Source organism: Miniopterus natalensis, chromosome 4, assembly GCF_054644295.1.
Source record: "Miniopterus natalensis isolate mMinNat1 chromosome 4, mMinNat1.hap1, whole genome shotgun sequence".
NCBI lineage: Eukaryota > Metazoa > Chordata > Mammalia > Chiroptera > Miniopteridae > Miniopterus > Miniopterus natalensis.
This window is the reverse complement of record NC_142084.1, coordinates 19,836,909-19,899,051: the sequence shown is the minus strand read 5'-3', so window position 1 is coordinate 19,899,051 and position 62,143 is coordinate 19,836,909. Positions and strand designations below refer to the sequence as shown.

The following is a 62,143-nucleotide window of genomic DNA, read 5'->3' as shown; positions in this document are numbered from 1 at the left end:
GGAAGCTGTACAGCATGTGGAAACATTTGTGGAAACATAAGCACTTAAAGAGAAGTTGGAGGACAGCAGCTTCACCTAGCCCTGGCCAGGGGCGGGCATCATGCATCACCAAGTCCCGGGATACAAGCAGCCTTCAAATGTCCCTTTCCCCATCCCTCCCTCTCTGCAGTGCCTGTCCTCAGCCAGTGTAATAGACACTGTATATTCTTAAAGATCTCCTCGAGACACCACCTAGCAGCTCCTGCCACCCATTCCAGTCCTAACAGTCACAAGATTCTTTTAAGCGTGTCATATAAATTTGCCCTGCTCTGACCTGGGGCCCTGTGGGAGTGCTTGCTGCTTTAACGTTACTTGTCTAGGTGAGAGACCGAGAGGGACTGCCTTGTTTCTGTCTCTGTTAAATATCCTTCCTCTTAAGTTCTATGTACTAAGAAAGCAACAGTTTCTAAAATTTCACATGAGAGCTATGGTTTGGTGCAAAGAAGCACCAATAATGCAAAAAATTGCTGACTCTTTCATAAATCCCACCATATACCTGTAATATAACCATGTAAATACAAATCCTGATCTCAGAGGAAAAAACGGACTTTGAATGTGACCCATACTGATACTTATCAGAACCCTGTCTGAACTATGGGCTGGCAGAGCCACAGGAAGAGTGGATACCAAATCACTCACTCAGATATCTGTACCCCATGCTCACTGCAGCATTATTTATAACAGCCAGGACATGGAAGCAGCCTAAGTGTCCATCAATAGATGAATGAAGAAAATGTCATGTGCATGCATATACACACAATGAAATATTACTCAGAAAAAAGAAGGGGATCCTACCATATGTGACAAGGACAGACCTTGAGGACATGAGGCTAAGTAAAACAAGTCAGACCGAGAAAGATAAATACTGCAAGGGGGAGGCCAAAGTGGGTGAAGGGGTCAAAAGGCACGAACTTCAGCTATAAAATAACTAAGTCTTGGGGATGTAATGTCCAGTGTGGTGACTATAGTTAATGATGCTGTGTTGTTGCGTAGATGAAAGTTGCTAAGGGAGTAGATCTTAAAGGTTCTCATCACAAGAAAAAAGACGTGTAACTGTGTGGTGACGGATGGTAACTGAATTTATTATGGCAATCATCTCTCTATAGCAAGTCATTATGTTAGAGACCTAAATACAGTGCTATGTGTCAGTGATATCTCAACTAAAATAAAAGGGGATGCCTGGCAAGGGCAGGAGGTGACCATGAGGAAGGCCACCACACTAAGGACCGCAGCTGGGAGTCTGGATCCCTGGGGAGGAAGGCACTTGGGTGGCAGTGATGGTGTGGGGAGTTCTCCTCCCTATATCCTGTTGCTAGATATTAAATAGCCTGAATTTAATGAGAGTGAATTGGTAAATGATTCTCGTAGCATGAAGGGAAAATGGAGGATTCCAAGCCCCAATGGTGGTGCATGTCTCTGCATTAAAAGAACATTTATCGTGGGTTTGAATTGAGGTCAGGCTCAGGCTGCCAGAGGGAGATGGAAAGAGCAGTTGGAGAACATTGCCTTTGAAGTATGGTGCTCAGGGTTTTGCTGGCTGTGGAACAAACCTATCCTGTGCCACCCAGAGGAAGGCTATTATTTAGAAGGGAGGACCCACATTTGAAGCTCTGTATTAACATTGCTACACATGATAGGAAACTTGTTGTTTCCAGGCAAATTTTATGTTGCAGAAACCAAAGAAAATTGCCTAATGTGGGTTTTTCCCACTCCCCTCAGAGTAGTAATTTAAAATAGCTTTAATTTAATAAAACAAATTGGTGAGCCAGATAACTCCCAGGGGTAGTGGAGGTGGTCTGCAGCCCTGCCTGAATTTACCAGGCTCTGGAGTTTCTTGGGCCAGCCCTCTGCCTGGGGAAGGAGAAGGGCGGCTGTGTGTGTGTGTGTGTGTGTGTATGTGTGTGTAGCTCTTGTGTGCCAAGACATGTGGTTGGGGGAGCCTTTGGAGAAAAGGCTGGGATGAGTAGTCAGGGTCTGGCTTACGGTGGGAAAGGTCTTTGGCCACCCAGGCAGCCCAGGTGAAGAGCACAGCATGCTCCTGGGAGTGGGGGACCTGGGGCCTGACGAACTACTGCAGATGTGTCTGTATCCATGGCTCTCAGCTTTGGCCACACACAGAAATCACCTGGGGAGCTTATAAACTGCTGCTTGGACAACCATAGGACCAGGGTTCTGGTTTCATTGGTCTGAGGTGTGGTCTAAGCATCAGGATTTGTGTAAACCTCCCCGTGATCAGTGATTCCAAGATGCTGCCAATGTCAGAACCACTGTTTGTAGCAGATTCTTATTGGGTAGGTGGGGCCTGTTCTAGAGGCCATGCCAGTGATTCTGGTCCATGGACCACTCTTTGAGTAGCAAGGGCCTATAGGACTTGGCCATGCCATGTCAGCGGAGCACCTGCCTGCAAGTTGACCTTTCTAGGGGGGAAAACTCCAGAAAACTTTTGACTTATTTCATCTAGTATGCTCTGGGATGCTAGGCCCCTGCTGAGAGAAGGCAGCCTCATACACTAGTGGTTGCTGACCTTCAGGGACAAATGGGAACTTTAAACTGAAATAGATATACCCCAAGGTCTATAGAAAAACCTTCCAAGGGGCGTGGGCATGCATTGTTTCTACCAGAATCAGTCTTCTCAGCTTTCACTCGTGCGCTCTCCTACAGCGGGTCTGCCTGAGAGCTCTCCTCCTTGATGCTGGCTGGCCTGGCCCACCCCCCCTTCCCAATCTTCACACGCTTTGCAAAAGCAAATTTTCCTCTCATCTGGTTTACCATGGGGCATTGTGCCAGGATACCTAACAAAGGACAACCGGAAAATGCAGGCTCCTGAGACCCAAGCAAGAAGGAGTGAAGGTGCCCTGGCTTGTGTGGCTCAGTTGGGCGCCATCCCGTGCACCCAAAGGTTGCTGGTTCAATTCTGTCGAGCACGTGCCCCGTTGCAGGCTCAATTCCCAGTAGGGGGCATGCAGGAGGCAGCCAAATCGATGTTCCACTCTCACATTGATGTCTGTCTGTCTGTCTCTCTCTCTCTCAAAAATCTATAACAATATTTTTTAAAAAAAGAAGCAGTAGCCTTGGCCAGGTAGCTCAGTTGGTTAGAGTGTCATCCTGCTATGCCAAGGTTACGGGTTCAGTCTCTGGTCAGGGCGCATACAAGAATCAACCAATGAGTGCATAAATAAGTGGAACAACAGATCCATGTTCCTCTCTCTCCTCTCTCTCCCTTCCTCTCTCTCTAAAATTGATCAATAATTTTTTTTTTTTTTTTTAAAGCAGTGAAGGTGTTACACTTGGTTTATAGGGCACAGAGCCTTATCTGTCTTTGCTAGAATTAGAATTCACGAGAGAGATGGTTGTCAGGAAGGCAGGTAGTAATATGTTTATTTGAATTAAAAAATGAAATCATACTTTTCTGACCAAAAGTATGTTTGCTTTAGCTACTGTTGACAGCGAGGGCTGACTTCACAATTAGATCATGTAATAATAATAATAATGTTAAAATAGCAAACATTTATATAGCGATATGGACTAGTCCCTGTTCTAAACACTTTACATGAATTAACTCATGTAATCTTCCCAACAGCCTTGTTATCATTTCTAATTTATAGAGAACATTGACATATAAGAGGTTAAGTAACTTGCCCAAGGTCCCATGGCTAGTAAGGGGTAGAGCTGATATATAGCAGATATTTTCTATAATTGAATGAACTAAGTCTACTATTCCAATATTTTGAAAAAATATATAATGTGTATATTCAAAATACAGTACTCTGCATCTTCAGCGGCTATGTAAACATATGGTAAAAATATTTAAATATCAACTTTAAAATTTGGCTTGGTGACTATGCGGTCTTGTCCCAATCCTACCCTTTCTGAGGTTCAGTCCCTCATCTGTAAAAACAGGGACAACCATCTCTGCTTTGCAGGGTTGTCAAAAGATCAAACAAGAGAGCCCAAGAAGTGTCCTGGCCTGCAGCCAGCTCTGGGTGAAGGACAGATATTATTAGCGTGGTTGGCATCTGGAGAGCCATCTTGGCATGTGGTAGGAGCTCCTTGAATGTGAGCAACCTTTCCACTTATTAATGATTCCCAGATTTATTCGCATGGAAGCCCAGACATCTCCTGGGGGTCGTAGAACGATGCAGCTATGTTTCACGCCTCCTACCGCCTTCCCTTTTCAAACTTCTTCAAAGAAGACCTCACAAAGCACCTCCTGCAACATGCCTTCCCCAGTAATAATGCTTCACACTGACCATTGTCTTCTTTGACCATCTGACTGGCTCAAGCCAGGTACTCCATCAATAAGTTAATGAATCAGTGAATGAATAACTGCTGGGAATAAGGGAGTGAATGAGGCAGGCATTTCTCCTGCCCTCCCCAAGGTGCAACCTAGACATCACCAGCCAGTTACAACCTGACACGGCAGTGCAAGCCCAGAGGAAGGGCATCACGAAGGGAAGGCTTCCTGGAGGAAGTGTTGTCTGAACAAAATCAAATGGACAAGTGGAAGCCAGCCAGCAGGGACAGTGCTTTCGTTGGGCCTGAAGATGAGAAAGAGCATGCTGGATCCTAAGAGCAGAAAAGATCTTAGTAAACTTGGCCACAAAGATGAAGGTTTCCCGCTCTTGACTTGATTTCTTGCCTTTTGTTGGCCTCCAGATGATGGTATGCTTTTGGAAAACACAAAGACTCTTCTACATCTTTTGTGTTTACCCCCATATTTGCCCAACCAGGCAACGCCCACAACTGACACTTTAATATATGCTCACTGGGTGTTGAACTTAGTAGAAAAGGAGGCCTCCTAGAACGTCTCTGGAGCTCATTTCATACATCCCTGAGTCTGGGCAGCAATGCATGGAATCTGTCTAGCCAGGAAAGGGGCGACAGAACCTGATCTATTGGCCCCCGAGACATGAAGCCCTAGGAAACCATGCTCTGAAATATGTTATCACACATTGTTCCAAAATCAGGATTTTGTAGGAGCATTTCACCTGCAAGGGGTGTGCACACCCAGTGGCCCTGGGGCTATGGGCCCAGGTGATGGGTGAAACATGTGGCTTGTCTCAGTCTGCCTTTCCCATCCGAGACAGAAGAAGGGCACAGAGTCAGTGGCAGGGATGGAAGAGCAGGACTGTCCTTGGCACAGCAGGCCCTGTCACCAGCAGACAGACTCAGCTTTTCTTGTTTCCCCAAAGTGGCCCTGGCCAGCCACAAGCTCCTCTTTCCTCCCTCCCTCCCTCACACCCTTCAGGGCTTTCTGTTCAAGTCTGCAAAATTAACTCCTGCAAATGACTCAGGGAAACAAATTCTGGCCACTGACAAATCAAAACCAACTGAGATCAGACATATCTTTTGAGACATGAAAGCAAACATCTTCTGGGCTCTTTCAGAGCATTCCCAGTTGCGGGATTTTCCTGGAAATCCACAAGTAAGTGCTGCTCGTGTTCTAGGAAGCAATGAAATTCACTTACAGGTGACTCTAAGGTAGTCAGTGACACCACCGCCCAGGCAAAGGGACTCTCTCTCCTTCTGCTGGAGAAGACCACACTTATGTCAAACTAATCTATATGTTTCCATTTCTAAAAATTCAGTTGACTTTCCCTGTGGTTGTGATGAGCATGTGAGCCAGCAAATAAAAATCAGCAGATGAAGGAGACTCTCCCAAAAGTCATGAGAACTGAAGCAGCATGTGAGTCCTTGGGCCACTCACAGATAACTGGCACAGTGACCGAGGTGTGAGCTGCAGAACAAGGTCCCCATACGTGGAGACTGGCACTGGAACCATGGCAGGGCCTGCCATTCTACGAGCACCTCTTGCTACTGAGAAAAGTCCGGGCTGTCCTTCATGAGTCCTTTAATGTGAGCATTTTCCAGGATGGCTTCCCTGACAGATCTCATCTGACCGCAGTCCCTCCTCTGGTTCTGTTTCTCTCCATGTCAGATCCTAAGTGCCCTGATGTCAGGAACAACCCATTTCTCACCTCTCCTCTCAGGAACTATAGGGGAAGCATTTGGTCAATGGTAAGGACAGAGTCCCAGGCTAATAACCATACAAGTACCATTGCCTTGGTATGAGATGTTGGACCCCAAGCCCAGCCCCCATCTCTCTCCATTGTTTAGGCTACTGACAGAAGTACGCAGTTTTCCCCAGCCTTTTTCGGGAGACACCTTGCACTGAGGTTCTTATATTTGGCTGTAATCAACTCCATGGCCTATGCCAGGTAAACACGCAACAGGAGCTGTGCTTCCAGCCAAGTGAGTCCTCAGAAATGAAAACACAAACAGGCTGTTCTGCTGGGACCGGTAGCTGCCTGCTGTTAGCTGGGGAGGAAGGACTTTCATTAGTTATTGTCACCAAGCTGACACTGTGCCAACCCCCACATCTGGAAATAGTTATAAAGAAAGAAGAGGCATGAAAGCCCAGGCCTCATGACCCTCAGTCTTCCTTTCTGCTGCTTTATTTATTAGCTTACTGGTTTGGAGTGATCAACCCCCATCCCCAGTATAAGTTATAGGAGCCAAACTTAAAAAGAGGCCACGACTATCAGCATTCTCTATGAAAAGAGGCCAAAGTCTTATTTATGGGGTCTTGAATGAACTTTATATCTAAACAAACCTGTTTTTGAAGTTGCATATTGTGTTGGACTTTAATCACCACGCCAAGCTCTGCCTTTATAAGCGCTGCCTTGAGCCCTGTGCTCCTCCGCACTTGGCAGCACTCGGCCACATCTGTCTCAAGGATGCCATAGGATTTGCACTTATTGGATTTGGACACACAGATGCAGTCTGCTGTTTGCACACCACACACACACACACACACACAGGCGTGTTGCTGCTTCTCTAAACTGCAAGCGACTAGAAATCTGGAAGGAGCCTGAACGTGTTTGTGTGGCACCAGGATAATGTGCCCGAATTGCTGATGAAATAGATTCCACAGGGCCCAGGGGCCCGCTCAAGGGCTTGCTGGTTTCGGAGTTTGGAAAGTGCCCACAGAGAAGATTTCAGTCTATTTTTAAGAAGAACCAAAAATCAAGCCTTAGGATGGTTAGTAGATTTCTGTACAATGAAGGGGGGGAAAAAAGATTGATCCTAAATAGAGTAATCAGAATGGCATTTTCCTTGGCCATTAAGAATGGGCGCACAGAGAGCAATTCTTTTGGGCTCTTGTGTCTTGGGAACTGCATAAAGCACTAACGAGAACCAGAAGCCCAGGCCAGCAGCCTGTCTCCGGTTTCTGGTTGATGAGTTGCAGTCTACCTTGCTGACTTGGCTTCCCTCTCAACCAGATGATGAATCACCTCTTCTGGGAAGGATCCCGACCCCCCTGCTGCTCTCTCTACTCTTCCCTACCTCTACCCGACCCCCACTGTGTGGTTGGTTACTTCCCTTTGGAGTTCCTTTTGCACAGAGCCCTGTATTACGCACTAATTTCATTGTATGTGCGCCTGGTTCCCCCACCAGACTGTCTCGGTCCAGAGAATGACTGACTCATCTCTAGAACCACAGCCTGCAGCCCACTGCGGGGCTTGCTACGTGAGTTCAGTGTTTGAACCATCCGTGCAGATCCACTCCCCGAAGCAAGCCGGTTGTCCATACAGTGTCAGTAGTAGTTTTTCTAATGGTATAGAGCAATTGGATTAACCAAAACTCTAGTTCAGCTGTGATTTCAGAAATGTAGGCAAATCTTTTCTATGGATCCAGCGGATTTTATTTCTTTTGTTGCCCTGGGATTTTGTTGTATTAAATGTTAACTAAGATGTCCATGCTATTAGTTTGAGAAATTCTCAGGCACAGATAATTAACGTTTGATCAGTAATTAAATAGGGATAAAAGAAAAGGTGTTTTTTTTTTATGGGCCTTGCTGAAGTGTTGTCACCTGTGGGGCTGTGCCAAGCACCAAAAAAAATTACTCTTCGCTTATTATTTTACATACAATAGTCCCCCCCACACTCATCGGCGGCTTCACTTTCCGCAGTTTCCATTACCCGCAGTCTGAAAATATTAAATGGAAAATTCCAGAAATAAATCATTCTTAAGTTTTAAATTGTGTGCTGTTCTGAGCAGTGTGATGAAATCTCACTATTTCATCTCACTATGTGCCATCCTGCTTCGTCCCACCTGGGACATCGTGAGTCATCCCTGTGTCCAGCTTGCCCACGTTGTATACACTACCCACCCGGCAGTCACCTAGTCGCTGTCTTTGTTATCCAATCAACTGTTGCTGTATCACAGGGATTGAGTCCATGTCACCCTTATTTCACTTCATACTGGCCCCAAAGCACAGGAGCAGTGATGCTGGCAATTAGGATATACCAAGGAGAAGCCTTAGAGTGCTTTTGTTATGTGAAAAGATGAAAGTTTTCAACTAAATAAGGCAGTTTATCATCTCACATTATCATAAGAAGAGTGTCTTCACTACAATAAGACATCTTGAGAGAAAGACCACATTTACATAACTTTTATTATAGCATATTGTTATAATTGTTCTATTTTATTATTAGTTGTTGTTAATCTCTTGCTGTGCCCAATTTGTAAGTTAAACTTTATTGTAGGTATGTGTAGGAAAGAAACAGCACATACAGGGTTTGGTCCTATCTGTGGCTTCAGGCATCTTCTGCGGGTCTTGGAATGTATCCCCGTGGATAAGGGGGACCACTGTACTTTTATGGTGCTCTAAGAGAAATAATGACAGCTTCATAGATATTGGTCCATCCCCCATGTGAAATATTTTAGGAAAGAAAATGCTCCATCTTGCCAACCCAAGAGTCACACAGAGGTCATTGTTGAGTTGCAGATGGCTGCAAAGAGGGGTCTAGGTACTTAAGGTGGAAGCATGGGATCTTGCCAGCGCCTGCCTCAGTATGTTACGAATCTCACATGTACAGAGACCATACATTAGCACCTGGAGCCTAGAGGACACGTCATAGTAAATTGGGGTGCAGCTGGGGAATGTTCCCTTTGGGCGGCCCCAGGGAGCCAGTGTCAGTGCTGCAGGCTCCCTGAGGTGTCTACCCAGACACCAGGAAAAACACAGGATGTGCTCTCCAGAAATTCAGCTAGAAATTCATACTAGTGTGGCATTTTTATTTAACTCAAATTCTGGAGACTTTATCAGAGGCGGATGCTGCAATGGGATGATTTGGCAGAGACCGAAAGTCAGTGCTGCAGGGCAGCAGTAGCTCTAGGCTGGCAACCCGCCCCTGCGCCTGGGAAGCGCTGGCTCCCTAGATTCACGCAGCCCACGCGGCGCTCTTTTTGATGCTGGGAGTGCCCCCCAGCAAGGCTGTTGAGGATTGCTAAACAATTCTAGCTGATCCACTCAAAGGACACTGACTCATGGTGAAAGTAACTAGCGCCTCGGGCAGCTCAGTTCCCCTGCCTGTGTGGAGTCGGAGAGGAGTGGCCCTGCGCCGGCACTTTTCTCACCCAGGCTGCCTCATTCAGCACAGGGCAGCTGGGGACTTGCAGGGGGTTGCTCAATGAACATCTGTGCAAGGGAGAGAAGGTTCCAGGGCTCGCAAAACGTGCAACTACACTATTCAGGAGAGAGGGACAGTGCCATGGAATCAGCAGGGCAGGTGCTGGGAGCCCGGCTGTCCCCATGCAAACGCTGACTCTTCTGCGTCCTAGCTTTGTCACCACTCTGACAAGTTCCTTCACCTCAGTGGGCCTTGCTTCCTCATCTGTAAAACAGAAAAAGTAACAATACTTGAGCCATAGGATTATTTTCAGGATGAAATCACTGAAGGCATGGAAAGTACTTAGGATAGTCCCTGCCGCTGGTGACCTATAATTATGCTTTAATAGGCTAGTACTCTGTGTGTACACACGCATGCACATACCCGCTTTCCTCCTCTGACCGCTTCCCTCAGTCACTCTCCAGTCCACAGCCTTTCCTAGACACAGCCTCAACTGGGGAACCCTCAGAGGCTCATCCCTGCTTTGCTGTCTTTAGAAGCAGCCATCGCAGCCCCTTTATGTGCCTCCTCTCATCATAGCATTTACCCCACTCATGACCTGATGAACTAGGAGGGCCCCGATGGAAGATAAGCTTCAGGAAGAGAACTGCTTACTGGGAAAGGCTGGGCAGGGGTGTTGCAGCCAGCTGATGCCGGCGGGTGTGCCCTTGAGCCCTGTCCTCTGGAATGGGCCCAGCCTGACTGCTGGGGGTAGGGAGCAGTCGGGGGGGGGGGGGGGGGGTAGTGGAGGTTCCAGGGAAGTCCGGGTGGGTACCACAGAGCCATTGCATGAGGGTTAATTTTGTCCTTTCATTCCAGGGTAAAGGTGCTGGTCTGGAGAATGAGCGTGTTCCAAGTGTTAGAAGCAGCAGACAAAATTCTGTGGCTCTTATCTTGCTATATATAGGCAGTTAGACAGACATGAGCAGAGCAAGGACAATGGGCCAGGTACAGGTCACCAGGTGGAAAGCCCTGGGTGCCTAGCAAGCGGCAAAACTGAAAAAAATAAGAACCTAGCCCCCAGGGTAGCCATTCCTCCCCTAGCACATTGCTCACCTTTCCTCCCTACAGATAACATCTAGGCTTCAGTTGTATTTCAGCTCCAGGCCCCGCAAAGCAGCAAAACCAGACAAGTGGCAGAGTGGTTGCCTCAGGACCAGCTATATTGACTAATGACCCCCTGCCCTGGCACCCTCCATTCAGTGGAGACCACGACCCTGAAAAAGCACACCTGGAAAGCTGATGACTATCCTATTCAGACCCTCCCCTAAGATTCCCACCTGCAAGAGAGAGAGAAGTACCCTTAACACAAAGGACCCAGGCATTCCCTTTCCCCTCTCTTTTTCCCATAGGTATCTACGTCCAAAACTCTAAGGGACCCCATGAGACTTGCTACCAAGGGAGCTTGTCCGGGGCTAACCCCCTGAACCTGTCTTCAAGGCCCCCCTTTTCCCCTTTTGTCTGACTTCCCAGTGAGCCAAAGCAGCCCAGCCTAGGCTCTCTGTTGCTTCCTCTCTGCCCTCTCTTGTTTCACGGTCCTAAGTGTGTTTTTACTGCAGCCAATAAATTCTTACTTGCCTTGCTGCGCTTTGTCTCTTGATTGAAATCTTTCCTTCAAGAAGACAAGAACCGAGGTCTCGGTCTCGACGTCTGGCTGATAACAATCTCACAAGCTCCTCAGGCAGCCCAAATTGCTGTCTATTCCATGGATTCAAATGTCCAGGGCGATTCTGAGTGAGGCTGGGCAGTGTCAGCATAAGAGCAATTCTTCAGCACTTTTAACATGGCTCTTAGAATGGCTGCTGTAGCTCAGAAAGGTCACTTCAGCCTCCCAACCCTTTTCTCCTCTCTGATGCCAGCATAGCCCTGTAGCTGAGGAAGTGGGGGCTTTCTATTCACCCAGCATGGGGATAGTCAGAGAATCAGGATGTGATGCTGGGAGTGCCCAGCTCCCGAGAAACTGGATTCTTCCTGCTGGGACTGAATGCCCAGCCAGGGAGGCTGGGGAGGGGAGCCAGGGCCAGTGTTCCTTAAGGCGCTTCAGTCTCTGCCTGACCCAGCGGGCCACAGGCCAGTCCAAGGTGTGTGATGGAGCAGCCACTTAAAGCAGTGCCAGTCTCTGTCCACCTGGGACCAATCCATTGGAACAGATGGGAATTGGACCGAAAGGGATTTATGCCAGAGCTTTCAAAACACAGACCGCCAGTCAGTTAATCAATCCATAATGTTAACTGGGCTCAGTGCTGAGTTTTTAAGGAGGGGGGGATTATAAAAGAAGCATAGGTGCAAACTGCGATGAGAGACCCAAAGGCTAGGCTATGGAAGGGAGACCACCTAAAACAACAGCGGTCCAGCCCGGTCGGCGTGGCTCAGCGGTTGAGCATCAGCCTAAGAACCAGGAGGTCAGGGTTCAATTCCTGGTCAGGGCACATGCCCAGCTTTCAGGCTCAATCCCCAGTCGGAAGCATGCAGGAGGCAGCCCATCAATGACTTTCTCATCATTGATGTTTCTACCTCTCTCCCTTTCTCTCTCTGAAAGCAATAAAAACATATTTAAAAATAAAAATAAAAAAACAGCCCAGAAGGGTTCCGGGATTTACGTGAGGACACACACTGTCTCAGTAGCAAAGCTGGTCTTGAAGGGAGAGTGTTATACATCTGAGTAGAGACGAGGAGGAGTGCTCTGCGCAGGGGAAGCAGAGGGGGGCTGTGGGCTGGGGGAGGTGAAGAAGACACAGCCCTACGGGAGCCAGGGTGGTACTGGATCGAAAGCAGGGGTTCTGTAGAGGTCTTAGAGGCCAGGCGCAGTGGGAGGGGGACACCACGGGACGCGTCTTCTGATACAGTGATTGTGGATGGATCACTTTTACCCTCTTATCTAAGCTTTCCCGTGTTTCCTGAGCTTTGCATAATGTATGTGTATTATTTCTTTCTTAACTAAGGGGGGAAAAGTTGTTTACTAAATCCAAACCTGCAGAGCAGTCTGGATTTTCTCTGATAAACAAGAGAAGCCATTGGGAATGTCCTAGGAGAGCAGTGTTTTGGTGTCAGAAGCAATGTTCCTGGGAGATAAGACAGGAGTGTTGGGAAAGATGGATGACTGGGGTGAGGGCGGGGTGGGAGGTGAAGTCAAAGAGACTGCCTGGGGGCTGAGAGGTGCGGCAGTGGGGGGGGGGGGGGATAGAAACGTCTCGGAGAGATTTGGAAAGAGCACTGCGGGGTCCTGGTGACTGATTGCAGGGGGCGGGGCAGGAAGCCGAGAGGGGCAAAACTGGCTGCGCTGGTTTCCAACCTTGGGCGGTGCCGCTCCTGATTATAAAGAAGCTGAAGAGAGCTGGACAAAGAGCCACGGGGATTACTGGCCTTCAGAATGCATTGCTCCTGGGGGAGGTCTATTTCTCAGAGGCCTTTGCAAGAAAACTTGAGGGAAGCAGAGGAAAGGTGTGGCTAAGCTTTGCTTCTCAAGCCAACAGCCATCTGGTAAGTTCCCTACTGTGGGCATTACTCCACAAAAGGTTTTGAGGTCAGGCAATTGAAGCAACCTCACAATCGCCTCTGGATTCTTCTCTTTCAAGATACTTTATCTGAGCCAAATCAATGGAACTCTCCTGTGAAAAATCAATTTCCCTGGAAAATAAATTTGGGTTCTAACCAACGGGGAGTAGCATTTGGCAAGCCCTGATTAAGAAAGCCAGCCTTTGCAGAAGTTGTGAAAACAGCAAGTCATCAAGGAAAGTAAACAGTGGGGACTTAATGCCATGTCAGAGCCGTGATGACAGTTCTGTCCCCATCAATTGTGGAGCCTGAAGATGCAGGATTTAGGTTCTTGCTGTTACCTGTGGATCACTCGGCCCCCTTTGCAGGCTTTGAAAGGGGAGAATTGACAGTGACCCGGACTGAACACTACTTCCTTCTCCCATTCACTGTGTGGGCGATACTGAACGTGCAAAGACTGGGCGGGTGAGCAGAGATTTCCAACGCGGTCGTTTCATTGGTACACATTTTCAGGTGTATTTCTTTTTTGTCAATGGTTATATTTCTTGAAAAGCTTTACATAAATTGAATCCTAGTTGAAACTCATCTGAGCTTTAGCTATTTAACATAACCCTGTGGCCTGTGCTTCTCAGCCTTTGACATGCACACAAGTGACCTGGTGATTTTGTTAAAATGTAGAGTCTGATTCAGTGCAAGGGGGTTGGGGTCTGTGGGGCTGCTCTGCAGATCACATTTTGAGTGGCAAGATTATGGCAAATCCTTGGAAAACCAAATCCAAATTCCCTAAATGGCACTACAATCACCTCTTAATTTTAGTAAATGGGGAAGTTTCTTGCATTTGTTTGTTAGGCGGATGAATTGCTGTGTGTAAAATACTGTTCTAAGTGCTGTGTGTTGTATGAAGAATAGAAAATTTCTCCCCTATTTGTTTCATGTACTCTTTTAAATTGGCTATCATGACAAAACCGGCCCTTCTTTCTCCCTAGCAAACCTTAGGGAACTGAATTTAAGAGCTCGCTAATTCACTACATGGCGGCAGGTTAGAAAGGCCAAGTGCTCTCTGGGAATTATTTTGACCGTGTCATCTATCTAACTGATGCCCAACATCACCAGGAATACCGGAGAGGATGGCAAAAGGAAGGCATGGAGTTAGCCAGGCTGCAAATGCCAGCTCTCCCCCTGACAAGCCCAGGCCAGTTTCTTTCTTAGCTTCCTTTGTGGAGAATTTGTTGGAGCTACTAATTCATCGTGATGTCTAAGGCCTGTTGTCAAGGTCGACAGGGTTATTTTCAAAACCCGAAGTGTTTTTGGTGATCTTGTATGAGTCACAGAATGTGAAAGTAGTCATTTTTATAAAGTGCCAGAAAAAGCCTGGTAATTATTGTTCCAAACAAGCCTCTCTTTCTCTTCAGTTTGTCTAACATGGAAAGAAAAAGAAAATCCTTCCCAAGTGAAAAGTGTGCAGGGAGCCGTGCTAAGCATGCTTGGCTCTGCACACCCGGGGATGGGGGGCCCTGCTCCTTCCTCCAGCTACATCTTGTCCTGTGCAACGAAAACACTCCCAAAGCCCTGTCCCGTGCACCAAAAGTTGCGGGTTTGATTCCCGGTCACATACCCAAGCTGTAGGTTCGATCCCCAGTTGGGACTCATACCAGAGGCAACCAATTGACATTATCAACGTTTCTCTCTTCCTCTCTCCCTAAAATCAATAAAAATATACCCTTGGGTGAGGACTTAAAAAACAACACCCCCACAGCAGCAATCTCTGGTGGGAGAATGTGTTTACATTCCCTGGGGTCTGCATTTTATGGTTTTGGAGATGGTGTTGGGTTGGGGCATGGAGGTGGAACTTTTTTTTTTTTTTACATTTAAACAGTAAATGAAGTATTACTTTTTTCTGATCTCATGGAAAAAGTCAAGTCATGGAATGTTACTTTTACAAATGAGGGAAGTTTTACAGCAAGATTACCTGACTTGCCCCAAAGCCTATAAATAATGCTAGAGGACGAGCAGGACTCGGGCTCTTATACACAAAGGGCATCTTCCTAAAACTGGAAGGCAGCCAGTTCTCCGCCGGGAAACTCCAGTCCTAGTTTGCTTATTTGTGAGCCTTCCCAATGTCTGGTGTCTCATGTTGAAACAGAGAAATGTTTTGCTTTCAATCAATTAAATGACCATTTTCAGATGATTATCATATCTTTTCAGTGACCTCTATTCTATAGAACAATTACTGGGGAGAGGTAATGACTCATGTTCATTAGCCACTTTTCTGGAATTATATGATATAATCTACGGTGGAGTCCTTTGAAGTAGGTTTTATTATCATCTCTATAAGTAGCAGCTGAGGCTCAGAGGAGCTGAGCAACTTGCTCAAGACCACACAGCTTGTAGGTAGCAGGACTGGGTTTTCAACTCAGGACACCTGCCTCCAGAGCCTTCACTCAACAGCTTTGTGATACCAATGCCATTGCTCAGGCAAGGCTGGCGATCTGTCTGGATCCTGGCTGAGGGACACATGAACCTAAACCATCAAGCAAAGTTGCCAAAGGCTACTTCCTTCCCTGAAACTTCTTACCGTTTCTTACCCTGCTTCTGGTTAGGGCCACCCCAATGTTATAAAGGGGCTGTTTTACAGCAGCTCAGTCTCGATGCCAATCCGTGGAAGCTGCTGTGCTCTCAGACCTCAGCTGGGGCCAGTGCAGCCTTCCCAGCTCCTAGCCTGAGGGTTCATCCATATCAACTCACTGAGTCAGGCTATTGCCAAAGACACCTCTCTCTTTACACATCACTGACTGAGCAAAAGTCTGCAGATAGGATTTGTTGATGTGGAAATTATCAGAATAGTGCTTCCTATCTTGTTCTCTGGATTTTTCCCTTGAGGCTCCAGGAAAAAAGAAAATGATGATAACATCACAATGAAGAAAAGGATTTTTAGATAAAGTGGAGCTAAATCCCAGGAGCCCAAACACAGAACCTAATGCAGTAGAAGAGGTATCTCTTCTCTCAGAGAGTGGTTTTCAGAAAAGTCCTGGAATTCCAGACTGAAGTCCTGACCAGCCAGTAGAATGAGCCCCCACTGGACAGAGAGACAGGCAAAGGGAACTTTTTTTTTTAATGTCTTGATTGATTTCAGAGAGAGGAAGTTTGGAAAGGGAGAGAGAGAGAAACATCAGTGATGAGAGTCATTGATCGCCTCCTGCACACACCCCCACTGGGGGTAAAGCCTGCAACCCAGGCATGTGCCCTGACCAGGAATCAAACCTCAAGCTCTGGGATCATAGGTTGATGCTCAACCGCTGAGCCACGCTGTCCAGGCCAAAGGGAACATTTTACCCAATGTGGAGAGGGCCCCAGCACTGGGACTGGCTCCCACAGGAAGCCGGGGGAATAAATGTCCCAGCTCTCCTTTCTGGGGAGACGGGGAGACAGGGAGGACATCAGGGAAAAGCCTGGCTCTCTCCAAGGTCAAGAACCCCCCCCTAGTCGTCAATGCAGACAATACAACCTGGGGTGAGAATGTTCCAGAAAACTTTCTGTAGCCTGTGGTCTTTGTTTCCTGAGTACCAACCATAGTCTAGGAACCACTCAGTGACAGGGCCCAGCTTGAACTCTCCGCCCCACCTGGCAGTGATGGTGGCTCTCTGAAATTCTCTCCTGTGGCCACTCTGGATCTCCCTGGGCCTCTGTCCCTTCAGGGTTCCTTCTCTGCCTTTCCCACGACCTCTCCGGATGGGTGCTCCCAGGTCTCCTCCTCTTCCCCTTGCTTTTTCTACTTGTTTCCAACACACGTTCCCAAGGGAGCTTGTCCAGTCCATGGCTCTAGCCACCACCTGCTAGTGTGGTGACTCAAATCTGCATCTCCAGTCCTCATACCTCCCCTGAACTCCAGACCTTTGAAGGTACTTCCTCCTGGACACAACCTCCTGGAAATGCAGGGGGCCATCAGGGGCCATCAGAACACACCTGCAGGAGCCCAGTGTGGCACTTCTCCAGTGCCCAGCATGCATCCAGTCACCATAGGCTGTCTCTGACTCGCCCCTCTCGCTCACCCCCCAGGCCCTCAGGTTTCCAAGTCTAGTCAAGGCCACCACTGTACTCCCTGAAATCTGCCCCCTCTTCTCCTCTCCTCCTACCATCCCCCAAGTCAGGCCTTCAGCCCCCACCCCTCCTCCAGCCCCACACTGCTATGCCCCACTGCGCTCCTGCTTCCCCTCCCCCTCACTCTGGTTATCCCTCTCTCTCCCATGGTTTTGACCAACTCCTTTCCCTCAGCATCCTAACATGTCCAAGCCTTGGTTGGTTCTGTCTTCCCCTAGCTTCCACCCTGACTCTCCCCTTCCCTTCTCACACAGGCTTCTTGAAAGACTCGTCTGCGCGTCTACACTCTACACTCGCTGTCTCTCCATGAAGCCCCTATGACCTGGCTTCAGCCCACCTGCTGTGCACAGCAGGGTCCCCAGAGCCTCTCTGTCAGAGGCACAGCGGGTGCTCTTCGGACTTGTCCTGTGGGCAGAGTACTGCTAACAGCTCCCTCCTTCTGGGGCCCCACACTCCCCATTTCCTCCTGCTCTCCCGTCAGCACTCTTTCACCTCCTTGGTGGCTGCTCTCTGCCACACCTCCTTTCCATCACCTGGCCTCACTCACCTCTTTTTTTCTTTTTTTCCTTCTTTTTTTAAAAAAACATATCTTTATTGATTTCAGAGAGAGGAAAGGAAGGGGGAGAGAGAGAGAGAGAAATATCAGTGATGATAGAGTCATTGATCGGCTCCCTAGCCCGCAACCAGGGCATGTGCCCTGACCAGGAATCGAACCCCAATCTCCTGGCTCCTAGGTCAATGCTCAACCGCTGAGCCACGCCCGGCCGGGCCACTCACCTCTTGCTCCACATGCCCACCCCAAAGAATTCATCCACTCCCACAGCCTCGGCTTCTTCCAGGCCCAAGACTCGCCCACAGCTGATTCTTGACCCCAGATCTCCGGCTCGAGCTCCAGATCCTTATATCCAGCTGCCCACCACCTGGGTGAATCACAAACACATCGAACTCAGCGCGTCCAAACCACTTACCCTCTCCTGGCGGACGGCAGCCCTCCGTGTCCCTCCCGTAAAAATGGTACCGCCATCTACCAAGATGCCACGCCAGCAGCACCTTAGTGATCCGTGACTCCTCCTCCCCCACACCCTACGTACAGCCTCCAAGTTCTGCTGAGTCCATTACCCCGAGCAAGACACCTCTCAGGTTTGTCGCCTGTCTTCATGCCCACCTCTGCTACCACGGGTCAAGCTCACACGGTCCCCTCCTAGTCACTGAGCTTCCTGCCTCCAGTCTTGCCTTATCTTCTTTTATTACTTGATTCTCTCAGGGCCTGCCTGACACTGATGGCATCGCGTGCCTGCTTCTCTGTCACCGGCAGGCCTCAGCTTGGGTCTAGACCCTGCAGCACGGCTTCCCTTTACCCTTGACTCCACCACCCGGGCCTCAGCTGACCGAAGACTTGAGTCCCCGAATGCACGCGTCATTTTGCTTGGCTAACACCTCACCCTTCAGGCCTAAAAGCGGTTATCACCTCCTGCCAGGGTCTGTGCCTCCTTGAAGCTCCCAAGGCCCCAGCTGCCCCTCTCCAGGGCAAATTGTTGGGTGGCCTGCAGATCTCTGGAGGATCCCATCCACTCATCCACCTTTGTCTCCCCCAGGCCAGCAGAGCAGGTAACCCCCTACCTGGTGGGTGATTAATAGGTGCCTGGGTGAATCCTCCCTCCATGTGACTATTTGTTTACTTGCTCTGAGCTCCTCCAGGGCAGGAATCTTGAAGCTTCCATTTGGCTGCAGTGCTGCACAGGTATTTATTGAAAGAGAGAAGCAGGTACCAAGGTGACAGACCCCACCTTCTCCAGGGTTTCCAAGAACAGCTTCAAGCCAGTCTGGCAAAACCTGCCCCACATTCTAAGGGCTTCTGTCCATCATAAGACTTACTCCTTACCTATCTTTCCATTAGCAAGCTCGTTGGGGAGAGGGGTGCTCCTGGGACGCAGAGGCAAGTCTGCTGGGGACGATATTGTGGGGCTCAGCATCGCCTTGGCAGTGTTTTGTAGCTTCAAGACCCTGAAGGATTTTTTTTTTTTTTTAAATATATCTTTATTGATTTTCAGAGAGAGGAAGGGAGAGGGAGAGGGAGAGAGAGAAGCATCAATGATGAGAGAGTTGTCATTGATCGGCTGCCTCCTGCACGCCCCCCGCTGAGGATGGAGCCCGCAACCCTGGCATGTGCCCTGACCGGGAATCGAACAGCGACCTCCTGGATCCTCCATCGATGCTCAACCGCTGAGCCACGCCGGCCGGGCCCCTGAAGGATCTCTGATTTCGGGGTCCTGCAGGCTCGAGAGGGAGCGGAGAGCCTGGGCACGGCTGCCCCCGCCCCAGCTCCTGCTTTCCCAGGACCTGTACCCTGGTGCGGGTTGGCAGTTGGGGAGGGCGGGCGGACGGGGCGGCGCGGAGGGCGAGGGAGCCTCACGCCGGGCGGGGGCGGGGAGGCACCGGGGCGCCCGCCTCCGCCCTCCGCCCTCCGCCCGCCCGCCGGGCCTCCCCGCCCCTCGCCGCCCGCTTATTAGCCCGGCGCGGCCCCGGCGCCCGCACCGCCCCGGCCGCGCCGTCCGCTCGCCGTCGCTCCCGCGCCACGTCCCCGGCTCCATGGCGCTCCTCGTGCGGCTGCTGCCCCTCGCCCTGGCGCTGGCCCTCGGCCCCGCCGCCGCCCGCGCGGGCCCCGCCAGGTCGCCCTACCAGCTGGTGCTGCAGCACAGCCGGCTCCGGGGCCGCCAGCACGGGTAAGACGGCCGCCCGCGGGGCGGGGGGCGGGGGGCGGCCGAGGGCAGGCGGGGGCGCCGGGACAAAGCCGCGGCTCGGCTCGGGCGCCCCGCACAGGGACCAGCCCTGCGAGAAGTGGGGAGAGGGAGGGGACGATGGAGGGGCGAGGCAGCTTTGTAGGGGAAGGGGGTGGGGGCGCGTCCCCACACTCAGGCCAAGAGCCTGAGACCCCCCACCCCGGCTTTCAGCTTCTCCTCCCAGCACATAGGAGAAAAGGGGAGTTGGCAGTTGTCCCAGAATCACCGTGGGAAGTTGGCCAGGGCAGAGAGGAAGCCCACCCAACAGTACACATATTCTAGCTCAGCCAGGTCCTTGTCCAGCACCTCCAGACGTGACACTGGGACACACAAGCTGGAAGCTCCAGCTTGTGTCCTCCGATTCCTGCTCACCTGGCCTGGCCCTGTGCCCACCACTGCCTGGCACCAGACAGCGCTGTCTGGGCACAGCCAGGGCAGTAAAGGCGGTGTGGCATCTCCTCCCCTGCCAGATGAAGAGCAAGAGAATTCCATGGCCTCGCACACATTGTACAGATGGGGAAACGGAGTCCAGAAGGGACACACCACTTTCCCATGGTCCTGCAGTATACATGGGCCAGGATTGGAATCTCTTAAAACAACAGCTCGGTTTGTAAATTTGGAACATTATCATTGCAGATATTCTTTAGGGACATATCTGCATAAGAAGATGTGTTGGCCTTAGAAGGCAAACCCACGCAGAGGGTCTGACCTGGTAAAGACCTTGGCAAACCCAGGCAGAGGTGGCCAATATTTCTACACCCCTAACTAGGCTGTCCTGTTCACACACGGCCAGGCTTTGCTGCAGCTTCCAGCCTGCCTGGTTGCACAACTGCTTTTTCACAAATATTTCACAAATAAGAGGTAAAACTATATGTGGATAGAGTCATTGTGTAGCTGCCCAGGCATTTGCACCCAGGTAGTGTCCAGTCCACCACGTGACTAGGGAGATATGTAGTCAGATCAAAACTCACTGTGGGGGGTGATTAGAATTGATTTCATAGAACTTTACAAAGCTTTGGCTCCCACCGCAGGACTGCTCTGGGGTTGGGTGTAGTTTCCTTGTTACCTCTGTCTGTGGCCTTATGCACTTACTTGGCCTTTCAGGTGCCCAGGGCCACAGGGAGAGAGACTGCTGGGAGTGAGTCTGGCGGCTGTGCAGTGTGAAATCAAGCCAGGCCAGCCAGGCTCAGTCCCCTCCCAGAAAGAGGAGAGCACCAGGATGGCCTGGGGTCTTTAGGGAAGTGGGAGAATCACCTTTGGCTGAGGCTGGTACAGGGGCAAAAGATGAGGGGGATGTGAGTCATAAAAGTCAAACTGTGAGCAACTGGCATTTTCATTGTCTCTGCCCAGCTCACCCTTGTCCCCTCTGCCTTTCTTGCAAATGAAGCGTGTTATAGTATCTGCCTGGGAGGTTTGTGTTCCTCTGTCTTAGCCACTAAGGAGAAGACCCCTATAGTGTACCCTGTGGCACTGTCACCTAGCACAGTGTCTGTGCACACCACAGTGGAACTTCCCCAGAGGTGTCGTTAGGGCTCCACCAAGAACCGTCTCTATAGCAAACCTCCTTCCCTTCAGAGCACAGAAGAGACACTAACCAGCCAGAAAAAATGGTCTGTTTGTTTTTAATGCAAATGCTCTTTAATATGAATTTCAGATATTAGATCAACTTCCTCTTCACCTCCCTACCCCCAATACTCCTACAGGCTGAGTCCTTTTTTGCTGTTGTTGTTAAAAAAATATCCTCACTCGAGGATATTTTTTTTCCATTGATTTTTAGAGAGAGTAGAAGGGGGGCGGGGAGAAACATTGATGTGAAAGAGAAACATCAATTGGTTGCCTCCCACGCTTGCCCTGACTGGGAATTGAACCCACCACCTTGGGGTGTATGGGATGCTGCTCCAACCAGCTGAGCCACACCAGCCAGGCCAGGCTAACCCTCTTGATTAGCTTCTTGCAGCGCAGTTAGAAAGGCCTGTAGTGATCTGTGATGGGCAGAATGGTCTGGGAAGTCACATGTGCACCCCCTATCCCAGTAAAGTCTGAATGCACAGGCTTTTTTGTCACAACCATGCGACAAAATGGTTGCAGGCACAATCGAGTTTACTCTGATCTAACTGTTCCTGAAAATGCCATAGGGCTGCCTGCCTGGCACATGGGTGTGGCACCCTGTGCAAAATGGATAACCTTGTTCAAGTTCCAGCCCTTCATTCAAAGTGAAAACTGGTGAAAAGGGAAGAAACACTTTTTTGCTACCTTAAGGAACTACAGTGTGCTCCAAGATTGGAATGAAGAAGTAATGAGGGTGCCTTGCTGGTGTGCAGCCCTGGGTTACCCATCACCACTTTTGCACCTACTGTTCGTGTTCCCATTTTACAGATGGAGAAACTGCAGCTTAGTGAGATGGGATGACTTAGTCCAAGCACAGAAAGCTGTTGGGAGAGTAGTGACTACCACATGGTCTCTTAACTCCCGGCTGTATCTGTGTCACTATAGGGAAGGAAAAAATAATACTGAAAGAGAAGTAAAAATGCAGTAACACTTCCAAACCACCAGCCAAAACTGGACTGAATTTCCTGAAGCACTTGATTTTCAAGTCCAAGTTGAACAGCAGAGATGCTGTGCCTGAGGCAGAAGGCCCAGAGTGGCTTGCTCATTTTGATTAAACTTCAGCATCAATTTCCTATGTGCACAGTCTACCCCTCTTACCCTCATGTGAGAGGGGGGCGTGTCACAGTGACCCCCAGCCTCTGCCCCAGCAGCAGCAGTGGAAACTCACTCCTTGGAGAAATGTTGGAGCCATATCCATAGGAGACTTGATGAAGATTTGCCAAATGCCTATGGAATGTTGCAGGGAATTCGCCAGTAATTGTTTCCTGCTTGGTCAGATAAAATAACTTGTGAGTTTGTACACCTAGGGCTGGAGTGTGGCCAGCAGGAACTCTCCAGGGGTTATTTGGGGACTGTCATAACCTGTGAGTCCCAGACAGCAAACAGAAGCAAGGTGGCTTGTCAGAATCCTCTGGGAGCTGGGGACATTTGGCCAAACCCAGCCTGGACTAAGGGACGTGGGCTCTCTTCCCTGCCAGCCCGTGGTTTCCTCTCCAGCCTTAACTTCTCTGGCCCTGAGGTTCTTACATCAACTCAGTAATATTTACTGTGCCTCCTTGACCCACTCACCTTTGCCTACTGAACCACAAACTGGACGAGAGTGACAGCCACATGGGCAGAGAAATAAAGGGTCACATGTTCTGTCACCCAGTAACCTGGCTGTGGGTATCTGAGAACTCACCAAGTTCTGGGAGCCCGTGTGATGGGATGGCAGGTATAGGTCTCACTGCATTATCAGTGCCTTCCTAAAAAATACCAAGCACATCAAATGATGCCTTTTGATTACATTTTAAAGTAACAGAAGAATTGACATGAAAGAATGCTACCTGGCCTTCTCTGGGCACAGAGGTTGTGTGACAGCCCCAACCTCTTCCCTTTGCTGTCCTCTGACTTGTGAGTCAGCCAGATGAGCTGCCTGCCTCCAGCTCAGGAAGACGCCCTCCCAGCGCTCACCACGCAGCCACGGCTACCTCCTTTGCCCAGGAGCCTAATGAAGGTCCTGCCACCACGTGGCCTGGGCATGGTTTGGGTCAGGACTTGGTCCACTAGGATGAAATACACAAAAGCAGAACCGCATGGCTCTGGCAAAGAAGGCTTCTCAGCAGAACCCCAGGGCATTTGCCCATGACTTTTCCTCAGAGTTCCTGAGGATCCTTCTGAACTGGGTGGTCTTGAGGGCAGTATTTTCATTCTGTTCTTTCAAGTTCATGCCAAGCTGCTCCTTCACCCTGGCCTGGCGCTAGGCCCCATCTAGAACAAGGCAGAGCTCCTGCCCTTAAGGCTTTTTGGAAGGTAGTTGAAGAGAGCAGACATACACATCCTGGTCAGGTATAGGATTCTGTTTGGTACCCAGGGTCAAACAAGGGCTGTGTCCCAGGCCAGAGGTGGACAGAAGAGTGTCACCTGGGGTACCGGAAGAAGGCTTTCTGGGAGAAGTGGGACTCAAGCTGGGGCCTAAGTATGAATGACTGAAAGTTCAGTGGGAGAACGTCTCTTACCAAGGTCCTAACAGCAGCCAGCCATACCTTCTAGTTTCCAGGGTGGCACTTGGATAGGTTGTGTTTGAGAACCAGGAGCTGGCCTAAGGACTCAGAATATGTCTGTGAGTGGAGCTGCCTGGGAGGTGTGGGGACCTGGACCAGGAGTGCTGATGTGCACTGGGATCCCAGGTTAGAGCACAGCTCAGTGTGGGGCAGAGATGCAAAGAAAGGCTGAGGGATTCTCAGGAATTTGCTTTATTTACTTAGCAAACACAGGACTTTTCTTAGCTACCTATCTCAACTGGTAGCATGCAATCTAAAACTTTTAAGATGCTTTTACTTCCACTCACCAAATGTCCATGTCAAAGAAGGATACTTGCATGAAGAAGTTATGGCCGTGTGTGATATAATCTGGCAATTTTTAATTTGGAGGGAAACTTCTCAGAGGCTGATGGAAATCTAGGTCAGGAGGATTAGTGTCTGCCCCAGGCCATCCCCTGGTACCGAGACTGAAGTGACTGTGTCTTCTCTGTATCTAAAATGTTCTGCTGAGCCAGGAGGGCCCACGGGGTGGGGAGGCATGGAGGGGGGTGAAGTGCGGACCATCTTGCTAACACTGCTGCTTTCTTTGCAGCCCCAATGTGTGTGCTGTGCAGAAGCTCATCGGCACCAACAAGAAGTACTTCACCAACTGCAAGCAGTGGTACCAGAGGAAAATCTGTGGCAAATCCACGTGAGTATCTGTAACCACCCAAGACCACCGGCCACCAAGGTGGCTGGGCTTCGTGTCCGCCAGCTGCAGGTACCCTGAGACCTGGGCCAGCCTTCCGAGGCCAGGCCGCCTATGGAGCCGGGAAGAGGCGTGTGCGAACGTGTCAGGGAACCAAGTGCTTGGGAGTGGCAGTTTTAGTAAGCTGGCCGGGGGTTTTTTGCATTTTTAAGGCTCCTGATAAGACTTGTATACATTTTTCAGGGCTGATTTGAGATTACAAGAAGCACGAAACATGGCGTACGTGTGTGCATGTGAGTTTCTTAATCCTCACTGAATGATATAAATATTATCATTATGGAGAGGCCACCAGCCTGTGGTGAACTTCCATGCCACTCCTGCTCTGTAGTCCTAAGGTAAACACCCCGGAGAGACTTAGAGTGCCTAGAAATATACACATTATGAGTCAGCACGGAGTTTTGGGTTTTGTTTTAATCCTTACTGGAGGATATTTTTTCCATTGCTTTTCAGAGAGAGTAGAAGGGGGGGAGAGAAAGAAACATCGATGTGGGAAAGAGATATCAATTGGTTGCCTCCTGCCTGCACCCACGCCCCAGCTGGGGCTGGGGATCGAGCCTGTAACAGAGGGATGTGGCCTTGACTGGAATCGAACCCAAGGCCTGCAGTCCTTGGGCCGATGCTCTAACAACTGAGCTAAACTGGCTAGGGCAGCATAGCACGTTAAGAACATAGGCTCAGACTCCCTAATTCAAACCCTTTGGCATGTCCCTGGGCAAGTTGCTTCACCTTGGAGCCCTCAGTTACCTCATCTGTAGAATGGAAATAACAATAGGATGACCTCATGGGATTATAATGAGGATTGAATGAAATCATGCATGTGAAAGGCTACCTGCTAATCTTATTACCCCTAGAACTTGCAGATCTAGGCCACGCAAACAGAAGTGCAAGTGCCAGCGGGGTGTGGAACAGTGTGGTTACAGTGGGGCTTGTTGGTGCCTCTGTCAGCGTGCAGGGAGGTGGCATTCACCCCGGCCACCTGCTGCCGGGTGGAAACAGGGTGGCGTGCATGTTCTAACAGAATTCCGTGGAAACCTAATCTGTTTTGGCGCCAACCGTCAACAGATCTCAAAGCTGGCTCTTTCCTACAGACAGGAAGATGTGCTGTGTGAAACCTCCCGAGCCACTTGCGAGGGCCTGACCCTCCTCTTGTCTGCATAATAGGAAGATTAAGAGACTGACTCTAAGCTACTATCTTGAACACCTTCCCATGTTGGGGAATTTTAAAAATATTGCTTGTGACATTGCTTTTGAGCAGATACTTCCTCCAGTTTTATAACCAACTGAAGGACAGGAAAATGTTCTTTCTTTAAATTGTGCATGGAAATAAATACCCCAACTATGGTGCTTATTATGTTATTCACTTGTCCATCCTCGTATGAATCGAGGGAAATTAGGGACCATGGCAGAGCTGGGGAGAAGCCAGCAGCTCCCTGGAGCCTGTAGGGCAGGTCCTGACAGCTGGCTCCCCGCTTGACCAAGCCCACCTTCAAAGCTGAGGGCCGAGTGAGCTAAGGGGACACACCTCCCGGGTTCAGTGAATAAACACCCAGGGATAATTCTTGCTACTAAGGACAAGAAGAGATTATACAAATTCTGGACCACAGATCCTTTCTTGGTGCTCAAGTTTAAAAAACAAAACAAAAAACACCTTTAGTACTCTGGTTTTTCCATGTGCATACATTCTCTGCTTAAATAAACAGTTATTACTCAAACACAGAGCCAGGCCCATATAATTGCTTCTTGAAAGGTGACCAAAGCATCTTCCACATGTCAGAGCCCTGGGTGTCAAAGAACTCCACCTTTGTGTTAGGACCGGTTTCCCTAAAAATGGGACCCACTGTGATGTCAAGCTGGCGGCGGGGTGGCATTGGCCCCGGTATTTCAGGTGGCCCTGTGCTGAGGCATTTGCCTAAGTAGTTAGCAGTAGACGGGTAACGTTCCCCGGCGGTTCCCAGGCTGATACCGCTGTGAGTCGCCTTGGCTCACTGGCTCTTGTGCCTGTGTCCTCTACCTGTGTGCCAGGACAAGGCACTGGCAGCACAGCCTTGTGCTGGCGATGTCCTGGTGCCCCAGCCTTCCCCTCCAACCGGTTAGGCTTTGAGCGCGTGGCCACGTGTTGGCTCAGCCCCCTTACACCGCGGGTGGAGGGCGCCCTGGGCCCTGGGAAAGGGAATAGATGGGTGGGGTGGGTGCGGAAAGCGAGGTGTATGGTGGAGTCAAGCGGAGCCCGGTGCCAGGGCCCAGCCGTCAACCTGGCCTTACAGAGCCAGAGGGGACGATATGCACATTCAACTCTTCAGTGTGGCCATTGCTTTGGGCAGCTTCAAAAGAGGAAATGACGATAGAAAGCCATGAGTTGATATAAAACTTCATGATCTGGGGCAAGAGGGTCCCTTCCTGGAACATTATGTGCATGTCAGGAAGGTGGAGCTGAGCTGGCAGAGGTCTGGTGAACCCAGGGAGGGAAAGGGGAAGCGGTTGAACTCATTTCCATCGTCAGAGAGCTGAGAAAGGGCAGCCTTGCCATTTGGGGGTGTATCTAGGATGGAGACTCACGTCAGAGCTGCCAGCTGACCCCCAGGAATTAAGTGCCATGGGTGGTCAGGAAGGGAAGCGGAGAGAGCTGTGCTGGCTGGAGTTGATGTCATCCTGGTGAAAATGAGCCCCTCAGTACATGTATTTAGGTGAGGACCAGACTGGGAAATGGGAAACATGGGGGTGGATGGAACAGAGGACTGTCTCAGCCAGGGGCCAGCTTGGGCAGTGGGGACTTGCTCAGCAAGACTCCAGGGAAGAAGCTGGAACAGAAATGTAATTGGGGTGAAAGGGTGCAAAGTGTCACAGGGAAGGGGACAGCACAGGTCACCAAGGAAAACTTGAACTCCAAAGCAGACCAGCGACACCAAGCACAGGGGCTGAGGTGGGGGGTGAAGACTTTGTAGTGTCCGGTTACACAGAGACCCAGGAGCCTGGAGCCACCTGCATGGAGGGAAGGAGGGGACTAGCTACACTTAGCAGTCATTTTAGGAGACACTACATTGTCCTCAGACAATAACTTTTCTTCATTTCCTGAAAGAGAAGAACCGGAGTCTTTGGTACTATTTGTCAAGCCAGCATATGGATTTTATTACAGGAAACGGTTACCAGTGGGCCTCTATTTAAGTGACTTGAGTGAATTTTATTACTTGGAAATTTAAGTTAGCTTTTATTTCAGATACTAAAGAGTACCAGCGTAATACAATAGCTAATCAGACAAAGGGAGACGGCATCCCACCCTGATTTTAGGCCCCAGTCTGATCAGCAACCATAAAATTTTTATATGCAGCAGCTTGAGCGATGGTGCAGGAAATTGTGGTCAGGAAGCCTCGCTGCCTCTCCACAGGCCTCCTTTGTGCAAACCCCAGTGAGAGGGAGGCCTAGTTAACAGCCAAGTTGGAGTTGACATCATGAACTGTAATAGTCGTCGCAGGAGCTCAGACATCATAAATGTGGCACCAGGAGGCCAGCGGGAGCTGGCAGGCTGGAGTGGCAGCTGTCCATTCCAAAAGTCTTGAAGTTGTTTCATAAACAACGCATTTCACAAGCTTAATAGCCCTTCTCCAGAGCCAAGATGATCTGGCAGGACACTCCCCTTTCTCTAGGAGCAAGTGGTGCTTTGCCCAGGGGCTGAAATATTAGTACTTCTTCAGCGCTGCATTAAAGCTTAGAAACTTGCCTCTTACAAAGCCAGCCGGAGTATGGTTGAGCTGTTCATCAGCTGGCAGGGCTGTTTCCAGCAGCTCTCATTCTGGCGGGGCAGCCAGGGACATTGCAGTGAAGCTGAAGAGCCCTCCTTGTCCTCCCTTTCCTGTATCCCACAACCTTGGTCCCAAGAGGAAAAGAGGATGGTGAGAAGCCATCTAGGGAAGCTGGGCTGTCCCCAGACCCACACCAGCACCTCCTTCCCTGTTTCATACCTGTCCAGCCAGTTGGGACCCATGGGAAGTCTCTGAAATAGCTTAGATTTTATGCACACTGGACACCAGGGGTTCACCAAACACCTCTGTTGGGCACAGCTTCCTGAAGTTCCATCCCATTCTGTAAACTCCTGGGAGGCAGCTTAGCTGACATGGAATTTTATTCTGTTGAGTATGTACCATCTGGGGTAAGGCTCTGTGGTAGGCAGAATAATGACCCCTTAAGATGTCCATATCCTAATCTCTGAACCTGTGTACATGTTCCCTTACAAGGAAAAAGAAACTTTGCAGCTATGATTAAGTTAAGGATCTTGAGAGGGGAAGATTATCTAAGATTATTGGGTGAGTCCAATGTAAACATAAGGGTCCCTACAAGAGGGAGGCAGGAGGATCAGAGTCAGAGAAGGACATGTGACAATGAGAACTGAAGGTGGAGTGATGTGGCCACAAGCCAAAAAATGCAGGCATCTTCTAGAAGCTGGAAAAGATAAGGAATGGATTCTTCCCTAGAGCTTCTAGAAGGAATGCAGCCTTTGATTTTAGCCTCATAAGGCCAATTTCTGACTCTTTAACATCCAGAGTTGTAAGATAATAAATTTGTGTTTTTGTAAGCTGCTAAAATTGTGATAATTTATAATAGCAACAATGAGAAACTAATACAGGCCCTATCTGTTGAGTTATATAGATGTGTTATGGGAGATTTATTACAAGGTGATTTGATCAGTGGTCTCGTGTAGGGCATTACGTGCAATGAAGTTATTAACCTAACTTCAATTTTAATGTTTATGCCTGGAGTTTTTAAAGAAGAAGTTCAACAACTGAGCTCTTAGTAAATATCAAGCTTCCTTTAAGTGACTTTCCTATGTAAGCTCATTCAGTTCTCACAATTACCCTCTCAGATCAGTATGGTTATTAGCCCATTTATAGAGGGGGAGACTGAGGCTCAGAAAGCCTAAGCAACCTACTCAAAGTCACCTGCTATTAAGTGGGACTTACTAGCCCCCAGGGAGAATTAAGCCTAGCAGCTAATGTCAGTGATCCACAAGTGAGCAACCCTATAGAGCCTGGGTGAACTGCCCCAGATTTCTCTCTACAGCCCCAAAACCTGTGGCTTTGAACCCCAGGGAGGCCTTCTCAGGGTCAGCAGAGGCCATTTGGCCCAGAGTCACCAACCTTCTCCTGGTTGCTCATCCCCAGTCTAGTGTCGTTGTAATCCCCTGCTACAACGGGCCTCCCCAACACCCCTAGTGAGATGATGGAGGGCAGGGGAACTGAGGAGATAGTCCGCATCCAGGAGCCCCCAAAATGCCCTCACACACTACAGACGGATTGCCACAATTAAACATAACTACATCTTCTGCAAGCAGTATCATCACTAACCAGGCTGTGCTCTGGTGAATGGGGTAGTGGTGGGATCTTCGGGGAGAGACAGTAGGTTAAAACAAGCCCCTTTTCACCAGCAGGCTCAACATTTTGATTTTCTTCTGGGAGGCTCAAGGAAGCTCAGCTGAGTTTCCAAGGCAGCCAGTCTGCCGGGCATGTTGGGTGTCTAGACAATGTTGGTCTGTGTTTGCTCTGCGATTCCTCTTGGAAATCATGACACACTGAATGGTTTACCTTCTGTCACAGGAAACCAGCTCTCAGGCTCTATTTCTTGCTCCACCTACGTCCAGGGGCTAGTTCATCTCTAGGGTATTTACAGCCACAATAGCCAGCCAAAAGCATGAAACATACTTGGGAGAGAGTGGTTTAACTTATTAAATTAACTTCTTGGAAAATTATTTGGGGAGAGAAACACCAATAATTCTCTCTTAATCCAATCATGAGTAAACATTTTGGAGGGGGCTGGAGGAGAGCTTCCTGAGCATCTCTATTCATGGACCCTGGATTGACGCTCTCTTTTTATAGTCCCCCAATCAGCCTTCTACATCAGGCCCTGTCCCTCACGTTTTTCCTCAAATTGTTCTTCTGACCAGGAAGGCTGGAACAAAAAAATGAGTGTCTCATGCTTTTTCTGACCTGAGGATTTTACTTGTTGGACTGTGTCAGGCTAGAGAGAGCCAGGAGCCTTTAATTAGAGCAGTTTTGCTGATGAAATTCAATTCAAAGACCAACAAATTGGTCCTGTCTGCACAGGCAAGCCCAGGAACTGGGGAGACACAGATAGGGACTCCCCATGGTCTCCGTCCTTTGCTGCCTTCATCCTAGAGAGATGGCATCAAGCTCATGACCCTGTGGTTGACCCTAGCCCCATCTCCCTACAGCATGTGTGTTCTCTCCAGGCCGGAGCAACACACTGAGAACAGAGACTGCTTGTCCAGAAAGATTTGGTCAAGACTGTCTCAATGGGCTGTCTTCTCAGTCTTCAGTTTCCAGCTGCTCTCTGCGTCTCTGAGGCCATGTAGACATGTTCTGAGAGCTGGTATTGCTGGGGCAACTGAGAGCAGGGACACTGCCAGCTGTGGCAGATCTCAGCACATATGGCTGCTAGGCTCAGGCTGAGAGGCACGCTGACACCTGCTCACCTAGAGAGTGCCAGGATGCCAGCCTGGGCAGCAGGAGGGCAGTGGAGGGAGAGGTCAGCAGGGCGAGAGGATTAGGAGAAACTCCCTGACAGAGAACCAGGAAAAAGCCTTCAGCTGGAACACAGCTCCTGCTGGGGGTAGTGTGCCACCCACGTGCAGCTGCTGGGGAACATGGGTGCAGAAAGCCCACCGGGACAGGCACAGTGAATGCTAACGGGTTAGCTCTGATCACTTGGAGAGAGCACCTGTGTCCCCTCAGAGTGAAACTTTCCAAATCAGTCTGCTGTTTCCCAAATATGTGCATTGTCAAGAGCAATGGGAAAGGATTGGACGAGACGAAATTTGAGGGGAGTCCTAGATCTGCCCCTCCCCAGCTGTGATCTTACCCCTTAGTCCCTCAGTGCCCTTGCAGCTTTCTGATTCCATCTATACACCCTTCTGCATGCCGACACTTTTCTGCTTAGATTTGGCCCTCCTCCCCAGCCCTCTGTTTCTCCTGCCGTCTCCTGTCGTTCTCACCACATCCCCCCGCCACACACACACTTGACCCAGGACCCAGTTTACATTTGGGGAGTTGGTTTCCTTTTGTCCTCAGTGAAATCCTGATGAGGTCACCTGAGCTGTTGAGCTCTCTTGTGGTTTTTGGGGATGGAATTCAGGTACCAACACCCTGGAAGAAGAGTCTTCTTCTGGTGAGTGACATGACTCACCAGGGCCAGCGAGACTCGGGCTCCAAGGCATGGAGTGCGCGGCACCCATGTATGTAAGGGCCCCCAGAAATAGGGAAGGCTTTGAGGAGGAGACCCATCCTCCAGTTGTGCATTTCCAACTGCATGGAATGTCATTCAGGCACTTTTGGAAAGAAACTAAGCTTTGGGAGACTTCACCTAATCCTACCCCCTCCCCCAGCACAGAACTCGGGTACTTATCACAAAAAGCCTGGGATCCCATGCACGGGTGTCCCTGGTCCTGTGGGCTCAAGGCTTAGAGTTCTCCCCAGGCTTAGCTGGGAGAAGCTGGCACTGTCCTTCTTTGAAATAGACTTTCTCTCTCCCCTCCCCCAGAAATAATCCTATTGACTAGAATTGTGAGTGTGAGATTGGAAGGAACCTTAGAGATCATCTACTTTAATTTCATCCCATTTTATAGATCAGGGAACAGACTCAGAGAGGGTGGACTTTCAAGGTCACCTTGCTAGTTACTGATGGATCACACACCAAGTTTCCTGACTCGTGTACTTACTCTTTTACACCATGCTGCCTTTGAAAGGTTGAGTATCAATCAAATTTTACTTTAGTTTTCAAAGATAAAATTGTGGGTCAGTCGAGTTGAGCCCTGAGACTAGCAGCCTGTTTAGGCCTTACGAGTATAGGGATGAAGGACTAGAAAGGAACAGGATGGGAGGAGGGCCGGAGAGAAGGGAGATGAGAAAGGCAGAAAGATGGAGAGACCAGGACCAAGAGAAATGTGCATGGCTTGTCACCCCTCGGCCATACCCTGGGGGGAGGGCATTTCGGGCCAATGACACACATAGATCCAGGCAGCCTGAGAACCCTAGCCAGTCCAGCTCTGAGATGCCACCTTGGATAACCGATGGACGAGGCTTCGTCTTCTCATGAGTCCCCAGGGCTTCCCTGAGATGACTCCGGTGAATGCGAGCGGAGTGTGCGGGCTCGTCGAGAGCACCTGTCCCCACTGCAAAGCCGTTTCTTTCCGATCTGCCTGCCTCTCTTCTGTGACATCATAACATAGCCCCTGAGAGCATGGTGAGCTGTTCTGTGGTAAAACCCGGTCTGAGTCCCCTATTGTCCCAAAGGAAGGGGCAGGACATGGCTGTTTGCATCTGGTCCAGGGCTGCCAAGGAGAGACTGTGCCCACAGCGCCAGTGCAGGGGTGGCCGTAGGCAGAACTCGGGGGCTGGGTGCGAAACGAGCCTTTCTCAGGCAAGGCTTTTAGAGCAGCAACTTCCTTGCAACGATATTTAAAATTCTTAGGGCTTCCCCAGAATTCTGGGTTAGCTGAAGCTGGGTTTCAGACCTCAGGAAGGAGGGAAATGTTCCATGATGGACTGGTCTGAGCTAGAACAAGAAAAAGGTTGAAGTTTCTCTGCCAAATGATTTCAAAGTCCAAAACTGTGTTATCGCCAGTCTCGTTCCTCCAAATACAAAGAATCTTGCCAGCTGGCAATATCGCTCGCCTCCAGGAAGGCTGATGGAATTGCTGGGAGTTCAGGGTGGGCGGGGAGCACTTGGCTATATAATCCTTTGCATATTTTCAATTGAAACCACATAAATGTTTTCATTGATTAAAATTTTGTTTTTAATTTAAATTTTGTTTAAAAAAGCATCTTGATAACCAGAGCTTTGTTTTTCTTTTAATTTTTAAAGTTTTAAAGTTTGATTGTAACGACTGAGAAAAACTTGATCATATACATGCTACCCTTCTTGGTTATTCAGTGGAGAGTTGAAGGCCATGAGAGACTTAAACCAGCGGCCATCACACAATACACACATATGTTTCACAAATGAGGAAACTGAGTCCCAGAGATAAGACAGGACTGCCTGGAGAGGTCCCAGTTAGTTGGTGCCGGGACAGGAGGTCCAGGGCTCTTTCTACGCTTCCCCACAGCCTCTTGGGACCTGTTGGGTCCCCAGGAATTACACTGGAGATAAGTTCTTGGTTTGCTTTTCAAATCCTGCTGTTGAACACACTGCCACAGCCCCCTGGCCATTCCCCGGGTGGATTTCTTTGGGCAGAGCTGAGGAGGGACGAGCTCCTTGCCCATGAAAGGCACCGACGGGACTTGGTGAGCGAGTCCTTCCCGAGCAGGAGGCTTACCCGTTGTTGCCCTTTTTCGTCAGTGGAGGGCATTCCTCCTGTTGCGTGTGAGGAGGAGGGAAGCCCTGCTAATACCGCATTTGTGTGTCTCATTGCAGAGTCATCAGCTACGAGTGCTGTCCTGGATATGAAAAGGTCCCGGGAGAGAAGGGCTGTCCAGCAGGTGAGCAAGCCCGGCCTTGCTTGTGGGTGCAGATGGAGGCAGCAGAGTCTGAGGGGGGGGTCCGGGAAAGGAGGTTGTGTGGACTTTCTCCCCTCTAGGCTGCGTGAGGGCCAGAGGGTGGCAGCTGAAAGCTGAGTTTCCTCCCGCTCCTTCCTGTTCGAGCCGACCTCCTTGACAAGCTGATGGAACACACTCCAATTCTGACCTGTACATGCTCTTCTCAGGCTCCTGGCCTTGATGCCTCTGGCTGGGAGTGATTCTGAACACAGCCAGCGTTTCTCACCAGCCCTGCTAGAGAGCAGATGGGATAGGCATGGTCTCTGGCTGAGCTGGGAACGGCAAGCCACCCCCGCCTCGCTCTGTGGACACTTGGCCCATTGGAGTTCTGGAGGGAGGAGAGTGGCAAGCCAGGCAAGCTCACCCCCAGGCAACAGAGGGTCCCACACATGGCCACACGAGGCCAAGGACCACGTGGCAGCTGTGAATTTCAAGTCTTCCTTTTATTTCCATACACCACCAGAGACTGTGCAGAGGAGTGTGTTTTTTTAACTTTGAAATATTTGCTATTTTATTAGTTGAGAATGTAAGACTGAGACTTAAAAGGAAGGGGGCAGTTTGGTTGGTTCCAAGGTCACGAGGGAGGTGTGGCTGGCGTGGGCTGGGCCCTGGTGTTCCTGACCTAAGTGGAAGGACAGGTGGGAAATACAGACTGGGAAAGGAGCAGGACCTCAGAAGGCCAGCTCAACCTCCGAGCATTTGTTTCATGCCCTGTAAAGTGAACATTAAGTTCACTCTGTGAGGCGAAGTCCCACCTAAGCTACTTAAATACAATAAGTACCTCAAAGACTTGCAAAGTTCTTTCATCCTGGGAACCAGTTTTAACAACTAGATAAATCTGTCAGACTAATTTGTAATTAGGATATCTATTTCTGGTGGTACATTCCTGCCTGTATTATCTAAATCTCTGTGAACTAAGGCTGCTCTGCTGTGGTTAAAATGATTAAAAATTACCAATTGGTTGAGTTCAGGTAGGGAGGCATTTGACTGAACTATTTTAAAAAGCATGGGACAAGCTTTAGGCTCCCCCAGTGGTAGGCTGGCTCTGGGCCTGCCCACACGCTCCTGCGATGTGCCGTCCTCTCTGGACAGGGGAGGGTGTGGTCTGGTGGGGGTGGCCTCACAGACGGGTCCCTCCTCTGTCCTCTGCCCCTGCAGCCCTACCACTCTCAAACCTTTACGAGACGCTGGGAGTCGTTGGATCGACCACCACTCAGCTATACACGGACCGCACAGAGAAGCTGAGGCCAGAGATGGAAGGTCCCGGCAGCTTCACCATCTTTGCCCCCAGCAACGAGGCCTGGGCTTCCTTGTCAGCTGTGAGATGACCTCCTTCTGTCCAGGGGACTCTTACTGGGAACTCTCCCCAGATGGGCGGGCTGGTGGGCACGCAAGACGAGACTCTAGTGATTTCCCACTTTCAGGAAACCCTCAGACAAAGCCAGGGAACTTGAGCTAAAATATACCTCACCAGGTTGCTGCGAATTGTTCAGACAGCCCTCAGTGTTCTCTGAGGAGGGGTCCTTGGCAGAATCAAGGCCGGGTCACTGGGGCTTCAGAACATCTTTGCCAGGGTAGCAATGACCCATCTCTTGAGCATGGGGTCTGCAGCCCCCTGAATGTCACACTGACCTTCTAGGAAGTGCTGGACTCCCTGGTGAGCAATGTCAACATCGAGCTGCTCAACGCCCTTCGCTACCACATGGTGAACAGACGGGTCCTGACGGATGAGCTGAAGCATGGCATGGCCCTCACCTCCATGTACCAGAACTCGGACATCCACATCCACCACTATCCCAATGGGGTAGGGCACCCCTGTTACACAGCATTGCCCTGTGCCCACACTGAGCTTACTCCTGATCCATGTGTGGGCTGGTTTCTGAGGTTTGGCCCCGCAGGTGACAGCTACAGATAATCCTCTGCCTCCTGTACCTGCATTTCCTCGGGCCTCTTGTCCCCCATCTTGTGGAACCCACACTCTGTGCTGTGTCTTCCCTGCCTGGGGCTTCGAGATTGTGCTTTGACGTATTAACTGCTCATCCTCGCTCCTTCTCTGGGCAGATCGTGACTGTCAACTGTGCCCGGCTGCTGAAGGCTGACCACCATGCAACCAACGGTGTGGTGCACCTCATTGATAAGGTCATCTCCACCACCACCAACAACATCCAGCAGATCATCGAGATCGAGGACACCTTCGAGACCCTTCGGGTGAGGGACCGACCTGGGAGGAGGCCCAGCCTACACTGCCTCCCGAGAGGGGCTTCTTCTGCTGGAGGAGCTGAGGATTTCTCCGTGTTCATGGGCATCTAGGGGACATGGAGCAAGTTCCTCTAAATGCCCATGAACTTGGAGAATCCACTAATCAGACCCTCAGCCTGGCCACAAGGAAACATCATAATCTGCTGTAAATTCCCTTAGCCTATCTTCTCCTTTGTAAAGCTTTCGTTTCCTTGACTCCCCCAGGAAGTTCAGTGGTTTGTGGCCACGGCAGGACAGGGTCTTGCACTGTGGGTTCCAGAGTGGGAGGGCACTTCCTCCCAGGTGGTGGTTCCCACAGGCAGGACTAGAATAAATGGTCTGTCAGGGTGCCTGATCTTGACCACGTGTCCCCACATGGGAGCCCTGCTTCAGTCACACCCGTGTGTCCTCGGAGCCCAGGCCAGCAGACAGACACCATGGAATACTGCCCCTTCCCCACTGTCCAGAAGACATTTGTCTTACAAGTGGAGTGGCAAGCCGGTGTTCCTCTTGGCAACAGCTGCTCAGAGGAAGTGAACACAGGCTGCCCTGTCAGGGGTTTTGCCCTGATTCAAGGAGAACTTCCTGACCACAAAGGATACTGAGTGGGAGTGGGGTGGTTCCTCCCCTGGAGATTTCCAACACAGAGACAAACACCCCGGGCTGGCCGCACTGCGGTGGCCTCAGGAAGTGGCTCTGGAGGGTCCTGGGGACCCTGCCTTCTAAGCTCTTCCCTGCTTTCCTTCCGGGTCACTCATAGGTCAGGAGTCTGCGTGGGAATGATGTTCCCACAGAGTGGGTGGCACACCTTTTGGTTAACATCAGTTGATCCTCACTGAGCGACCGCCTCTCCCTGTTTAGTTTTGGCACGTATTCCTTCCCTGCTTCTCTCTAATGCCCATCTTTCCTTCTGCAAACACACCGTTAAGCACCTGCTGCCTCCCGAGCATTGTTCTGTGTGCCAAGGGTAGAGAGGTGAACAAGACGTGCACGTTTCTGTCCTCAGTGGCATGTACATTCTTTCTGGGGACACAGACAAGAAACAAACAAGGTTCCCATAGATTGTGCTAAGCGTGTGATCAGTAAGTGGTGAGCAGACGAGGCTAGTTTGTACTGATGGTCAGGAAAGGCCTCTCTGGGAAAGGTGACTCTTGAGCTGAGGCTTGAAGGAGGAGAACAGCCAGTTATACAGAACTCGGGTTCAAAAGCTCAGCCGGCAGAGGGGAGGGCAGGAGGAAATGAGTGAAGGCTCGGATGTAAGCAGGAGGCCAGTGGGGCCAGAGGGAAGACAACTAGGTAACCACAAGGAGAGGGGCGTATGGCCAGGCGGGCAAGGGCCAGCTCCTTCAGGGCCTTGCAGACCTGGCAAAGGAGTGTAGCTTCATCCTGAGAGCATTAGGAAGCCATTTATGCTTTTATTTTTATTATTTTTATATAGATATGTTTTTATTGATTTGAGAGAGAGGAAGGGAGAGGGAGAGATAGAAACATTGATGAGAGAGAAACGTCGATCAGCAGCCTCCTGCACGCCACCCACTGGGGACTGAGCCTGCAACCAGGGCATGTGCCCGGACCAGGAATCGAACCAGCGATCTTTTGGTGCAACAGATGATGCTCAGCCAACTGAGCCACACCAGCCAGGCGCCATTTATGCTTTTAGATCATTCTGGCTGCTCTGTAGATAATGGGTGATACGATCCTTACACTCACAGGGCTCATACAATAATTATTACCAATAACTATTTAATTACACCGTGAGCAGGACAGCAATCTGTGCAGGTCAGGGTAACAGACTTGTTTTCATTGGGGGGTCGGTAGCAGGGTGTGGGGGGGTGGAAGGCAATGTCGAGTTGACTACCTAGAGAAATGAGTCAGAGAAAGCAAAGAAGGGGGGAGGACAGGGGCCCAGGCTGGAGGTGGGAAGGGAGAAGGCACAGGAAGTAACAGGCGTGGCTGGAGGCGCTGGGGCTCAGGCTGGGCAAGGCCCCTGAGGCCGTGGTAGGAGGTGGGCTTTGGTTAGCCTTTCTTTTCGTCTTGGGCTTCTGCAAAAGCCTGGAGCCCTCTGAGGGAGGACTGGTGAGGGTGTGTGTGTCTCTCGTCTGCAGAAATTCCCAGAGCCTTCAGGGAGCGCTTCATCCCCCCCCTTCCCCACAGGCTGCTGTGGCTGCCTCGGGGCTCAACACCGTGCTTGAAGGTGATGGCCAGTTCACACTCTTGGCCCCCACCAATGAGGCCTTTGAGAAGATCCCCGCTGAGACCTTGAACCGGATCCTGGGGGACCCAGAGGCCCTGAGAGGTGAGCACCCCTCCGTTCATGTTGCCACCTCACGAGAGCAGCCACGCTGAGCCCAAGGCCTGCTCTCGTCCAGGACAGACATGCGCCTGCCACCCTGCCTCGTTGCTCTGCGGAGGCCAGAGCAGAGCCCCGTCAGAGGGGCGCATACGGAGTCTGGCAGCTCTGCCTGGGCACACAGTCGGGCTGAGGAGCGAGGCAGAGCAGGAGGTGCAGAGCAGGTCCAGGCCGACTCGGGGAGAGTTAAAGGCCTAAACGGTCAGAGCCGGAACGAGGCTGCCAGGTGGGCAGCAGCTTGGTGATACCGGGAGAGGGTAGCAGGTCCTGGCATCCTTGAAATGGGATCATCGCGCTGACCCTTGAACCCATCCTGCATCTGGCCAGGGGTGTCCTGGGTAATCAAGAATGACACTTAAAAACGGCAGCAGTTGGCTCTTGACTCCTCATTGCCGTGTCCTTCCTCACCTCCACAGCGAGCCTAAGTTAGGGCGTGCGTTGATTATTGCCGGAGGAGGGAAAGGACCAAGCATGTGAGGAGATTCGGAGGGGAGACCAGGCTCTGTGCACCCCCTGCCCTGCCCCCTTCAGCTCCAAAGCCAGTGAGCTGCTGCCTGGTCATCCTTGAGCCCCCCGCAAAGCAGGCTTCCGGTCCCCTCTGTGCCCCAACCACACTGACTCCTTCCAGATATGATCCAGGGATGACTTCATTTGTTTTGAATCTATTCAGACTTTGAAAAGTTATTATATACAATGCCTGATGCATTTCCAACAACCTATAAATGCAAGAGGTTCTCCTTGCAGCCAGGCAGGGACAGGAAAGGGCACATTGCTGAAAGCACAGGTGGGGACCTGCTGTGTCCAGATGTTGTGCTGCTCTGTGTGTCTGGCCTGAGCCAGTAACGGCCACAAAAGTGAACTTGATACAGCCTTTGCCTTCAAGGAAGTTTAAACCTAGTGGGGACTACAGGCTTAAAAAAGATCAGAGTGACAGGGATACTCACCATGAGGACAGGACACGGTGGGGTACATGCAGCCTGAGGGGCCTGGAAGCTTCCTGGAGGAGATAAGATGTGGTTGCATTGCACCATATTTAACTTTCCATTAAGAGCTATGCTGCTCCTAAAACATATTTTTGTACAGAGCATATTTTTATCTTGTAGGTATCAGAACTCCTTATTATAAAGGGAGAAAAAACACCCTCATGTTCCCTTTATGCACACCTACCTTTCACTACTCGATAACCTGCTTGCTCAAAGCAAGTGCCCTCTATGGGGGTTGGCTGGCAGCTGGAAGGCAGAGGCCGCGAGTTTATCCCACAGTGTCCTGTTGTCACCAGTGGGTTGGCAGACAGGGGAGAAGCGGCCCCAGGCGGGTGTGCCCTGTTTGAAGACTGGCTTCCAGCCCTGGCCCTGCTCACCCTGCGAGTGGCCCTGGCAGATCACCCCTACCCCACCCTTGCCTTCAGTTTCCGTACCCGAGAAACTAAATCCCCAAGGCCTCGTTCCCATAGCAGTCTTGCCATTCTTTCTCTTCCCCGCCTGCTGAATCGGGTCAGCATTGGCTTCCAAGGCCCTCGACACTTCTGCAGGCACCGATGGCCCTGCAAGGCTGCTCAGAGCTTCCTCCTGACTATGACAGCGCAGTTTTGGCTCCCATACTCAGGACAAATTGAAACTTGCCTCTGCGGTGGGAACATAAGACAAAGGGCCTTGGTGACTTTGGTGAGCGGCAGTCCCAGAACCTGCTCTGCCTGGCTGGGGCTGGGACACGGCCCCCTCGTCTGCTCCTTGTAGCTTCCTTAGGGCCCCCAGCCCCTGCCTGGTCCCTAAGGCAGCATTTGGACAAGTAAATAAATGATTATATTTATGATTTATGGGTGGGGTGGCAAAGACCGTATCTTCCTGGTTACCATTCCCAACCCCTAAGACAGCCTGGCAACTAGAAGACCTTTGGGTAAAATGTACAAAAGCAAATCAAATGTACAAATAATTCATAACCTCATTTGCTACTATTTCCACCTCTTCCTACCACATTTTACATTTTTATTAAGGTCAGTAGATACAAAGTCCCAGGGTAAACTCATCTGAGCATTTCCCCTGTTCCTGAAGTTTAGGTACTAATAAGAGAATTTAGCCTGAAGTTCAAGTGTCATCCTTGCCTCAGCCCTGGGAGATGAATGCTATGCTCATCTCCATTTGGCTGCTGAGGAAGTTCAGACTCTAAAAGGCTAGATTGCTTGTCCTGGTCCCACAGCTGGTAAGTGGCAGAGCTGGGATTCAGGTTCAGGCAGTCTGACCACAGAGCCCCGGATAGTTTTAGAAGGACAGCAGGCAGGAGGAGAGGGCGATCCGGGCCAGGTGGTGCCACGGCCTCGGGTCAGCGTGGGCGAGACCAGAATCCTCGCAGCTGTGGGCAGCCTGCAGCGGCGCCGACCACCTGTGTTGTTTGGCCCCCAGACCTGCTGAACAATCACATCCTGAAGTCAGCCATGTGTGCCGAAGCCATTGTTGCGGGGCTGTCCGTGGAGACCCTGCAGGGCACGACGCTGGATGTGGGCTGCAGCGGGGACATGCTCACCATCAACGGGAAGGCCATCATCTCCAACAAAGACATCTTGGCCACCAACGGTGTGATCCACTTCATCGACGAGCTGCTCATCCCAGACTCAGGTAAGCCAGGCCTCGGTGGGCCTTGGACCCACCAGGCACACTGTCCCCTCTGCCATCCATGGTGGCAGGGCTGGGGGAATTCAGGTATCTTTGGGGCCAATTCCCTGCCTGCGCCCAGCTCACAGTCTCTCGGGAGAGAAGGCCTGGGAACCCGGTAGGTTGCGGCCACATTATGGAGAATCCAGGCTTGGGATTCCAGACGTTGTCTTGGAGGCAGTGGGGAGGGAATGACTCAATCATAGGAGCCTTTCTGAAGATCTGCCTGTTCTGGTTGGCACAGAGGGCAGTTGCTTTCTCAGTAGTGTCTAAACACCCCAGGGTGACCCTGGGAGGAATGACCGAATGGGCTTTGGCGTGGGTTTCATTCAGCATCCTAGCCCCACTCTGGAATTCCAGGCAAGTCCACTGCCCATGAGTGAAGAATTTTCAGAGGAAAAACCAAACCAGAGGAACGCTTTTTCCATGGGTGTGGTCACTGGCATTATCTGCTCTTCAGAAGCCATGACGTGGGGTGGCTGTCTTTGTCCCTGGCATTAGTGCCCTGCCTGAGGGCTGGGGCAGTGGCTGATCTCTGCCCCACCAAACCTCACCTCACTTCCCCGACCAACGAGGTTTTCTGGGTGACAGTCCCCTGATGACACGAACCCGCAGCGTCCCAGCAGTGTTTAGAGGCGTTGTTGACTCACGAAGTGACATTCCTGCTGATGTATGTCATGCTCTGGGGTGAATGAATGATAAATGAAAACAGCACTTTTAACTTTTGAACCCACTTTCTCCTTCCTCGTAGCCAAGACGCTGTTTGAGTTGGCAGCAGAGTCCGATGTTTCCACCGCCATTGACCTTTTCAAACAAGCGGGCCTTAGCATTCACCTCTCTGGAAATGAGCGGCTGACTCTCCTGGCCCCCCTGAATTCTGTCTTCAAAGGTACCGTCAGGAAGGCATCCCTGTGAGGGTGTCACTGGTGGCAGCTGCCCCCCCGCTGTCACCTCCCTGATTTACATCACCCTGTGGGACATTAGCACTGCCCCCCAGCTCAACTGAAAGCAGATGTGACTTCCCCGGGAACTTCAGAGCTGCTGCTGTTCTCTTTGGCAGAGCAGAGAATGCGTTTGGGGCTCTGGTCCTCAGAATCAAGGGCTTGCATCTGTCGGGGGAGCAGAGCACTCCCCTGCCTTTTTATTTGCAGGGTCAATGGCCATTGTGCTAGTCAGGTGGTCAGCGTCAGAGTACAGCTGAGTCCTGGCCTCGGGGAAGGCCGAGACCTGGGCCAAGTTGTGTCCATGCATTCCCCTCCCTCTTAGGGCAAAACTCCAAACCCCCTTGATTAGCTGGACCTTCTTGTGTTTTTGTAAGTCACAGAAGGTGCCAGATGTTAAGGAATATTGCAGCCTCACTTGATTTCTCAATCTCCATTTCCAAAGTCAAGGACAGCGAGCTCTTCGCCACATGTCTCTCTCTGCTCTTCCTTTCTGGGGCATGCCCCTGGACCTGACCACACCTCCTCTTGCAGATGGAGCCCCTCACATTGACGCCCGTATGAAGAATTTGCTTCGGAACCACATGGTTAAAGACCAGCTGGCCTCCAAGTATCTGTATCACGGACAGACCCTGGACACTCTGGGCGGCAAAAAACTAAGAGTTTTTGTTTATCGTAACGTAAGTTCTGGGTCATGTTCCCTTGTCTCAGGTCTAAAAAATAGAAGCTGTATTAGTTTTTGTTTTTTTTAAAGTCCTCAATAACCTGGAGCTTGCCCGTGAACTGGTTTCTGATAAGGAAGGAAGGAATTTCTGCAAAGTATATCTGATATCAAAGGATCGATGAGATTGTGCAGGATTAGACCCTCTTTTCCTGGAGGCCCTGGGGAAGAAGCCACACGCCTGTCTGAGCTGGCTGGGTGGGCAGCATCCACCTTGCACCCAGAGGATGGGCAAAGGGCGGGGGTTGGACGTCTGAATCCTTCTTAGCTTATGTGAAGAGAAGCCCCCTGACTGAAGCACAGCCCTCCTTGGTCCAAAGGTTCTCTTCTCTCCTATCTCGTCTCTCTCTTCAGACCCAAAAGTTACCCTGGAATAGCAAGCAGGAAGCCCAACACAGCCTAGCTCTTGCTGGAGACCAGCCAGCACCATTTGAACAAAGAGTGTTGACATCTGTTAAATAAATCAATCAATAGACCCAACCTACTTATTTGATCATGGTTGATGGACCTCATGTAACATGAGATTCTCATTTCGGGGCCTCTTTGTGACTTTATTGGGGCCTCTACGGCCCTCTTTCCTTAAGGAACACCATTTTTATGTTTTTCTTTCCTGGAGAAAACACATCATTTTATCCTACTCTTGAAAACCCACCCCAATATATATTCATTGATGTTTGTAGATAAAGCCATCAGCACAAGTCAGGGGGCTTCCACCTGGGGGGATAACGCATCCTGTCTCTGCGCCCCTTCCACAGAGCCTGTGCATCGAGAACAGCTGTATCGCCGCCCACGACAAGAGGGGAAGGTACGGGACCCTGTTCACCATGGACCGGATGCTGACCCCCCCAGTGGGGACCGTCATGGACGTCCTGAAGGGGGACAATCGCTTCAGGTAACCAGCCCATCCCAGGGCGGGGCTTCTGCCAAGCGGTCATGCTGGAGAGGATGTGGGTGTCAGCTATTTGTCAAGCTGCCCCCTCCCTCTAGGGCTCAGTGAACACTAGTTACATGCTGGTGTGACCTTCCAGGCTTTGGGTGTGGAAAAGATCAGGGTGATCTTTAGCCTAAGTTGAAAAAAAGGGTTATTTCTGGGAGTGTAAGCCTCACATCCATGGGGAACAGGAAGGGCTGGCATTTTATTATTAAAGTACAAAGAAGGCATCCCATTCTCAATCTGAAGTCCCAGGTGAGCTGAGCACATGGGTTTTTGGCGGGTTTTTTTGTTTGTTTTTGGTTTTTTGAGCACCTGGTTTTGAATGTATGTGAGTCTCACTCTCTCACTCTGTAGTATCTACTAACTGCACTTGAACGTTTCTTGCTACTCTTCAGGCTTCCTGTGCCGTTTTGTGGCCCGTTTCTCCGTTTCTGACTACCTCATTCACCACTAGGTGCCATGACATTGAGTGTGTTCTGTCCCTGAGTTCAGCCGCCTGCGCAAGAGCCTGGGAAACCCTCCCCAGAAGCACGTCTCCGGGGCCCAGTGTCTCAGCCGGTCTCCGGGGCAGCCACGCTGCTGGTCTCTCCCATCCTCTTCCCACCCTGGCCTCTGACTCCTGGCCGTTTAGCTGAGCTAAGCATTCAGGAGAGAAGAGACAGACTGGGATCGCCCCTTTTCTTTGCACAGGGTGGCAGGGTGAATCCCAGTGCTCTGGGCTCCACCTGCCTGCAGTGGAGAGGTATGTGTGGGAAAGTGACGGCCCCCCAAGGCAGGTGACATTTTCTGTTTGTGTATCCACAGCATGCTGGTGGCCGCCATCCAGTCTGCAGGGCTGACAGAGACGCTCAACCGGGAAGGGGTCTACACAGTCTTTGCTCCCACCGATGAAGCCTTCCAAGCCATGCCTCCGGGAGAGCTGAACAAACTCCTGGGTACTTTTTTTTCAGCTTTTTACATACATTTTTTTCAGCTTTTCTGAAGTAACTATATTAGTCAGGGTCCCAGCAGGAAAGAGTTGGCACATTACAAAGGGTTTGACTGAAAGAAACGTAATGAGAAAGCTATTGGCAGATCTGTGGGCTGGATTAAGGATCTAGCGAAGGGTAATGGCTCCCAGGGACTAACAACCATGGGAAGCCTTTACCACCCCAGGCCTGGGGACAGGGTGGGGTGGGCAGGACCAGGGAGAGCTGGATGAGGGGCACAGGACAGTGGCCAGAGCCACATACAGCTGCTGTCAGAACCATGGTCACCACCAGCCTCAGCCCGTCTCCTCCCGCACGCCCACTGCCTGCCGGGCCTCCTGTCAGCTGGTTATAGGGGGGTGAGTGAGGGAGCCCGGACGACACATTTCACAGCAGTACCTTCCCGGTACCAAACAAGGCAGAGAAGAGCAGAAAGGACTTCGGGGTGGATAGCAACCAGTCACCAAGACATGGCTTCCACTCAGGACCTGTGAGAACAGTGATAATGAACCTTTTACCTGCTTTAAATGTCCCTTGGGATGAAGCTTGACGAAGAAGCCAGTCACAGCCCTAGAAATGTAGTTGAGGATGTTTGAGAAGAAATCTAGGGGTCAAGAGCTTGCGCTCCCGGACTACCCGAAAGCAGGTTCAAATCCTGGCTCTGACATTTACCAGCTGTGACCTTTAGCACGTTGTTCAACCTCTCTGAGCCTCAGCTTTCCCGTTAGAAAAAGGAGAGTGGTAAGAGTACCTTGCTCAGTGCGTTGTGAGGATTAAATGAGGTGTTCCCCACAGTGCTGGGCATACATCTTCCACCGGTAATGGCTGTGATGGTGGGGAAGCAGGACAGGGGGACAGGGAGACGGGGGACAGGGCTGCGGTGTTGAGTTCTGACGCATGTCCGTGAGAGACACTTCCACCCATCACAGAAAGGTGGGCCTGAGGAGGAAGGACATTGGCCAGACCTTGGGGCCCACATAGTCCACACCTCCCATCCTGCACTGGAACGGAATAGAAAGTTCAGGCAGCTATGAGCTGAATTTGTGTCCTGTTTAATTTTCTTTATTGCTAAATGAACGTCTATGTCTCTGATACTGACGTATGTTCCTGAGAAGAGGGAAGTCCGTTCTGAACATAAACTTTCCACCTTCTCTCTGTCCAGCAGGAACGAAATATTCCCCAGGTGGCCTGAGCCTTCCTGGCTTCTGTTTCATTTTCAGCTGTGGGGAGAGAAGAGGGGTGAGGGCAAAGCTTCCCAAAGACACCGTGCCTCCGGCCGGGGGCAGGATTAGACCCCAGCACTCCTGAGGGTGGCGAGCCAGCCGCCAGCCAGGTGTCAGCGGTCAGTCCAGGTGTTAGGGCCTGGCACCTCGGGGGCTGGCGGAGTCTCTGCGGAGGGGAAGCCTAGCCAGCTGCGGGCTGTGTATATTTGGAAATCACTTGGTACCTGTTGGCTCCATCACACAGCATTAATGTGGATGTGTCAATAACCAAGCGAACTCTCCAAAATGCTTTAAAACTTCCTCTGTTCTCAATTCCAAGATGCTCGAAATAGCCGTCCATAAGCCCTGGGGAAATTCAGCCATTTGGCCGGTAATGTGAGCAGTAGTGGCAGCCTTGATAGAGATGAGAGAGCAGCTGGCAGCTTGAAGAATTGCCTCCCACACTTAATTTGGGAAATGCCTGTGCACCTTTATGAGCAATCGGATGCTTCCCCAGTTGGTGGAGAAGCTGATGTGGGCTGGAAGGAATGCTGAGATGTAAGGAGGAAAGATGCTGTGGCGGGAATCCCCCCCTCGCCCCTGACCTCATCGGCTCCATAGCTCCTCCAGATTGCAGCTGTTGACTCTTTTAAGTTCTCCCTGCAGGAAATAGCCGTCTCAGAATATGCTTTTGAGAGCAGAATGTGTAAATATTTTACTACTGTGTTATAGCCATCGGGAGCCACGCTGATGATGAAATGTCCCAGATGCCTGTTCTGGAAAGGTCCCTGGCTTTCCAAGCAAATATTTAGCTCATGGAAACATGAGTCATGCTCACAGAGGAGTATGGATTAACTCCTCAGCACCACAGAGAGCATGTTCTTTAACCCAGCAGCCCATGACTGTAGGGGAGATCCATGGCCACAGACATGTGTCTTGTTTCCCTGATCATAATTGTGGGACAGAGAGCAGAGCACACAGTAGGTGCTCAGTGAGTATTTATTAGCCAGGCAGGGAGTTCTCCATCTCAGGGGTGACCACTTGTATCTTCTCCTCTGGGCCCTCCTTGACCACACCAATTACCAACCTTGGGATTAACTCTGCTTTTTTTCCCACAAACCCGCAGGCAATGCCAAGGAGCTTGCCAACATCCTGAAATACCACATTGGTGATGAAATCCTGGTTAGCGGAGGCATCGGGGCCCTGGTGCGGCTGAAGTCTCTCCAAGGCGACAAGCTGGAAGTTAGCTCAGTGAGTGTGTCTGAAAACTGAAAGGCTGGCTGTGCCCTTCCACCAGGGTTCCAGGCGCACCTCACCCTCGAATGGCATTAGACACACACAAGTCTCTAAGATACACCTTGAACCTCTGAGTGCATTTTGTACAAAGAAAGAAAATAGAAAAGGGTCTTCAGGGAAATCAAGTGGGATTATGGTTAGACATGAATAAGAACTTCCAGATTTGCAAGAGAATGAAGCATCTGATTGGCATCTGGGAGAGGCTCTTAGGTCTTCCTTCCCTTAAGGAGATGATAGGCAATTACTTTTATGTCTTGAGAGATTTATCCCCAACTCCCTTCCCACTCCATCCCACAAATCCAGGGCTCACTGAATTGTACCATGAGCCAGACCATCTCAAAAGGCTTTTCTTCTGATGCTCCATCTGTGAGCCTTCCCTTGCTCTGCACATTTATAAATATTCCACTTTGGAGCTGCCTGGAGCCTCCCTAGCTGCACCAGCCAAGGCCACTGACGCCCCCTGTGGAGGGACCACTCTTCCAGTACGCAGCTGGGTCAGCCTCTGCTCCCTGCTCTCTCCTGACCTTGAGCCATCCCTTTGCTCATCGGTTTCTTTCCAGAGCATGGGAAGTCATGTAGGGAGGCAGGGATGACTTGTTTGACTTATGCAGGTCACCTGAGACTCTTCCAGCTCTTAGATTTGGGTGTCAGGTCTTGTCTGTCACAGGCTTCAGTTCCCCCTTTTACCCCTTGGGTCTGATATGCGGGCTGTTCGGGAAATCCTGGGATAGATTTACCCTGGTGTGCTTCCTGTGAGAAAATCTTAAGTAGGGTATTGAGGAGAAGTGGAAAGAGCCTTTTACCCAGACCTGGAGGCCTGGCTTCTGTCCCCATCCATCCTACCAACTTAGCTTAAAGGAGGCTCTTGGCCTCTCTTGAATCTCAGTTTCCTTTTCTGTTAAGTGAGGCAATAGTGTGTGCCTCGTCCCCATACCCTGCTGTGAGGGTGAGGAACACATAGAGCATTTGTAAATTACAGTGAGCCTAGTCCACACAAGGGACTAGAGTGAATCCACCAGACCAGTCGTCTGTAGCTGGCAGGGACTGTTCCTTCCACCAGTGTCCCAGCCCTTAGCACAGGATCTGACATCTAGGAGTGCTCAGTAAACATTTGCTGAATGAATGAGACAAGCGTGCTCTGTGTTCAACAGCCGTTGCCTCTTTCTCTCCCAGAAAAATAATGTCGTGAGTGTCAATAAGGAGCCTGTTGCCGAAGCCGACATCATGGCCACCAACGGCGTGGTCTATGCCATCTCCAGCGTCCTGCAGCCGCCAGGTGAGGCCCCGAGGCATCCCACTCCCACTCAGTTAGCAGCTGGGCCCTTCTCTAGCTGCTGGTGTTGGACAGAAAGACTCCCCGAAGCAAATTTAGGAGTAAGGCGCACCACGCAAACTGAGTCTGCATGGACGGCATCTCTGTGGCTGGTTGAAAGCGAATTGGAGCTGTTGTTTCAAAGACACCATGTCAAGTGACGTGAGGACAGCCTCTCTGCTGAACTGCCTGGCCGCCTCAGCCCACACAGACAGTTTGTCACAGGCAGGCGCCGGGAACGTGGTTCTTACAGCGCCACGCCCCCTGGCAGCTCTCCTGACCACGGGGTAGAGCCGAACTTGAGTCCAGCCTCTGTCCTCGCTTGTATACCCACCTTTCTCTGTGCTCGCTCCCCACGGACCAAATTCTGCCATGCGTTATGAAAGTTATAAGGGGAAAATTCATTGGAAAATGTGAGCCAGAAAGCCCAACAGTGCCCCTCAGTCATGGCTGTTAGGAATGACATGCTAATAGTTTCTCTCTCACCGAAGCTGCCTTTCCTTTCATCCCCAGCCAACAGACCTCAGGAACGAGGGGACGAACTTGCAGACTCTGCACTTGAAATTTTCAGACAGGCGTCAGCATTTTCCAGGGTAAGATGCCTGCTAGGTTCGCCCTGGTCTGAGCAGCCTTGGGTCCTCTTCTTGGGCCCATGGAGGGGCTCTCCAGATCCCCTGTCTTCCTTGGCTGCTGTCCCAGGGCTCTCTTTGGATCTTCTTCCCTCTCCCATTGGGGCATCCATCCTGTGTGGAGTTCAGGGAAAAGAACCCAGGCAGCCCCTGCTTCCTTCGTGGGCAAAGGCCCAGGCCTTCACACTGAGGCCTCTGAGTCTCTGTCCGTAGGGAAGCCACTGCTGGGGACAACAGATACAGCTCCAGAATCCATCTCCAAGGAATTCACCTTCCGTGGCCCGGCTTGGCCTGCCCTGAGCCTGGGCCTTCAAGTTCCCCTTCTGCTTTCCATGACATGGCCCCCCTTGGGTGATACTGGGGCTTCCTGGACCATGGTGTGGGTTCTGGATACAAGACCAGCTGTGTGTGTGGAGCCTCCCTTCCTTGCCTTAGCCCCACCCCCTCTCAGGACCTCTCTGATCGCTTCTGTGCTTCTCACTCTGCTTCCAACCTTGCCCAGGGCCCAGGAGCCCCGCTCAGGTTGCTTTGCTACTTCTGGTCAGTGGGCACCTAACAGAAGGTTTGCACTTCAAAAGAAGAGCCTGCAGGAGGTAGTCCTTAACCCAGAGGCCTGCAGCTGGAATGTGTCACTTTCCCTTTGGAAGAGGGGTGTCCTTGGTGCCCTTCAGGAAGGGTTCTTGGCCCTGAGCTCCTACCCTGAGCGCCACCCCTGTGCAGTCCCAGCTCCCCAAGCTTTAGGCTGTGGTCTTGGTGGAAGCCTGGCTTTGAGGTCTCCCAGGAATGTTCACCTCAGTCTCCACTTGGTAGGAGTTTGCGTATCACTTAGGCTGCTGAGGCCAACTGAGAGGCTCCCCAGGGCCCAGCAGTTCCATGTCCCCCTTCCTCATCCCCAGCAATTGTTCTGAGCAGGGGTGGCAATGAGCGAAGCCACTGCCATAAGCAGGTGCCAGGTATACCTTTCTCTAGAAAACCTGACACCTTGTGTTTTCTTTCAGGCTGCCCAGAGCTCTGTGAAACTAGGTAAGTCTGGTCTGCGTTTGAAGTCCCCGTTGACTTGTTTGGGCCTTACCCCCAAGCAGGCCATACCTACCATCTGCTTTATATAGATAAATACATCACGGTGCAATAAAGCAAGCCTGGCCTTCGAGGTCAGACGCAGAGCACCCAATTTCTTTCTCTATAAGATGGAGATAATAAGAGTACCCACCTTTTAGGGTTGATGCAAATGCTTGGCTTTGGGAGCCTGGAAATATTGCACAGGGGCTTGGCAGGAGCCACCGGTGAGGACATGGTCCAAGCCGGCAGGTGTAGAAAAGCCCGGTTCAGAGCCGCATTAAGACAGGAGGTTTCACAAACCCCAGAGCACCTGCTGTGTGCCGGGGAGTACGCAGGAGGAGGCCGTGCTGACAGGCCCTAGGCAGACCTGGGGAAGTCTGCATCCCTCTCACCTTTCAAACTTCTCTTTCAGCTCCTGTCTACCAGCGGCTATTAGACAGAATGAAGCACTAGTGCGAGGACCACAGGAAGAATGCACTTCTGCAGCTCCTTGCCGATTTCTCTCAGTTTGCCAAAGAGACTGAATGTTTTTGAAACCAAATATCACATTTAAATGTACATGGGCCACACCATAATGAGCCTTGGGCGGGTTGGGGGAGGAAGGAGAGAGATGTAGTTTTATTTTGTTCTCTCTGAACATGGCTGTTAACCCACTTCATGGAGGGACCTGGACGTCACTGCCTTACATTTACTTCCAGAAAGGACCTGTCCCACACATGGACTTTCCTGCCTATGCCAGCAGCTCCGGAAAAGGGAACCGAAGTTTATGGAGCTCCCAAAACATGAATCAAGCAACCCAGTATCATGGGGATGTCCTGGCACAGTTTTTGTAAAGCTCTTTCACAGCTGGAGAAATGGCGTCATTATAAGCTATGAGTTGAACTGCTCTGTCAAACGTGTCTCGAGTCTATATGTGGCTTGGACACTTCTGTGTGGCCCTGTCCAGGTAGATCAGAGAGCACGCAGAGCCCAGGATTTCCCAGGTTTGGCAGAGCCATGGTGTGTTTGTAATAATAAAACCAAAGAAACATGCCTGTGTGGATGAGGACTGTGTGTGCACCATGGAAGGTTCTGTTTGTCGGGGCTGTGATGCTCCTTCACACCATGAACGCACCGGGAACATCTCAGCAGGGAGCCTTGAGCTGAGGGTGGTCTGGTCCTCAGGTACTCAGACAGCACACGGGGTTTCAGCCTCAGTCTTTGTTCATTTCCGTTTCTACCAGCCCCAGGGCCTTGAGTCCTTTGTCCATCACTTCACCTCTCAGTGCCTCTGTTTCCAGCACTTCTCTATTGGCCTGAAGTGTCCGTGTTTCCTTACAGCATTGTGACCCTGTGAAATGGTTGCCGACATGGTCCCATTATACAGATGAGAAGACTGAGGAAAGTGGCCAAGCTGGGACTGGAACCCAAGCCTCCTGACTCCCCGAGGCCACCATTTGACAGGCGAGCAAGTCAGGTTTTCCAGGTCATACTCTCTGCCAACAACATTCTAATCCCTTCCCCTGCTCCTTGCATGTTGTTCATGAAATGTCCCTGGCACTAAGAGGCTAGTGTGGCCGTGGCATCCTTGCTCCCTAACTGTGTGGCCTTGGGTCCATCACTTCACCTCCCAGTGCCTCTGTTTCCTCATCTATAAGGGAATGATTAGCACATCTACTTCATAGGTCCATCGTGAGGATGAAGCAAGAAGATACTTATAATGTGCTTGGCACAGCATTAGGCACAGCATTAGTCTTACTCTCATCATGCTAAGACTACTCAGAATCAGGGCAGCCGAGAGCCTTTTCTATGTCTTTTTCCAGAGGCAGCACACTTTCTTGAAAGAATGAGACAGTCCTGCCCTCCCATACTTCAGTAGGCCAAGGCCTACTTTCTCCAGCAGGCGGAGCTCGTTTCACTTAATGGACCCACCCACCCAGAGATGGTGCTGTCGGCAGCGCCCCGGCTGGTCTGCCCTCTGCTGGGAGAAGAGCAGCGGCCGAGCAGACAGCCCTCCCTTGCAGACATTGCCTGCATCCAATAAAGTCATTCCACAGCTAGGAGACAACCATTCACCAGCTAATGGCACTGCTGCCTGCATATCCACGTGGGCTCGGAAGGACAGCCCTCTGGTTCTGTGCAGATAATAAATCTGAGGGCGTGGGGGTGGAGAGTGGGGCATACAGGAGCTCCCAGAGGGGGGAGATGAGAGGAGTTGAAGGAGCTTACCTGGTAAGTGGTCAGGCTTGGGGGAGGAGGGCTCAGGAGAAGGTGTCCCGAGAGGTGAGGTGTAGTCGTCTGTCACCTGGTCTCTCACTTTCCCACAGCTCTGCCCTGCTCACCTGGCCCGGCTGGGTGTGCTCAGCTCTGTCTCACTTTCAGCACTCAGAATGCACACACCTGGGCTTTATAAGAACATCAGAACCTGAGTGATAACATTTAAAATAAAAATCACCACAGGATTCCTTAAAAATGCCAAACCCCCTCCATCTGTCCCTTTGACCTCTGCCCTGACCCCCCCAACCTTCCCAACGAGGGGGGCTCCACTCTCTTCTCTCACCTCTCCCTGGAGAGTCCTTGTGACTGCCATTGCCCTGCCGCCTCCTCCCAGTCAAGAGGAGCAAGTTCCCATTTTGGCGTCCTAAACAGCACCCCACCCTGTGTTTTTTCTGGAGATTCAATATTAGGTGCTTCCACCTGGAGATGGACTCCCAGGGTTAAGGGGTTAGCTGCTGGCTGTTTCTGCAGGTGGTTGTTTGCTGGAGGGAGGTGTGTTCCCGCCCTGCACCCCCATCGCTCAGAGCCCTGCCCATTGAGCCTCAGCCAGGAGAAAGACGAAGCGGGAGAAGGGAAAGGGGCTCTTTCTGGTCCCTTCTCTCTCTGCTGTCACTCTGGGACTACCAAGCCTCTGGGGTAGAGGACTACAGGGACCCTCAGCACTGGGGTCCACAGACCTTCTAGGCTGGGGTGGGCCTTCCCCACACCGAGGCAGTGGCTGTCTAGACCCGGCCTTGTTGGCCACCTGGCAGGCCAGCTCAGCTATGGGAGCAGAAGACAGGCCGCTGCACTGGGCTGCTGGGGCTGGGAGGGGGCCCACAACAGCCATGGGCACCCCAGCCACATGGATGTCAGGAAAGAAGGGAAGGGAAAGGGGTTCTCACACAGAGGAAAATACCTCTGTGCCTGAAACCATAATTCAATGTCACGCTCTGAGAGGCGCTGCCCGGAATATTGTGCTCAGAAATTTTCCAAAGCCAGGAGAGAGGGCCATGGAATGAGGGATGGGCCCGGTGCCTTATCCAGAAAAGTCAAATGAAGTCAAATGGGGCCACCTCTGGCCATCCCTGCCTGACCAAGAAAGAAAGACATCCATCCCTTGGGGTCCTTTGGCCAAAGCCTGATGCAAGCAGTTCAGAGAATAAGTGGTAGGGCAGTGGGAGTTTGGGACCAGCCCTTACACACACACACACACACACACACACACACCCCACCCCCTAAGGCCCAAGGCAGCCTCAGGCACGGGTAACTCAGAGTCATCTTCACCCCAGCCGGCTGCATTGTCCCTGAGCTGGCCATCAGGGGAGAGGCAATGGAGTTCACACTGAAACGTAGAGGATGCTGGGGAAGAAAATTTGGGGCAAGTGTTAGAGAGATTGGGTGGCCAGAGTGGAGAGAGTAGAGAAAATTCCTCTAGTAAGCCATCTGGGAGCCAGACAATGCCAGGCCTTGTAGCTGTGATAAGAATTTTAGATTATTCTTTAAGACAATGAGAAGCCACTGGAGGGCTTTAGCTGAGGGAGAGAGATGGGGAAGGGTGTGCCAGGATCAGATTTCTTTATATTGTGGTAAAATATAGACAGTATGAAATTGATCATTTTAACCATTTTAAAGTGTACAGTTCAGTGGCATTAAGTACATTCACAGTGTTGTGCAGTAAATCTCTAGGGTTCTTTTCATGTTGTGACACTGAAACTGTATCCATTAAACAACAGCTCTTCATTGTCCCTCTCCCCAGCCCCTGGTAACCACTGTTGCTATGAATTTGGCTCTTCCAGGTACTTCATATAAATGAAATCATACAGTATTTGTCCTTTTGTGACTGACTGGCTTATTTTACTTAGAATGCCTTCAGGGTTCATCCATGCTTATAGTATGTGCCATAATTTTCTTCATTTTTAAGGCTGACTAATATCCACTGTGCATACACCACATTTATCCACCCATTCATCCGTCAGCGGACTGTGGATTGCTTCCACCTTGAGGCTGTTGAGAATCATGCTGCTGTGAACGTGGATTTACAAATATCTGTTCAAGTCCCTGCTTTCAATTCTTTTGGGTATAAACCCAGAAGAGCAATTGCTGGGTCATATGATAATTCTATTTTTAATTTTTTGAGGACCTGCCATACTGTTTTCCATAGTGGCTGCACCATTTACCTTCCTACCAGCAGTGTACAGGGTTCCAATTTCTCCACACCCTCATCAGCAGTTGCTATTTTTTTTATAACAGCCATTCATTTGAAGTGATGTCTCATTGTGGTTTTGCTTTCATTTTGTTTCCTAATGACTTATCAGCCAATTGTATATCTTCTTTGAATAAATATTCAAGTCCTTTGCCCACTTTTGAATTGGCTTGTTTGCTTTTTTGTTGAATTTTAGGAGTTCTTTATATATTCTGGATATTAATCCCTCGTAAAATGTATGATTTACAAATAGTTTCTTGCATCCTTTGGGTTGCCTTTTTACTCTATTGATAGTGTCCTTTGGATGAATAAAAAATTTTAACTTCGATGAAGTCCAATTTGTCTATTTTTGCTATTGTACCCTGTGTTTTGGTATCACATGTAAAAAGTCATTGCCAAATCCGATTTGTCATGAGGATTTTCCCCTTTGTTTTCTTCTAATCATCTTACAGTTTTAGCTCTCGTGTTTAGGTCTTTGATCCGTTTTGAGTTAATTTTTGCACCTGGTGTAAGGTAAGGATTGCACTGCATTTACTTGCATGTGAATATCCAGTTTTCCCAACATTGTTTGTTGCAAAGACTGTCCTTTCCCCATTGAACAATCTTGGCCCTTCTGCTGAAAATCCCATGGCCGTATTCACAAGGGTTTCTTCTGGGGACTCTATTCCATTGGCCTCTACGTCAGTCTTTGTATTAGCACCACACCATTTCTGTTTCTTTTTTTTTTTTTTTTTTTACTTTTTAAACTTATCTTTATTGTTGAGAGTATTACAGGTATCCCATTTTCCCCCCCAATTGATCCCCTCCACTTCGCTCCCACCCCCTTCCCAGGCCTTCACCCCATTATTAACTGTGTCCACGGGTTATGCATATAACTTTTTCGGTTAATCTCTTCCCACCCTCCACCCCCCTTCCTTCTTTCCTCTGACATATGATTGTCTGTTGCATGCATCAATGTCTCTGGATCTGTTTAGTTCATCAGATTCTATTGTTCATTAGCTTCTTAAAGAAGACCCTTCAGCTTTTCCTGTAGTGCTGGTCTGGTGGTGCTGAACTCCTTTAGCTTTTTCTTATCTGTGAAGTTCTTTATTTGGCCTTCAATTCTAAATGATAGCTTTGCTGGGTAGGGCAATCTTGGTTGTAGTTCCATGTTTTTCATCACTTTGAATATTTCTTGCCACTCCCTTCTGGCCTGCAAAGTTTCTGTTGAGAAATCAGCTGACAGTCCTATGGGTGCCCCCTTGTAGGTAACTAACTGCTTTCCTCTTGCTGCTTTTAAGAGTCTCTCTTTGTCTTTAACCTTTAGCATTTTAATTATGATGTGTCTTGCTGTGGGCCTCTTTGGGTTCCTCTTGTTTAGGACCCTCTGTGCTTCCTGGACTTGTAAGTCTATTTCTTTCCCCAGGTAGAGGAAGTTTTCTGGAATTATTTTTTCAAATAGGTTTTCAATTCCTTGGTCTCTGGCACCCCAATAATACGAATGTTGGGCCTCTTGAAGTTGTCCCAGAGGCTCCTTATACTATTTTCATATTTCTGGATTCTTTTTTCTTTTTGCTCTTCTGATTGGGTGTTTTTTGTTTCCTCATGTTCCAAATTGCTGATTTGATTCTCAGGGTCCTCCACTCTACTGTTGATTCCCTGTAAATTATTCTTCTTTTCAGTTCCTGTAGCCTTCATTTCAAATTGGTACTTTATTATGTTATCTATTTTCTCAGTTATTTCCCTAATAGTCTGCTTAAACATCCTTATAAACAAAATCCTGAACTCTGTATCTGTTAGCTTGCTTGGATCTATTTCATTTAGTTCCTCTTAGAGATTCCTTCTGTTCTTTCCTTTGTGACATGTTTCTTTGGCTCCACATTTTGGCTGCTTCCAGGTGTTTGTTTCTATGTATTAGGTAGAGCTGCTATGTCTCTTGGAATTTGTAGAGTGTTTTTGTATAGTAAGTGTCCTGTAGGGTCCAGTGGCTCAGCCTCCCAGACACCTGAGCTGGGCCTTCTAGGTGCTGCCCTGTGTGGGCTGTGTGCACTGTCCTTGGTTGTAGTTGAGCCTTGGTTGCTGCTGGCATCACTGGGAGGAATTAACCCCCAGGCCAATCAGCTATGAGGACCAGCTGCAAGTACAGCCAAAGGGCTGCTGTGCTGGAGACACCCCTATGGATCAGGATTTACTTCAGTGGAGCTTTGGTGTTCACCAAGTGTGCCCCTTGAGTGTCACTCGTGGCTGTGGTAGGGTTGTCATCCAGCGTGGTCAAGTCTGACCACCAGGTGCACTGTCTCTGGGGCTCCCGGGAGTTACAAAGTCAGCCACCACCAGTGCCTTGCCCAGGGCCCCCCAGCATGAGCTACACAGCAAACCGTAGTTGGCTGCTGCTTGTGCTGGGCTTGGCGTTGTCCAGGAGAGGCCAAGCTGTGAGCCATGCTGGCTGTGGCTAGTGCCAGGCCTGGGGCCACTTATCAAGCCGTATGGGGTCCGCTGCTGCTTGTTTGAGAGATTTTAGGAAAGTCCTGAGCATGAGGCTGGAGAGGCCACTTGCACAGAAAAGCCCCTGGGAATGGCCTGGATGAGCTGCAGGTGGGGAGGGGCGGGGCCTCTGGGAATCATGGGCGGGGCCAAAGGTGAGAGTCAGGTGCTGGTGATTCAGATATGGCGCCTGCCTGCCGGCTGTGCGGGGAGGACTCGCCACAGGAGCCATGGCCTCTGCCAGCCCTTCTGCCTGGGAGGAAGCCGCCCCTCCGCCTCTCGCCCGGATCTCAGGCAGGTTAGTTCCTCCCCGAGTGTCCCAGGTCCTTTCCGGCTGCCGCCCGGCGCTGGGCTCAGAGGGAGCGTCCGAGTGAGTCTGTGCCGGGCCCTTTAGAGGAGCTGTTGGGGCTCCCGCAGCCTCCGCGACCCTCAGGGACAGTCCCGGCTGGTTTCACTGCCCTAAGTTGTGGGGACGTCTCTTCCCAGCCTGGAGCCCTGGGCGGGGGGCCGCTCTCGGTGCTTCTTCAGCTCCCTGGTTGTGGGGCTTCTGTGCAGCCAGATCTCAGGAGGCTCTGAGTGCTGGTGGTTCTGTATTTTCGTTGTAATTTTGACGTGGTTGCGGGAGGCGGCGGGCGCAGCTGTTCCCTAGGCCGCCGTCTTGTTTCTCCGCCTCTCAGCACCACACCGTTTGGATTGCTGTAGCTTTGTAATCAGTAAGTGTGAATCTTCGGATTGTGCTCTCCTATTTCAAGACTGTCTTTGCTATTCTGGTTCCCTTGAGTTTTATGATGGATTTTGCTCTTTCTACAAATAAACATCATGGGATTTTGACAGGCGTTACATTGATACTATATCTCACTTTGTGTAGTATTGACATCTCAATGTGATGTCAATGTGATGTCCATGAACACAGGATGCTTTTCCATTTATTCTCTTTAACTTCTTTCGACCATGTTTTGTACTTTTTGGTGTACAAGTCTTTCATAAAATCTTGGTAAAGTTAATTCCTAATTATTTCATTCTTTTTGATGCTCTCATAAATGGAATTGCTTTCTTAAGTTCCCATTATGTTTTTTAAGGGTTGCTTTGGCTCCACTGTGGAGGAGAGGTTGCTGTGGAGACGAGGAGTGGGAGCTGGGAAACCGGTTAGGAGGCTGGTATAGTCACCCAGGCAAGAGATGATGGAGAACAGGGTGGTGGCACTAAAGATGGAAGGACATGGAGGATTTGAGGTGTATTTGGAGGTAGAACAGACAGGCCTTGAAGATGGGATGGAGAAGTGGTGTAAGAGAGGAGGAGTGTTCGAGGATGACTCTAAGATTTTCAACTTGAATAGCTGGCTAAAAGGTGGTACCATTTTTCTCTGAAATGCAGAAGAATGGGTCAAGTTTCCTGTAGAAGAAAACTAAGGATTCTACTTTGGATATTTGAAGCTGAGGAAGACCATACTACATCTGAGCGGGATGTCGAGAAGGCTGTTAGATATCCAAGCCTATCGCTCAGGGAAGAAGTCAGGCCTGAGATGGTGTTAGGGAGTTACCCAATGTAGATATTATTCAAAAACAGGGACCAGGTGACACCACCTAGAGAGAGTAGAGAAGAAGAGTGCCTGGGACAGAGCTCTGAGCTGCTCCAGCATGTAGAGGCCTGGCAGAGGAAGAAAAACCTGCAGAAGGGCCTGAGAAGTTGCATGTGGACCCCTGGAAGCCAAGACAGGAGAGTGTTTCAGGAAGGAGGGAGCGTCAACTGTGTTAAATTATTGGTGTGCCCATTGGATTTGGCACATGAATGTCTACAGTAACCTTAGCAAGACATTCTCAGGGGAGGCAAGGGAACTGTATCTGGAGAGTGAGGGAGAGAGGGGTAAGAGGATGGATTTTGTGGTTTGAGTGCTTAACGGATGCCATTTTCAGGGACTGAGAACCCTGTAGGTAAACAAAGAACTGGAAATAATCTAGTTTTTCAGACTTATCCTTTGTGCCTGGATGGAAGCCCCTCCCTCCATCTCTGTGCATTCACCATCACAGCCCTAATAACTTATGTGCAGTGATTTTTCACGTCCTTTTGTGCTTCCCTTGCTGGGGGGTGAGCTGCTCTCATGTAGGGATCCTGTCCCTCTCCTGTGTGCCAGTGCCTAGCACAGGGCCTGGCCCACAGTCAGTATTCAAAAAGTGTTACCTTGGAGCCTGGTTTCCAGAGATGAATGGTTCCTTCATTCAAGAAGGTGGGCTCAGGCCTCTGCAGCTCCCTGAGAAGAGGAGGCTTCCCAGACACTTTGGGGATCCTTCTGGGGGGCTCTCATGCACGTGGGTTGGAGGAAGCCTGCCTCCAGCGCTCTCCTCAGGTTGTGCGCAGGAAAGCGGAGGGTGGCCCTGTGGGCATCACCTCCCCAGAGCAGCTGCCAGCTCCGCTTCCGACCACTTAGACTAAGAGGACTCCCCAGCTGAGAGGGAGCACCCAGGAGCCAGCGGGCCCCAGTTCAAGGAGAACACATGGGTCCAGAAAGCAGACCAATGGCTGCTAATCACACCACAGAATGGGTCACTTTGTCTTGAGCAGGTGACCCAACCTGACCCTCTAGCCCCTTCGAAGAGAAAGTTTCACGCTCAAAGAGTTCCCCCCATTTTCAGGATCCTCTTACTCCAGTTCTATTACAAGGCAGGAGGTCTGGGATTTGGGAGCAACAGAGACAGAGGGGAAAGCCGTCTGATTAAATAACCTCATTTGGGCGGAAATGAGTTTTTGAGTGAACAGATGGAAAACCACTCTCTCCTCAGTCAGTGGGACCAGAGAGTCCCTATGGCTTCTTGGCAACAGCTCTTAAATAATTTGTTTGAGGAAGCCATCTGCATGCGGGGATCTTTCCCTGATGACAGCTCTCAGTCAGGCTCCCAGAGCAGAGGGTCAGGGAAACAGCCCTGGCCTAGGAGAAGGCTTAGCCACACTTCGGGGGAGGGAGGGCATGAAAACCCGGCTGGGCGGCAAGCGCCCTGGTCCTCAGTTCTTCAGTCCTGCAGGGGCAGGTCCTCAGCACATGCCTGACATGGAGAAGGAGCAGTCTCTGAACTGCCCAGTCACAGCCTCAGAGCCCAAGCCCTCCTTTGAGAGACGACACCTTCATTCAAATCCCATTGACTTCCAGCCTAGAGCAGGGGTTCCGAATAAAACCAGGGACTCCTGAGCCAAGCTGGGGACCTCTCCTCAGGATAACACACAGGTATCTACAACGCACGGGTTTGATGGCTGACCATTGCCCCTTGAGCCCTACTCTAAACACTTTTCACACAGACCTGACCTCTGCAGAACTGCCGGCTTCTTGAGTACAGCAAGCAAATCTTCTGTTCCCAAAGCATCTACCTTAGACACAGAGTAGTTATCAGTAAATATAGACTGAGTAGGCCATCAAACTGCAGCGCAGTTTCTGAGTCTGCGACAGGGCACAGAGGCCGTTCCTCAATGGCACAGAGGCAGCCTGACAGCAAAAGAGGAGAGAGAAAGATCATAACTGAAAGGTTAACGTTGGCGGTGCTGTGGGGCAGGCTAAGTAGCCATCTCAGACGGTGGGTGAAGAAAAATTGAATTTATTTAAGGAAAGGGGATGGAGGATGGGGGTATCCAAAGGGAAGGGCTACGCAGCACTGAACCAAAGGATATTGGGTCCATGATGGCAGCAAAAATATACTTGGGACAGTGAAACAAGGAGGAGCATAGAAGAGGAAACAGGAGAGCCTAGGCTGGGCTGCTCTGGCTCCCTGGGAAGTCAGAGAGAAGGGGCCTTGGAGACAGGTTCAGGGGGTAAGCCCGGGACCAGCTGCCGCTGCCCATTGCTCCCCTGGTTGCAAGCCTCGTGGGGTCCCCTCAGAGGGAAGAAGAAGATGCCGCTGGCGTGCTCCCCTGGGGGGGAGAGTGCTGGGTCCTTTGTCCTGAGTTATTTATCTCTTTCTTGCAGGCGGGAATCTTAGGGGAGGTCTCAGGGGAGGGTCTCAGTGGAATGTTCATCAGCTTTCCAGGTGTGCTCTGTCAGGGTCGTGGTCTCCTCTGATTGGTGGGTGCCAGGGCGTCATTCGTGAAGGCAGCCGGTCCTGAGGCAGCCATGCTGTCACTTGTCTGGTTTTGCTGCTTTTCTGGGCCTGGAGCTGAAATACAACTGAGGCCTCGATGTTATCTTTAGGGAGGAAGGCTCAGGGGGTCTAAACCACATGGGCATCTATATGCTGGGGGAGGACAGGTTATTCTGGGGACAAGGTTCTTGTTTTCCCAGTTTCGCCCCTTGCTAGGCATCGGGGGCTTTCTGCCCTGGTGAGCCTCTGTACCTGAGTTGGCCTCTCTCCTGTTGGCCTAACAATAACCAGGTGCGATGTGGAAAGGCCTTCACACAGAGCTCACATGCAGCTCTCTCAGTGAACACAGCCTGCTGAGAATCCCCGTGGATGTCAGAAGCATGGGCCAACCTTTGCCCAGAACACAGAACATTTTCAACATGGCAGAATCCATGCTGGTGGGCACCCCTGGGCCCCTGGGCAATCCAGAAACACCTTTATTTGTGGTTTATAGTTTACATACTTGAGATAATGCAACCAGGAGAAATACCCTATAAACAAAGTAAATTTTCAGAGGTATTTATCAATAGCTTATACCTTTTTTGGAAATCATAAAC

At 50.6% G+C, this 62,143-nt stretch overlaps 1 protein-coding gene across 2 annotated transcripts; it reads left to right on the top strand.

Annotated features, from left to right (window-relative positions):
- The first annotated feature begins 19,667 nt into the window (after window positions 1-19,667).
- On the top strand, window positions 19,668-51,614 carry TGFBI (transforming growth factor beta induced). 2 transcript variants are annotated; one of them, XM_087816362.1, is made up of 17 exons: window positions 19,668-19,810; window positions 24,590-24,688; window positions 34,163-34,227; window positions 35,443-35,603; window positions 35,924-36,088; window positions 36,346-36,492; window positions 38,677-38,818; window positions 41,272-41,484; window positions 42,272-42,409; window positions 42,996-43,141; window positions 43,938-44,074; window positions 44,921-45,051; window positions 47,413-47,537; window positions 48,756-48,858; window positions 49,408-49,487; window positions 50,522-50,546; window positions 50,995-51,614. In XM_087816362.1, exons 1-17 carry the CDS (start codon window positions 19,677-19,679, stop codon window positions 51,033-51,035), a joined length of 2,052 nt encoding a protein of 683 aa, XP_087672488.1. In that variant the 5' UTR covers window positions 19,668-19,676; the 3' UTR covers window positions 51,036-51,614. The 2 variants fall into 2 exon arrangements, with proteins under 2 accessions (XP_087672488.1, XP_087672489.1); XM_087816363.1 differs by lacking the exon at window positions 50,522-50,546.
- The last annotated feature ends 10,529 nt before the right edge of the window (window positions 51,615-62,143 follow it).

Excerpts from the sequence above, each read along its gene's own strand:
- TGFBI (XM_087816362.1), top strand. The coding sequence starts at position 19,677 with ATGGCGCTCCTCGTGCGGCTGCTGCCCCTCGCCCTGGCGCTGGCCCTC. Across the intron at positions 34,228-35,442 it reads AGAGAAGGGCTGTCCAGCAG|CCCTACCACTCTCAAACCTT; the intron begins GTGAGCAAGCCC and ends CTGCCCCTGCAG. Across the intron at positions 50,547-50,994 it reads CCAGAGCTCTGTGAAACTAG|CTCCTGTCTACCAGCGGCTA; the intron begins GTAAGTCTGGTC and ends CTTCTCTTTCAG.